We start from the raw sequence: 72,089 nt of genomic DNA, 5'->3' as shown, positions 1-72,089 counted from the left end.
CAGGGAGGAAATACAACCTGAAATTTTTAAATCATTATAGAAAATATTCGATTTGATATGTCAGTGTTAAAGTATGAAACGTAAGTGGCTGTGATGTTATGATGTATAGATGACATGGCCAAAAATACTTAGGATATTGGAGTATAAATCATAGTTTAAAAACACAGGCTCTACATCAGACACACCAGGTTGGGGTCCAGCTCTGACACATTTTGGAATCTTGGGCAAGTTATTTAACTTCTGAGAGCTTCAGTTTGGTTATCTGCAATATGGGGATAATAAGAGCATTGCCCCTGCTTCTCAGGGTTGTAAGGAGTCAAAAGAGATTCTGGATGTTAAGAATTCGGCATTCTGCCAACGTGAAACTTGTCACAGTGACTTTAGCTTCTTGGAGCAGCATTACCGCATCCAGATGAAAGTGGCATTTGCATTTTGCTTGCACTTCAAATCCGGGAAGGTTTTTTGTAAAGAGAGTGATTACCTATGTGTAACTAGTCAGAAAAACTCTCTTACCATAAAAAGTTGATGCAATTTGGTTCCTGAGGATGAACTCAGGGCCGCTTAACTTGGACGTTGACAGTGAGCCTGTTGATAAAGAAGGCACTTATTCTGGCCTCTAAAATCAAGGCCATCGCCTTGTGAAGGGTAGAAATCCAGGTGAGATAAGATTGATAATCCTGCATTACAGAATTTATTAAAGATGTCCAGATTAAAAATTGGGTTGTCTGTCAATCAGTCTGTTTTCTACATGGATCAGATCCATTTAAAGATGAAAATGCTTTGAAAAAACAAATCCCCTGACTTTTGTCTACGAAACCCTCTCAGTTGTTCTCTTATCACTTAGTTGTAGAGGTGTGAGCTGAATCAATAATAATAAGTTACTACTATTGAAAGCTTAGGATGTGCTTTACATGAATTATCTCTATAACACATCACTGTGATGCGGGTACAATTGATGATCTCAATTTAATGATGAAGAAACGAAAGCTTCAGAGGTTAAACCATATGTCCATAGTGGGGCAGGTAGTGCATGGTAGAGCCAGGTTCCCAACCAGCCCCCGTTGACTTAACCAAGACGCCCTAGAGAACTGCCCCCCAAGAGGGGCTGCGGCAGGCCTTGGCCACTGCGTCAGTACCGAGAGACTGCATCCTCTTCCCCCCTGGCTGGGCGACCCGCTGTCCCGGGAAGCAGCTCCGCCCCCTCCCCGTCCTGGCTGTGCGACACCACCCTAGCTCGGGCAGCAGGGGGCGCTCTGCTGTCACGAGAGGCGGACCCAACGCGCCGAGAGCCTGGCTCCCGGACTGCGACGACTCCCTCCACCGCCACCCAAACCACCAGGCTCTCCCCTTCCCCATTCTGCATCAGAGTTTGCTGCTGCTAGCAAAGCTATCTCTATGGAGATTTGTGAGAAACCTCTGTTCTGGTGAAAGGGTCCTGGGGTAGGGGCGAGGTAGAGGTGGGGGGTGCTGGCCCATGGTTTCAGGGTGTTGGTGTTAAAATAGTGGGGACCCGGTGGGGACAGCAGGCTAAGGCTCTCGGCTATGCCCTGGGTCTGGCTGGTGGTAGGTGTCTCGCTCAGCTCCTGGAACGGGTAGATCCGCTGCGGGGCAGGCACTCAAACATCGCTTTGTTTCCTAAGTTCTTTGTGAGCAGGCTTCTTTCTAAGATCCCAAGCACTAGAACCGCTGAAATACAAATTCCTAGTTGGGAAAATCAGATTCCCGTATCTGCAGGGATGCAACAAAGAAGGGCAGCAGTGTCCTGTGGCTTTGAAGTGCATGTCACATGAAGCAGGGCGAGGAGGGAAGCAGGTGGCATTAGTCCTTCCCCACCCTCCTCCGCCCCTTCTGCGAGGACACCACTGGCCATTTGCTGTCCTGGTAGCGGGAGAGGCGCAGCTGGCCAGGGAGGGCCCAAATCAAAAGGAAGCCATGTGGGCTGAGCCTGGTGGCTCAGGCCTGTAATCCCAGCGCTTTGGGAGGCCGAGGTGGGCGGATCACGAGGTCAGGAGTTCGAGACCAACCTGGCCAACATGGTGAAACCCCGTCTCTACTAAAAATACAAAAATTAGCAGGGCAAGGTGGTGCGTGCCTGTAATCCCAGCTACTCGGGAGACTGAGGCAGGAGAATTACTTCAATCCAGGAGGCGGACGTTGCAGTGAGCCAAGATCACACCGCTGCACTCCAGCCTGGGCGACACAGAGAGACTCCATCTCAGAAAAAAAAAAAAGGAAGCCATGTGGTGGGTGCCTGAGCCTGGCGCCACCACAGCTGCTGGCTGCATATGACGGCTCCAGTCCTGACCAGAGGGCCTCAGGTCGCAGGGGAAGGAGGGGGTGGAGACACAGCTGCTCCCACCAGGAGCATGGCACTCCTTAGCCCAAGCTGGGACCCACAAGCCCAGACCCAGAAGCAGAGATGTGAGGGAGGAGGAGCCAGATGTTCCCTCTTTCCAAAAGATTCTAGAATTGGCTTGGCTGCGTGGCCCCTTGCCCCTGCTGGCAGCCCCCACACTTCCTGATTAAGTCTGACTTCCCCAGGTGGCTGCTGCCCAGGACTCCCAGATGCAGCTGTGGGTGGCAGGAAGCAACCAGTGTCCTGGCATCACCCCAGACACAAACCCGGTCCCTGATTTGACAGCACCGCGCTGCCCTCCACCCACCGATGTGGTTAGAGCCACACAATGAGGGGCACAGAAAGCCCCCTCCTGCTGTGAGTTCTTTGCATTTTGCCTTTCCCTCTTGGAAGCAGCCACTCCCAGAGCTGCCCTGATCTGTTTAGAACTACAGCTATTCCACCCTGCGCTTGCCAAGTGTAGCTGTACTTCCTGTGGGCTAGATCTAAACAAACACAAAAATTCAATGTGCAACAAGTATCAATCACCTATCGAATGCAAAAAGTAAAGGAAGGGACTTGTAATCTAGTTGAAGAGATGAGACCCAAATACATGGGGAGTTCAGTATCTGGGAACAGTGAACATATCAGTTTCGACTACAGAAGAAGAGATGTCACAGGTCCCTTTGTGATTAATTATCAAATGAGTGGTTCTGACAGTGATTGCTCTCCTTGTCTAGGGGAGAGAGGGTGTGCTTCAGGCTTTTGTGGTCAGGAACACTCGACTGGGGCGGGGGGTGGGGATGGTGCTGATGGGAGGGAGGCCTGGGTTTGAGTTACTTCTTGAAGGCTGAATGCATCAGATCCTATAAATAGAACTCATGATTCTTTTTGCTTTGGAAAACATTCAGACTAACCATCCTTTCTAGATTAGTGCCTGATTCCAGTTTACTGCCCTGCCATCATCAGGGTGCTCGGAAAATGTAATTTGATAAGTAAAAATGACCTTTTATGAGCACCTACAATGTGCCAATTATTGCACAGTGCACATTACAAAAATTATTTCTGGTATCTTTTACCAACACTTATTGGATGGCCATCCCCTTCCCTAACCTACAAATGAAGCAAATGGGGCTCAGAGAATGTAGGTATCTTTCCTGAGGTCACACATCCGAGTCAGGCATGGCGAAGCTAGAATTCAAGGCCTGTTCTTTCATACCGCAAAGTGGAGGGGCTGAGATTTGCAGAAGGGTCTGTAGCTGTTTTCCAAGGGGTTTCCCATATAGATGCCAAATTTCCTTCCTTCAAGCAGACCTGGTCTCTTGGAGCCTTCCTAACATACTGCATGGATTGAGGACCCAGTTTTGATATTATTTCTTGTCTTTTTTTTAGGATAAGGGAAGAGAAGCCCAAACAAATAGAGTTGCTGCAGATTTCAGAATTGAACTGAAGGTCTGAACCAGAGGAAACTTTTCAGAAGGCAGGGATCCCAGTGACTCAAAGGTCCCTTGAGGAAAAATGGATGCCTCCCCCCTCCCCCCGTTCAGCTATTTATTTATTTATTTATTTATTTTGACAGAGTCTCACAAGGCTGGAGTGCAGTAGCTCTATCTTGGTTCACTGCAACATCTGCCTTCCGGGTTCAAGTGATTCTCCTGCCTCAACATCCTGAGTAGATGGAATTACAGGCGCCCACCAGCACACCCAGCTAATTTTTGTATTTTTAGTATTTTTAGTAGAGGCAGGGTTTCACCATATTGGCCAGGCTGGTCTCAAACTCCTGACCTCAAGTGATCTGTCCGCCTCAACCTCCCAAAGTGCTGGGATTACAGGCATAAGTCACCGTGCCTGGCCCCTGTTCATCCTTGACCCTCTCTTCTCTCCCTCTCTGTTGATGAGCTAGACCCCTGCTCCTGGAAGAAGCTGAAACCTCACTCTGTGGAGTGGGGATAGGCTGGCCCTTTAAGCCCCTACCCACCAGGCTGTCAGCAGTGGAGGATGGAGCAGGGTGAAGGAGCATGTGGTGGGGCCGTGTCCACAGAGCACACTTCTGGCCTGTCAGTTTGGTGGAGTGGAGTGTAAATCTCTCTCTTCCCTCTAATTTCTTTCCTGACCCTATAGAAATGAGGTGATTAACACTCACCTTCTCTTTTCTGTTTTCACGGAATCTCTGATCAACTTGGCACCTGTCTTAGTCTGTTTGGGCTGCTATACCTTAGATTGGGTGGTTTATAAACAACAGAAATTTCTCACAGTTCTGGAGGCAGGAAGTTCAAGACCAAGGCCCTGGCAGATTCGGTGTCTCATGAAGGTCTGCTTCCTGGTTGAGAGACGGCTATGTTCTCACTGAGTCCTCATGTGGAGGAAAGATGATGGAACTCTCTGGGGCCTCTTTTCTAAGGGCACTAGTCCCATTCATGAGAGCTCTACCCTCATGACCTCAGCACCTCCGAAAGGCCCCACCTCCTGCTACCATCACACTGCAGGTTAGGATTTCAACATAGGAACATTCAGTTCATGACAGCACTCTTTGAAAACCCCTAGAATTCAAGATGATATGCAGGTTCCCCCTCATGAAAATAAAACCAAGATGTTCTAGAACAAAAAATATATATGAGTATAAAAAAGAAAAACATAAATCATACACTCCTCTGAAGATAACTATTGTGACATTTGGGTAACCTCTGGTTGTAATATTTCTTTTTAATACAACTGTGATGAAACTACATATGATTTTATATCCTATTTATTCACTTAGCGTTTCCCCAAATTATTTATAAACTCTTTGTGAACATCATTTTAGTCACTATATATCATATGGAAGTATCATAATTTGCTTTTATTTTATTTCATTTTTTTGAGATAGGGTCTCACTGTGTTGCCCATGCTGGAGTGCAGTGGGGCAAACTCGGCTCACTACAATCTCCACCTCCTGGGCTCAATCATTCTCCCACCTCAGCCTCCTGAGTAACTGGGACTTACAGGCATGTGCTACCATGCCCGGCTGATGCCCGGTTGATTTTTTTTTTTTTTTGTAGAGATGGAGTTTTGCCATGTTGGCCAGGCTGGTCTCGAACTCCTGGGCTTAAGCAATCCACCTGCTTTGGCCTCCAAAAGTGCTGGAATTATAGGCATGAGCCACTGCACATGGCCTCATAATTTATTTAACTTCTATATAACTAACCATCTAAGTGGTTCTAGCTTTTTGCTACTAGCAGTCATATCACAATTGATATGTTTGTGCATAAAGATTTTTGACGTTTTAGTTTATAACCTTAGGATGGATTCCCAGAAGTGAAATTATGAGGCCAGGAGTAGGAACATGTTTAAGGCTCTCAATACATTTTTCCAAATTACTTTTCAAAAGGGTTATATTAATTTATACTTTATTAGGAATCTATAAGAGTGTTAAACATGTCACACTCTTTCCAGCAATCAATATACTCTTTTAAAAATTAGTTTTTAACTACCTAAGTCTACTATCCTTATAAAACAAAGCATAACAGATCAGGCCAAGGTTGGCTTTGCCCATATCCTCATTCTGTTCCACTCCTCTTCTCTCTGTACGTACCCACTGCTAGCTGTTGCTTTCAGTTCTTCCAGGCTCTTCACTTTACCTTTACATACGTCATCCAATCTACTGTTTGATTATGTTCCCCTGTTGATATTTTTTAAATGAGTGTTCTTTTTCTCCTCCTAGAACAGAAATTGGCAGACTTTCTTTGTGAAGAGCCAGAGAGTAAGAATTTTGGCTTTGTGGGCCATGTCTGCTGCAGTACAAAACTCTGCTGTTGCAACAGCAGCCATAGACAATATATAAACAATTGAATGTGACCATTTTCCACTAAAACTGTATCTACAAAGTAGCTGCCAGGCTAGATTTTGCCAGCAGGCTATAGTTTGCTGATCCCTGTTCTAGACTGTAAATTCCTTGGAGCAAGGGCCAAGTGGATTCCCCAAGCCCCTGGACTAGGGTTATGCACAGTTATCCTTGGCAATGACTACAGTAAGAGGGCTGGCATGTTTCTTTCTTTTTTTTTTTTAAGAGATGGGGTCTCACTATATTGCCCAGGCTGGTCTCAAACTCCTGGGCCCAAGCAATCCTCCCACCTCAGCTGAGATGACAGGTTTGAGCCATCACACCCGGCCTGGCATTTTCAATATGAACTTGGGGCTTGAGATGGATAGAAAGGACATGGAGACATCATTCTGCATCATCTCGTCTGTGTTCTCTGCTCCTTGTCCCTCTAGTGGGAAATGGGAGAGGAAAAGGAAGGGACGTTCCAAAGTGACTTGAGTCCTTTGGGCCCTGGGAGTGGGAAATTAAAGAGATGCACTGTAACCTTTCTTCCCCACTCCCTTAGCTGAGCCCAAACGCAATTCTGCCTTTGGGCAACGGTGTGTACCAGGCAGGGTAACAGTTGAGGGCATCAATAATGCTACTATAGGCAGAGGAATGACAAAAACTAGCATTTACCAAGCACTTACCATGACCGGAACACCATAGCTTCCTATATAATCCATCTAATAATCAAACAATAATAGTATTGCTGACAGTGAGGTCAATACTGTGGTTACTCCAAGTATAAAGATGGGGACGTAGAAGAACAGAGAGATTAAGTAACTCGTCCAAACTCTCCCGCCTGGTGATTAATGGAGCAAAGGATGGCATCTGGGCCCAGTGTTTCCACTCCTCCCCACCACTCTGATTGTCTCTGTGGCAAACACTCTCAGTTGCCTTCCCGATATCCATTATTCTCTTCTTCCTTAGTGTCAGGACCTTGGACAACATGCCCAGGTGATAAGCTAGTTTCCAGTCTCCTTTGCCGTTAGATGTAGTCAATTAAGTGGAAAGTCTTTGGCTGTTTCTCTTTCCTCCTGCTTGGAACATAAACATGATGACTGGAGCTCCAGCAGCCACCACGAAGCCATGGTGTGGATGGAAGCCACGTGCTGAGAATGGTGGAACAGAGGCAAAAGGATCCTGGGAGCTCTCAGATCAGCTCTGGGCTGCCTTATTCTGGACTCTTTCTTTTTTTTTTTCTATAACACAAGAGAGAAATAAATCTCTATCCTGTTTAGGCCACATCAATCAGATCTCTCTTACAGGAAGATAAATGTAATTCGTAAGTGTTAAAGCCTCGAAGAAGAAACCAGAGCTGCTCTTATAACACACAAGAAATTTGCAAAGAGGACCATCTGGCAGGATCCAACGCATATCTCATTCCCCATCCCTAAGTCCAGAGTCATCAAATGCAATGGGACAAAATGACTGAGATATGTCCCAAGGAGTGAACAGAAGTGGAACCCCAAAGGGAGGGGAGTAAGTGGGCTGAAAGGAGAAGAAAAAACTCTAAGGCAGGAGGGAAGGGTTTTTCTTACCAACTTTGAGAGGGGTGGCCACATGTAGCCAAGAGCTGACGCTGAAAGCCTTGCGTCCTTTGAGGAGAGGGACCCCAAATTATCTGTGGCTTCTGAACAGATAAGACAATACAATGTGGACCTCAAACAAGTAACTGTTGTTTTTACGGCCTGGATCTATGTGGGTCGACCGACCATCAGTCAGCCTGAGTGACAAGGACCTGCACTCTCCCTCCTTCCCACTGGCCAGTGCCCGAGTGGTGAGGTTACTCATCCAGAGGCTATGGTTTGGTGGAAATGAAGCCAGCTGGCGGCCCAATATCCACGCACTTTCCCAGGGAGTGAGCCGCATGCAAAGTCCATCCGTCGCCAAAGCTGAGGGGGCTTAGGGTCATTCAGTAAGGCCTGCCACTCAGAGATTTGGTTCCGGATCCAGCAATCCTCTTTAAAAAGAACGAAGTTTCACCTGCCATCCTTCCCACGTTCTGATCTCCAGGAGCGGGAACAACGTAGTCAAAGGAGAGATTCTCTGATTCGAGAGCCTCAGGGTTCCAGGCAGCAAAGACAGAACTTTTCTCTCAAACTTAGGTTGTAGGGTTCTGCTGGGAGCTCTCTACTGATATTTGCAGTAATTTGCAAATGACACATTGGCGTCACAAGTGGGAAGCCTGGGGCTCAGGGACTCACGGGTCAAGGCGATCCACGGCCAGGTGAGGGGGTGTGGTGAGGAGTAAACCTGTTCCGTGGGAGGACAAAGATACGGAGGAAGGTCTCTTTCTGAACTGAAACAAAGAGGAGGAGAATCCTTATAAATGCCTCTGGAAGAGGCCTGCACCATGCGGTTAACCTTGAAAGAAAGTCACTGACTGAGGTTTCACACTTCATCCTTGTCCTGACAAGTCCAGCATTTCCAAGTTTTCGCTCAGATGACTCCCTATCAAGACAATCTGTAGATTTTTTTTTTCCAGTGAGCATATTGGCTGCAAAGATAATGTAGGTATTTTCAGTCAGCCCGAAGCAGGAGAGATAAGAGGGGAGAGAGCCAGGGAGAACTTGATTGAGTGACCAAGATAAATTTACTGTACCACAGGAAATCGAAATGCAAAAGTAAGGATTGGGAGCAACTGAAATATTTAAAAAGATCGAGAAGGGACTGGCGGTCTAAGGGAACAGTCTTACCCCTTCATTGCCTGAGCTCCTGAATATTGCAAAAGAGAATAGGGTTGAAAAAGGACCAGAATAGAAACTAGCCATTAAGAGAGACAGAATGAAGGGTTTGGTTTTTAATTCTGTTGCTTTTAAGATTTTCTCCAGGCTGGGCGCAGTGGCTTACGCCTGTAATCCCAGCACTTTGGAAGGCCGAGGAGGGCGGATCATGAGGTCAGTAGATCGAGACCATCCTGGCTAACACGGTGAAACCCCGTCTCTACTAAAAAATACAAAAAAAAATTAGCCGGGCATGGTGGCGGGTGCCTGTAATCCCAGCTACTCGGGAGGCTGAGGCGGGAGAATGGCATGAACCCAGGAGGTGGAGCTTGCAGTGAGCCAAGATAGCACCACTGCACTTCAGCCTGGGCGACAGAGCAATACTCCATCTCAAAAAAAAAAAAAAATTAGCCGGGCACGGTGGCGGGCACCTGTAGTCAGTCCCAGCTACTCAGGAGGCTGAGGCAGGAGAATGGCATGAATCAGGGAGGCAGAGCTTGCAGTGAGCCGAGATCACACCACTGCACTCCAGCCTGGGCGACAGAGCAAGACTCCATCTCAAAAAAAAAAAAAAAAAAAAAAAAGAATTTCTCTCTTTCCAGCGTGGTCCATGTTTCATTTTGGTCAGGCGTATACGGTTTTTAATTCTTCCTGTCTGGGGCTCAGTGATTATCTCCTCAAATATTGCTTCTTTCCTATTCAAACAGTCATATTCCATTACTCTGAAACTCCTTTTAGACATCTATTGAGACTTCCCATCCCATCCTCTACTTCCTCACAGGGTACTGTACCCACAGAATAGCTTCACATTTTCTTGGGAATTTGCATTCCCTCTTCATTTCTGGCATCTGAAGATTCTTATATTTTATCAAGCATATCTATATTTTTGTTGCATCAGATGAGACTGGATCATCCAGATTTAACCCACCAGACTGCTTGTAGTCCCATACAGCAAAAAAGGTAAAATTTCTGTCTAATTTACAATTAAATGAAGAGGTATAGCTAACTTAATATGTAAAGTAAAAATTATGCATCTGTGCGAAGTCTTAGAATTATGAATTAAAATGTCAGCATTTTGGTAATCCCTAGTGTCTAAACTGTTTCCTTTTTGTGTGTGTGCTTACTTTATAATGAGATTGTAAACCCAGTGGCATTGGGTAAACCTTAGAGGTATCTTGTAAGAATTCAGTTTAATTTTGCTTTATTGAACTTTATGTACTAGAAGGGAAGCACCAAAAATGAAATTTTAGATAAAAGCCTACTATTGAAGCAATTGTCTATATTTAATAAATAGAAATAAAGTTAGTAAAACATTCAATATGAAGGCCATAAACAGTTGGCGGAAAGAGCAATGGCCTAGAGATTTGGGAAGCTGTACCCTAGGCTTTGCTCTGCCTCTATGCTGTATGACCTTGGGCAAGTCATTGAAGATCTGAAAGTCTCGGTTTCTTCACCTCTACAAAGTGGGGATGGCAGTCTCTATAGTTTAAAATTGCATTATTCTAGATAGAGCAGAGATAGACAGTGTCATTTGAAAGTGTCTTAAAATCCTGATACTTCTAATGGAACAAAATGAAAGGGATAAAAACCAAGACACGGCTGGGTGCAGTGGCTCACGCCTCTAATCCCAGCACTTTGGGAGGCCGAGGCAGGTGGATCACCTGAGGTCAGGAGTTCAAGACCAGCCTGGCCAACATGGTCAAACCCCATCTCTGTTAAAAATACAAAAATTAGCTGGGCATGGTGGTGGGCGCCTGTAATCCCAGCTACTTGGGAGGCTGAGGCAGAGAGAACTGCTTAAAACCCAGGAGGCAAAGGTTGCAGTGAACTGAGATCGTGCCATTGCACTCCAGCCTGGGTGATAGAGTGAGACTCTGCCTCGAAAAAAAAAGAAGAACCAACATACAAATTGTTCCTTTTAAATAGGATGTAATGTTTAGAAAATAAAGTAAAAAAAAAACAAAAAACAAAAATCAACCAAAAAAGGTTGAAGAAACTCTCAGACAAGACCTATTTCAGATTTTAATTGTAAATTTTAAGAGTGTAAGTCCCTTCTGGCCCGGCATGGTGGCTCATGCCTGTAATCCCAGCACTTTGGGAGGCCGAAGCGGGTGGGTCATGAGGTCAGAAGATCAAGACCATCCTGGCTAATACAGTGAAACCCTGTCTCTATTAAAAAAATACAAAAAAGGCTGGGCACGGTGGCTCACGCTTGTAATCCCAGCACTTTGGGAGGCCGAGGCAGGCGGATCACGAAGTCAGGAGATCGAGACCACGGTGAAACCCCGTCTCTACTAAAAATACAAAAAAAAAAAAAAAAAAACAAAAAAAATAGCCAGGCGTGGTGGCGGGTGCCTGTAGTCCCAGCTATTTGGGAGGCTGAGGCAGGAGAATGGTGTGAACCTGGGAGGTGGAGCTTGCAGTGAGCAGAGATCGTGCCACTGCACTCCAGCCTGGGCTACAGAGCGAGGCTCCCTCTCAAAAAAAAAAAAAAAAAAAGAGTGTAAGTCCCTTCCTTGGCTAAAATTTTCACCTATGGAAAAAAATGGTGCTAGAATAATTGTGTGTGTGTATATATATATGTGTGTGTGTGTATGTGTGTGTGTGTATACCTTGACCCATACCTTGTACCATGTAAAAACATCAACTCAACTAAAAATGGATTGCAAATCTCAATGTAAGATTCTGTAACTATAAAAATACTTGAAGAAAACATTGGCCAGGTGCAGCAACTAACGCCTGTAATCTCAGCACTTCGAGGCTGAGGTGGGAGGATCCATTGAGCCCAGGAGTTTGAGACCAGCCTAGGCAATGTGAAAAAAATAAACAGTCTCTACAAAAAAAAGTACAAAAATTAGCCGAGCAAGAGGGGAGGGACAGCATTAGGAGATACACCTAATGTAAATGACGAGTTAATGGGTGCAGCACACCAACATGGCACATGTATACATATGTAACAAACCTGCACATTGTGCACATGTACCCTAGAACTTAAAGTATAATAAAATAATAATAATTTTAAAAAATTAGCCAAGCATGGCGGCACATGTCTGTAGTTCCAGTTTCTCAGGAGGCTGAAGTGGGAGGTTCACTGAGCCCAGAAGTTCGAGGCTTCATTGAAGTGTGATCGCGCCACTGCATTCCAGCCTGAAAGACAGAGAGAGATCTTGTCTCAAAAAAACAAAAATTGAAAATAAATAAAGGAATAAATAAGAAAATATATGAAAATATCTTTGTGACATCGGATTAGGCAAAGATTTCTAAGATACCACACCAAAAGCACAATTTATAAAAGGAAAAAAATTGGTAAATTGAACTTTATCAAAATTAAGAACTTTCTGAAAGACACAATTAAGAAAATTAAAAGACAAGACATAGACTAGGCCAAAGTATTTGCAAAGCATATATCTGACAAAGGACTAGTATTCAAAATGCATAAAGAACTCTCAAAACTCAGTAAGATAATAAGCAACCCTTCTCACACAGATACAAGTGGGCAAACGTTTTAAACAGACACTTTACGAAAAAGTTATATGGGCTACAAATCAATACCTTTTGTAAAAATATGTTTGATGTTGTCATAGAGGTATGCAAATTAAAACTGTAATAAGATACTGTTATCAGTGGAAGGTAGTCCAAGTTACCGGTGGCAAATCCGTATGGGTCTACGGCAACCTCAGTTCTTGCCTCCTCAGAACAAATAATTCGACTGAGGGGCATAAGGCAGAAAAAGAGATCGAGGCAAGTTTCAGAGCAGGAGTGGAAATTTATTAAAAAGCTTTAGAGCGGGAAAGAAAGGAAAGTACATTTGGAAGAGACCCAAACGGGCACCAAGAAGGTCAAGTGCAACATTTAACCTTGATCCTAGAACTTTATTTTATTTTATTTTATTTTATTTTATTTTTGAGATAGAGTCTTGCTGTGTCACTAGGCTGGAGTGCAGTGGCAGGATATCGGCTCACTGCAACCTCTGCCTTCCATGTTCAAGCGATTCTCCTGCCTCAGCCTCCCAAGTAGCTGGGACTACAGGTGTGAGCCACCACGCCCAGCTAATTTTTGTATTTTTAGTAGAGACGGGGTTTCACTATGTTGGCCAGGATGGTCTTGATCTCTTGACCTTGTGATCTGCCTGCCTCAGCCTCCCAAAGTGCTGGGATTACACGTGTGAGCTACCGTGCCCGGCCAATCCTAGAACTTTATAGACTGGCCCACTTCTGATGTCTAGTACCCCTTTCCCTTGATATTTCCCTTAGGGTGGGCTGCCCGCAGGTGCAATGCCCTCTATATGCTTGGGAGGTGAGCACGCACAGTGTGTTTAGGAAGCTGTAGGCATGCCCATCCGAAGCTTTCTTTCCTTTTCCAGTGGAGTGCCCGGGAAGGTCATACTCCGTCATTTTGTTTCTTAATGCGCATGACTGTGAAGTTGCCTTGCCCTGGTGTCTGCATTCAACTAACCTTTTAGAGTGACAGGTGTAAACCATCAGGAAATGGCCTCTCCCTGGCCATTTATCAGCCTCTCATCAACAGTATTGATGATGAATGATTTAATGACTGGTAATTGGCTCTGTGATAATTACTCAAATCTTAATATCTGGACACTCAAAAAGAACAAGAAGAAATTGTGATGATGATATGATATCTTTTACTTTTGGACAGAAAGTTAGGAATTTCTCTAAGTTTTATGATATGGTCATGCCGTCTAATTATGCCAATATGTCACTGCTGCCAATTTGTCACTTTTAGAGAGGCAATATGATAATTGCCGAACCATTTCCTGACATTCCTGGTGGGTGGGGAGAGCCCTCTACTGCCCTGCTCATGCCTGTCTAACTACCTGTAACAATACCATTATCTCCTATTAGAATGGCTCAAACAAACGAACACACACTGACAATATCAAGTCCTAGCAAGGATGCAGAGCAACTGGAATTTTCATACATGGCTGATAGAAGTGCAAAATGGTCCAGCTACTTTGGAAAAACAGTTTGGCAGTTTCTTATAAACATATATTTATCATTTGACCCAGCAATTCCACTCCTACGTATTTACCCAAGAGAAATGAAAACTTCGTCACTCAAAAACCTGTATATGAATATTTATAGTGAATTTACACATAATCACCCAAAACTGGAAACAACATAAATGTCTCTCAACTACTGAATTAATAAGTAAATTGTGGTACATCCATACAATGGAATACCATTTAATAATAAAAAGGATTAAACTATTGATATACACTACAACATGGATGAATCTCAAAGCAATAATGCTGAAGATAAAAGAAGCAGACCAAAGAAGGAGTACATGCTATACAATTTCATTCATATGACATTTTGGGAGATGCTAAACTATACAGATAGAAAACAAATCAGTGGTTTTGAGGGCCTGGAGGTAAAGGAAGGGGCTGACCATAAAGGGGTACAAGGGAATTTGTTAAAGTTATGAAACCATTTTTTATCTTGTATTTATAGTGGTGGTTACACAACCATATGCACTTGTCAAAACTGACAAAACTCAAAAAACTGTAACCCAGAGTTCCAGGGTTTTCCTTTTCCAGAACACATTATGAAAAAGCACCCAGTTGTGTTAGGCGTGGTGGCTCACGCCTGTAATCCCAGCACTTTGGGAGGCCGATCACAAGATTAGGAGATCGAGACCATCCTGGCTAACACGGTGAAACCCCGTCTCTACTAAAAATACAAAAAATTAGCCGGGCGTGGCAGCGGGTGCCTGTAGTCCCAGCTACTGGGGAGGCTGAGGCAGGAGAATGGTGTGAACCCGGGAGGCAGAGCTTGCAGTGAGCAGAGATCAGGCCACTGCACTCCAGCCTGGGCAACAGAGCGAGACTTCATCTCAAAAGAAAAAGAAAAAGCACCCAGTTGTAACTGCTGGAGTTTTTGTTGTTTCAGAAAAGTTCAAGGGACCAGGTGCGGTGGCTCACGCCTGTAATCCCAGCACTTTGGGAGGCCGAGGCGGGCGGATCACAAAGTCAAGAGATCGAGCCCATCCTGGCCAACATGGTGAAACCCCGTCTCTACTAAAAATACAAAAATTAGCTGGCCATGGTGGCACACGCCTGTAATCCCAGCCACTGAAGAGGCTGAGGCAGGAGAATCACTTGAACCTGGGAGCTGAGATCGTGCCACCGCACTCCAGCCTGGGCGACAGAGGGAGACTCTATCTCCAAAAAAAAAAAAAAGTTCAAGGAAGAAGCCCACCCACAGCAAAACAAAAACCAGTTGGATCCAGAGATGCCTGAGTTGGAGATGAACTTCAGAGATTTCTCCTCATTAGCATACTAAACATCCACCCAGGAAGGAGCTATTCTCCATTTGTATGTAGAGGTGTGATCACAGACTGGGCCTGAGCTGCCTCTACTCCACCTCTACATATGATAACTCAGCTAACCTGCCTAATAAAAGCCTTTTTATCACCTTTGTTTAGGGAGACACTGCTTTGGGGAATTATCCCCGATATCTTCCTTACTTACTGTAAGTAATAAAATCCCCTTGTTAAATCTTCCTTGGTTGTGGTATTGGACTGTCACTGGCTAAGTGATCAAACCCACCCATTGTGTGGGTAACAAAACTATACACTAAAACTATAACATTTGGAAATTATGCCTCGATAACCTGACCGCCCCCTCAAAAGCCTTCTCACAATGCTTTTTACAGAATTTTTTTTTTTTCTTTTGAGATGGAGTCTTGCACTTTCGCCCGGCTGGAGTGCAGTGCTGAGATCTCAGGACTTTGCAACCTCCATTTCTGGGGTTCAAGTGATTCTCATGCTTCAGCCTCCCGAGTAGCTGGGATTACAGGTGCGTGACACACACACAGCTAATTTTTGTATTTTTTTAGTAAAGACGGGGTTTCACCATATTGGTCAGGCTGGTTTGGAACTCCTGACCTCAGATGATCTACCTGCCTCAGCCTCCCAAAGTGGTGCTAGGATTATAGGTGCCAACCACCGCTGCTGGTCTTTCCTCAGATTTTAATGGTAATACTTGACAGAGCAGGAACATTGCCATCTTGGACAAGCACTGCTATTCTAAAGTTCCCCTTGATCAAAAACCGCCTAATCCAAAAGGCATCAGCCTAATGGCTAAGGTCAGCATGACCATAAACCACAAATGACATCTCTGACCGGAAACATTCCAACCATAAGATAAACCCCTCCCTGACTGGAGAGATGTCAGCCCCAAGATAACCTTCCCTCCAACCAGAGACATTCCAACCCCGCAATAAACTTCTCCCCGACACAGAAATATTCCAAGCCTGTGATAAGTTCTCTTGCCCTGAACTCTTAAATACTCTTAGTCTGTAAGAGAGGGCCCTTGATTGAAATCGGCCGAAAGCCCCTCTCAGGTTTATTCTCTAAAATAAACCTGTCTTTCACTGTTGAGCCACTTTTAATGTTTCTTTCCTCTTTCTTTGACTCTTACAATACTTAAATATGTATGCTCCTTTTTTTCTCCTATGAAAAAATTATATCATAACTGAGAAATCAATAAGGACAATAAAAATTAAGATATTAAAGTGAGGCCAGGTGTGGTGGCTCACACCTGTAATCTCAGCACTTTCGGAGGCTGAGGCAGGTAGATCACTTGAGGTCAAGAGTTCCAGACCAACCTGGCCAACATGGCAAAAACCCTGTCTCCACAAAAAATACGAAAATTAGCTGGGTATGGTGGTATACGCCTGTAGTCCCAGCTATTGGGGAGGCTGAGGCAGAAGAATCGCTTGAACCTGGGAGGCGGAGGTTGCAATTAGCTGAGATCTCACCACTGTACTCCAGCCTGAGTGACAGAGTGAGACTCCATCTCAAAAATAAATAAATAAATAAATGAATAAAAATAAATAAAATGGAAACAATTTGCAATACAAAATCTATGTGCCTTAAGGTAAGTCCTACTAAAGACATGCAGAAAATGTTTATTTATGTTTCAATCTGTTTCACTTTTTGATTTTATGAGTTAAATGTCAATGAAAGATTTTTTCAGAGAAATAGTACTGTTTCAGTTTTCTTTTAAATAATGTTGATGCTGAAATTTCTCAAATAAACCCAGCTTGCCACCTTCAGGTCACTGAAAGATTTACAGAGACCATAGTCAGAACACTAATACTGCATCTTTCTCAATAATCCATAAATAATAATATCTTGATCACTCTATTGTGCCTTTGTCAAATGCACTCTATATAGAATCTTTCCCTAGCATTTACTGGAATCTTCCCAACTTTCTTTTTTTTTTTTTGAGACGGAGTCTCGCTGTCACCCAGGTTGGAGTGCAGTGGTGCGATCTTGGTTCACTGCAGGCTCCGCACCCCGGGGTTCACACTATTCTCCTGCCTCAGCCTCCTGAGTAGCTGGGAATACAGGCGCCCGCCACCACGCCCGGATAATTTTTTTGTATTTTTAGTAGAGACGGGGTTTCACTGTGTTAGCCAGGATGGTCTCGATCTCCTGACCTCGTGATCCGCCCGCCTCGGCCTTCCAAAGTGCTGGGATTACAGGTGTGAGCCACCGCACCCGGCCGAATCTTCCCAATTTTCAAAGCTCAGTTCAAATGTCACTAACTCCTAGAAGCCTTCACTGATCACTCTAGCTAGTTTTTCCTCCTCTAAATATTTTATCTCCTTGACTACTTGTAATCTCATTGAAGGTAATAACCATGTCCTACGCATATTTTATGCCTCTGCGTGGCTATTAAAAAGGGTGCATATAAGAATTGTGCATTCTAGCTGGATGAGGTGACTCATGCCTGTAATCCCAGCACTTTGGGAGGCCGAGGCAGGCGGATCACCTGAGGTCAGGAGTTTGAGACCAGCATGGCCAACATGGTGAAACCCCGTCTCTACTAAAAATAAAAAAATTAGCTGGGCGTGGAGGCAAGTGCCTGTAATCCCAGCTACTCAGGAGGTTGAGGCAGGAGAATTGCTTGAACCTGGGAGGCGGAGATTGCAGTGAGCTGAGATCGTGCCATTGCACTCCAGCCTGGGTAACAAGAGTGAGACTTTATCTCAAAAAAAAAGAATTGTGCATTATAATATTTACTGAATGAACACATGAATGAATAAATAGGAAGCTAGAGTAAACATTGAGCTTTCACTTGGAGGAGGCCCCATTTTACTAGTAAATTAAAGGGAATTCTACACATTTATTAAAGACTATATGAATACATGTAAAGCGCAATTTTCACTGACAACTAGCAGTGTCTCAATCTCTATTAGGCTCTCAAACAATATTGTTGATGAATGATTTAATGACTATTTGGTGACTGGCTCTGTGATAACTACTCAAATCTTCATATCTAGACACTTAAAGAGAAGAAGGTGTGATGATATCTCTCACTTTTTTTTTTTTTTGAGACGGTCTCACTCTGTCGCCCAGGCTGGAGTGCAGTGGCATGATCTCGGCTCACTGCAACCTCTGCCTCCTGGGTTCAAGCGATTCTTGTGCCTCAGCCTCCTGAGTAAGCTGAGATCACCGGCGAGCACCACCACGGCCGGCTAACTTTTGTATTTTTTTGTAGAGATGGGGTTTTACCATGTTGGTCAGGCTCATCTTGAACTCCTGGCCTCAGGTGATCTGCCCGCCTTGGCCTCCTAAAGTGCTGGGATTACAGGTGTGAGCCATGGCACCTGGCTGCTATTTTTTACTTTTGGACTGCATGTGAGATATTTCTCGTTTTATGATAAGGCCATACCATCTAATTATTTTCCTCCAAACCCCCAAGTTGCTAACATACTATAAGCTTATTAATAAAATATGTAACTGTGGCATGTAGTCCACCAATACAATACTCAGAAAAATTCCCAAATTTTTTGTCTAGTTCCATTTAGTTTAGGGCATGAGGTTTTCTTTCATGTTTACATCCTCTCTAGAATGAAGTTCCCCTCCCTCTCTTTCAAGGTCTACATGTATCCAGGACTGCTAGATGAAAAACCGGTCATAGATGTTTGTTTCTGATTTATTTTTAATGGGGAAGGGAATGGTCCACACTTGAGAATGGTTTATCTCCTTGAATTCCTTCCATTAGAACTTTTCTTTCTTTCTTTTTTCTTTCTTTTCTTTTTTCTGAAACAGGGTCTCACTCTGTCACCCAGGCTGGTGTGCAGTGGCACCATCACGGCTCACTGCAGTCTTGTCTTCCTGGGCTCAAGTGATCCCCCTGCCTCAGCCTCCCAAGTAGCTGGGAATACAGGCATGCACCTCCATGCCTGGCTAATTTTTGCATTTTTTGTAGAGATGAGTCTTGAGATGGGGTTTCACTATGTTGCGCAGGCTGGTCTCAAACTCCTGGTGTCAAGTAATCCTCCTGCCTTGGCCTCCCAACGTGTTGGGATTACAGGCATGAACCACCACACCTGGCCCCATTAGAACTGTCTAACAAAAGATGATCTTTTTCCTGCCCCCTAGGAGGGCTGTTTACCCCATCTGTCAGTCCTTCCTTTCTCATTATATCCTCCCCACTCTCTGCCCTCTGCCTAGGCCCAGGCTTATCCATCTGAGAGAGGAAGTAATCAGTAATTTGAGCATGCACAGAAGGCTCTGGTTTGGGACCTCATGTCAGCAGTGTCTTTGGATTTTTGTTTCTGCTTTCTTGAGGGCTGAACAGGAAGATAGACCCATGGGTTACCAGTGAGATAGAAAAAGGGGAGGAAATACAGAGAAACAATCAGATTCACATTTTGGGATACAAATCCACCACAAATGCAAGTTTGTAATACCTATCTGGGCTAAAAGTTTCTCTCTCCTCCAGTCCTATATCTTTCCTCAAAATGTGAACTTGGTATTTCTCCCTCATCAGTATCTGTTTCAACTCTCCAAAACAAATCTTCTAATTGTACCCCAATACTTTCATTGACCAAGTCTTTTCTTAATCATCATATACATACTGTAGCAGTGGCATCTTTTTCCAGCTATTCTTTTCTCTCCCTTTCATTTACCCCAGTTGATTTTAACCAGCCATCCCCAAGTGTATTAGGTACATACTCAGTTTGCTCTCAAATTCTCATTTACTCACAATCTGGCTTCTGTCTGCTTCCCTTTACCAAGACAAGTCTTGTTTTGGTCCAATTAATGAGTTTTTAAAAAATCCATGTAGCTTGATACCATTGCTCACTCCTTCTGTGAACAATTAGGTCCTGTTATTAATTCGGTTTGTACATATCACCATTTTTCTAGCATTTTAAACTTTCTGGTTGTGACTGTAATAATACCTTTGATAATTTTCCTTTTTTTTTTTTTTGCTTTATTTACTCCTTTTAACCATCACAACAGTGGTCCTATACTTTTCTTTCTTTCCTGAAGATGATTTTAAAATTCTATTCCATTTTTGTAAATCTGTAATGTTGAGTCTCTTTTGGATGCTCTGAAACAGGTTGCTTGGATTGTAGAATATTTTGAAAGACTGCTTATGAGGCAATAGCAGCAGGGTGCAATTCAGACTTCTCACACCTCTTTAAATACCAGTTCTTTCAGGAGTTTTTTTTTTTTTTTTTTTTTTGAGACAGAGTCTCACTCTGTTGTCCAGGCTGGAGTGCAGTGGTGAGATCTTGGCTCATTGCAACCTCCACCTCCCGGGTTCAAGCAATTCTCCTCCATTAGCCTCCCAAGTAGCTGGGATTATAGGTGGCTACTACCACCCTAGGATAATTTTTTGTATTTTTAGTAGAGATGGGGTTTCACCATGTTGGCCAGGCTGGTCTCAAACTCTCAACCTCAGGTGATCTGGCCACCTCAGTCTCCCAAAGTCCTGGGATTACAGGCCTGGCCTCAGGTTTTTAATGTAACCTAAAGATCAGAAACAGATTCAATGTTGTTGGGGACACTGACCTTTCTTCCCGGATTCAACCCGTATATTTTCTATTTTTACTCTGTACTTGAGTTTTGTTTGTCATTGTAATTTGTAAACTCACTGGGTAGGAAATAATTGTTGATCTTCTAATTTAGAATAGCCCCAAGCACATGGTTATTCATGGTAACATGCTTTAAATGTCCTTGGTTATAAAATGAACAATGTTAAACATCACTTGAGTTTTTCACTTTTATTTTTCTTCATTCTTTGCTTGCAGGTTTTATATTGTATACTCTCAATAGGTGGTTCTCATACAAGAATGGGGTCATTTCTATTAGAGTTACAAACACTGGAAGAAAATACATTATTTTGGCACCAAGATCTAAATACTTCCATCTCCCAATGCATTTTAGTGGTTATTAGTGTGACTTTGAATCTTGGCCCTCTTAGTTCTTTGTTTTGTCACCACAGGCAAGTTTCTAACACAAAAATTAGGGATAGTAATAACCTATGAGTTTTTGTGAAAAATAAAGGAAATAATTTACAGTTGAAACCCGAACAAGGTGGGGTTAGGGGCATGAGCCTTTTGCACTGTAAAAATCTGTGTATAACTCTTTTCTTTTTTTTTTCTTGGAGACAGAGTCTCACTGTCACCCAGGCTGGAGTGCAGTGGTGCAATCTCGGCTCACCCCAACTTCCACCTCCCAGGTTCAAGTGGTTCTTCTGCCTCAGCCTCCCGAGTAGGTGGGACTACAGGCAGGCACCACCACACCCAGCTAATTTTTTTGTATTTTTAGGAGAGATGGGGTTTTGCCATGTTGCCCAGGCTGGTCTTGAACTCCTGAACTCAGGCAATCTGCCCGCCTTGGCCTCCGTAAGTGCTAGGATTACAGGTGTGAGCCACTGCGTTGGGCCAAAATCTGTATTACTCGACTCCCCAGAGCTTAACTATTAATACCAACTATTGCCTGGAAGCCTTACCAATAACATAAACAGTTAATACTTATTTTGTATATGTATTATATACTGTATTCTTAAAGCAAGCTACAGAAAATAAAACATTAAGAAAATCATAAGAGAAAATATATTTATTATTCATTAAGTGTTAGTGGATCATCATAAAGGTTTCCATCCTGTTCAGCAGGCTGAAGAGAAGGAGGAGGAAGACAAAGCATTGATCTTGCTATCTCCAGCTTAGCAGATGCAGAAGAAAAAATCTGCCTACAAGTGGACCTGTGAAGTTCAAACCTGTATTGTTCAAGGGTCAACTGTATCGGAAAGACTTGACTACTATGAGCTAAGTGGTAATCATCATTGGTCTGAAATGACGATTTTTAGAAAGTGACTTTATTATATCACTGATAGAGATGCCCTATACTGAAATACTGAGATTACCAATACCTTGCCTGTCACACATGTATTTTTGCCATTTTGGTTTCTGTTTCTATAATATTTTGAATTCCTAGCATGATCCGGAAGGCTGGGAGATGCTCCTAACGAAAGAGAGAAACCTGGAATGTTCTCCTATTTACCAGATTGCTTCCTCTCATACCCAGGTTTTGAGATATAAAGTTGTTACAAAGTTCCAACTTATTTGGTAACATTCAAAATCTGATGAGCTTGCATTTTAAGAAGTGTTGATCAGTCCCATTTAAAAGCAGTTGGTATGAGTTCACTTTATTTTTTGAGATGGAATCTCGCTCTGTTGCCCAGGCTGGAGTGTAGTGGCACGATCTTGGCTCACTGCGACCCCTGCCTCCTAGGTTCAAGCGATTCTCCTGTCTCAGCCTCCCGAGTAGCTGGGATTATAGGTGCGTGCTACCACACCCAGCTAATTTTTTTTTTTTTTTGTATTTTTAATAGAGACGGGGTTTCACCATATTGGCCAGGCTGGTCTCGAACTCCTGATGTCAAGTGATTCATCTGTCGCGGCCTCCCAAGGTGCTGGCATTACAGGCATGAGCCACCATGCACGGCCATGACTTCACTTCAAATGAGCACAGAAAAATCTGGGGGTCCAACAGCCTTATGGTACATCTTTTGAAGCCTGGTCAGACAAGAGGGTCTTTAGGTGATGGTGAAGTGACAGTTTTGAGTTGTCTTCTTTGGTAGTAAGTGTTGGTTAATTCTAACAGCAGGAACAATTGAGGAGTCCAAGAAAACAATCTTGTTCACATTGCATTGATTTTGTTACAGGTGACACTAATTTAAAAATTGGCAGGCTCTGGAACAGACCTACCCCCAGGTCTAGAAAGACCTGCCCTCAAAGTACCTTTTCTGAAAAAGTTGCCCTGCCTCAGATGTTGTGTATCTGTTGGACTTTTCAGCTACTGTGGTTTCCAAGGAATGCACCTCTATCAAAAATGAGCTTAATTCCTAAGGAAGTCAATTATTCATTCTTCCATTCCAGCAAAGTCAACAAATATTGACAGCCCACCTTGAATCACTGTGCTGGGCCCTGGATGTAGCAGTGTTTTAATATTCCGGCTCTTGTGGGGGGCTTTACAATCTAGCTGGGCAGAAGAGGAAACATGCAAATAAATTAAAATGCAGGGTCCTATGAGGTTAATGAACAGCCTTGGCGACCTAAGTTTTGATAATAACATAACTAAAAGTTCGGCTCCACAACTCAGTAGCTGTGTGCCTTGGACAGGTCATACCAGATTAGGAAAGGTGAGAATGAGCTGACGAACGCAGCACTCTGGGATCATGGTTCCAGCTCCGGGCAGAAGGTCACATCGTGTCGGGTGTGCGAAGGCAGAATAGCCTGCAGAGACCCCTGTGGCGTTGAAAAGAGGTGTCGTCGCGACCTTTGGCGCCGGAGAGGCGAAACAAGAGGGGGTGTTCGGGCCCTCAGGTACGGCTCAGCCGCCCAAGGCGAAGCGCATGTGGCAGTTGGCGGGAAATCCCTGGGGGTAGAGCCTCGGCTCGAGGTCCGGCCGCCCCGTGCTACGTCATCGAGCAGCTCCCCCTCCCCTTGCTACAAGTCGCACGCGCGGAAGTAAACACCTCTACGTCATCAGGGCGCGTCCTCGTCTTTCCCCTCCCATCTCCTCAGATCGGTGGACGTGCTCGCCTCCACTTGGGGCCAGGTCTATGTCCCGGTTTCCCGCAGTCGCGGGCAGGGCGCCAAGGCGGCAGGAGGAGGGTGAGCGGTCAAGAGACCTCCAGGAAGAGCGGCCCTCGGCTGTTTGCATCGCCGATAGAGGTGCGGTCCGCGGGACGGTACGGAAGCCAGCGGGAGTTACGGTGTGGGGGTTTTGTGGGGGGATGAAAGTACGCCTTTGGCGGCCTGAGAAGAGTAGTGAGGAAGCTGTGGCGTTCTCCTGGCTTTCCAAGCCCGAGGCGAACTTTGCGTCCAATGAGCACTTTGCCTTAGAGGGGGGCGGTCCCAGATCCAAGTTAGGCGAAAACCTTGCTGGGGGGCGAAAAAGTGAACCCCAGCGCCCGAAATGCATTCTGTTCTTAAACAGGCTCATAAGCCCTTTGTTCTCTACCCATTCATCCCCCCCCTTCGTCGGGCCGCCAGCCTGCCTTTGGGTACGGTATGAAGGGAGCCAGTTTCCAGGAGCCAGTTTCCATGGTTACCCACCACTTGGCCTTCTGGGATATCAGTCACTCTGAACAGGGACCTAACTTGAACCATGAATCAGAAGCAAACACAGGTGGCTTCTAATCCATCTGAGAATTTTCTGCTGTGTTCCAGTTTTTGGTCTATTGTTAAATAAAATTGAGTTTTGTGCTTCTGTGTAAGTATGCATGTGTATACGTTGCCTTGAGCTATACTTGCTTTGAAAAGTACTTTGAGTTATGCGTGAACAAATGCTCAAGTTGCTGGATTTCACCAAAAAGTTGTTCTGGGCTCATTAACCCTCACTTACAAATTGCGCTCATTAACGCTCACTTACATGAGCGATTTAACTGAGAAGTCATGGATGATCCCTTCCAGCCCTAACATTCTATTGCCTTTCTGGTTTTAGTCCTGAGAAATTGAGTCAGAGATATCTTTACAAGTCTTTTAATTGACTCGTTTTTCTGTTATTACAGAAGAAAAAGGATGCACGTCCCAGGAGGGAGGAACTACTCCAACTTTTCCTATTCAGAAACAAAGAAAAAAGATTATTCAAGCTGTGAGGGACAATTCATTCCTTATTGTTACTGGAAATACAGGAAGTGGTAAAACAACTCAACTCCCAAAATATCTATATGAAGCAGGTGATTTTTTTCTGTTGTGATATTGGAAATATTTTAAAAATATCCTCTTTTTAAAGGCCAGTAGGACTTCTGTACTCCATGATTGCCCACTGTTTGCTTTATAGTCCCACTTCTCTTGGCACACCCCCTTCCCCTATGTCTCCTTTGCTTCTTTATGGTCTGTTTCAGGTTCAGGAATTAGTTGGGATGGCAAATTTTCCCATTTTTAATTACCATAATAATCTCAAATAGAATTACATCTAGATATTAATTCCATTTTATAGAATAAGGTTGTCTAGCAGTAGACTATTAACCATTGGATACTGAAATAATTTTGAGGGGGAAGAGATATGTGATATCTGTTGCTGCCATTAGTACTTCTTGGTTCTTCCTCTAGAGCATTATCAGGTAAATATTTATCCCCTGACTTTGCCAGCACAAGCCAACTAACAAATTAACGTTTAAAATATGTTAAGTAAAATTAATAGGAGGCCTTTGGTTTCGACTGATGCCCCACCCTAGACCCAACAGACCAAACCGAAGTGGAGTTACTCATACTGAAGTTCCACACGACCAAGTCTAGAAACTAAATTTTTCATCTACTGAGAAATCAGGAGAAAGAGATAATAGCCAAATCCCCAAACAGACCAGTTTTAGGAGCATCAAGAAGTTTCCTCTGCTTTAACTTTTACTGGAAAAGTAACTTTGAAATGAGCAATCTGCTTTTTGTTTTCTGTTTCTGCTTTCCTCAGCCCTTTTCTGTCTATACAATCAGCCTCCTCTGCTCAGCTCATTGGAACACTCATTCTATTTTATGAGACGATGGGTTGATGTGATTCCAGAGTTAGAATCACAAAAGCCAATTAAAAATTTTTGGCTGGGCACGGTGGCTCATGCCTGTAATCCCAGCACTTTGGGAGCCCGAGATGAGTGGATCACGAGGTCAGGAGATCGAGACCATCCTGGCTAACACAGTGAAACCCTGTCTCTACTAAAAATACAAAAAAAAAAAAATTCGCCGGGCGTGGTGGTGGGCGCCTGTAGTCCCAGCTACTCGGGAGGCTGAGGCAGGAGAATGGCGTGAACCTGGGAGGCGGAGCTTGCAGTGAGCCGAGATAGTGCCACTGTACTCCAGCCTGGGAGACAGAGTGAGACTCCATCTCCAAAAAAAAAAAAAATTTTTAGGCCGTGCGCGGTGGCTCAAGCCTGTAATCCCAGCACTTTGGGAGGCCAAGGCAGGTGGATCGCGAGGTCAGCAGTTCGAGACCAGCCTGGCCAACATGGTGAAACCCCGTCTCTACTAAAAATACAAAAATTAGGCATGGTGGTGGGCTCCTGTAATACCAGCTACTCGGGAGGCTGAGGCAGGAGAATCGCTTGAACCCAGGAGGCAGAGGTTGCAGTGAGCTGAGACCCGTGCTGTTGCACTCCAGTCTGGGTGACAGAGTGAGACTCTGTGTCAAAAAAAAAAAAAAAAAAAATTAACTAAATTTGTTGTAATTTTGTCTTTTGACAAGTGTCTTTCAGTATGACAGAACTTTCTGTCATAAGGTTTGTAAAGAGCAGTATTATATTGGATATGATTTGCCTTAAAAAATAGCAAACATATTATTCTAATGCTTCAAATCTAAGGTGCCGTCTATTAAGATATATCACTATTTTATATGCAATAATCCCCTCTTATCCTTGGGAGATGCCTTCTAAGACCACTCAATGCCTGAAACTGCCAATAATACCAAACCCTGCATATACTGTGTTTTTTCCTATACATACATACATACCTATGATGAAGTTTAGTTTATAAATTAGGCTCAGTAAGAAATCAACAACAACAATAAAATAGACAGTTATGACAATATACTGTAGTAAAACTTTTGTAAATGTGGTCTCTCTCTGTCTCTCAAAGTGCTGTAATATTTTTGGACCTCCATTGACCGTAGGTAACTGAAACATTGGAAAGCAAAACCAAAGGTAAAGAGGGACTACTGTACTAGTAAGAATGGAAACGTGCCATCGATTTTAAGATGCAGCTCCATTCCCAAATAGATTAAAATGGTATATGGAAGGTGCATATATATATAGATACAGATATATATATATATATATATATATATATATTTTTTTTTTTTTTTTTTTTGAGATGAGATGTTACTGTGTCGCCCAGGCTGGTCTCAAACTCCTGAGTTCAAGCAATCCTCCTACCTCAACCTTCTGAGTAGCCAGGCTCCTGAGTAACTGGGATTACAGGTGTGTACCACTGCTCCCAGCAGAAAGGTGGCATATTTAAGTCCAGTTTTAGGCTGGGCACGGTGGCTCACGCCTGTAATCCCAGCACGTTGGGAGGCTGAGGCAGGTGGATCACTTGAGGTCAGGAATTTGAGACCAGCCTGGACAACATGGTGAAACCCCATCTCTGCTAAAAATACAAAATTAGCTGGGTGTGGTGGTGCGCACTTGTAATCCCAGTTACTCGGGAGGCTGAGGCAGGAGAATTGCTTGAACCCAGGAGGTAAAGGTTGCAGTGAGCCAGGATTGTGCCACTGCACTCCTGCCTGGGCAACAGAGCAAGGCTCTATCTCAAAAATAAATAAATAAATAAATCCAGTTTTACTCTTGTGGCAAAAGTAAATTTATTTTGGGAAGTGTGTGGAATTTTATGAGTTCTTATGTTTCAAAATTCTTGGCTTACCTTTAGAGTAGATTTTTAGACAGAAAAAACAAAACCAGACAAAGCCTGAATTCTAATTTAAAAAATATATTTTTTACAAAATAATTAGCTGGGCGTGGTGGCAAGCACCTGTAATCCCAGCTGCTCAGGTGGCTGAGGCAGGAGAATCACTTGAACCCAGGAGGTGAAAGTTGCAGTGAGCCGAGATGGCGCCACTGCACTCCAGCCTGGGCAACAGAGCAAGACTCTGTCTCAAAAAAGAAAAAAAAAAATGATATATGTATATAATTTTTTCTTTTTTTTTTTTTTGGCCAGGCATGGTGGCTCATGCCTATAATCCCAGCACTTTGGGAGGCAGAGGCAGGTGGATCACCTGAGGTCAGGAGTACAAGACCAGCCTGACCAACAGGGAGAAAACCCGTCTCTGCTAAAATACAAAATTAGCCCGGCATGGTGGCGCATGCCTGTTATCCCAGCTACTCGAGAGGCTGAGGTAGGAGAATTGCTTGAACCCGGGACGCAGAGGTTGCAGTGAGCCGAGATTGTGCCATTGCACTACAGCCTAGGCAATGAGCGAAACTCTGTCTAAAAAAAAATATAATATATATATTTATTTATTTTTGAGTGGTTATTAATATGTATTATTTAAAATTAATATTTAAATTTCCATGATGCAAACATAGCAGTGTGTTTTTAATTTGCAAGATATTCTTTTGGAAACATTCAAGCAGTTTTGTATTGATTGGCCAAAAAAATTTAGTTCTAATAGGAAGACAATTGCTAACATTGTTGTGTTTCTTTATCTCTGGTTTTGATAGGGTTTTCACAACATGGTATGATTGGTGTAACTCAACCACGAAAAGTAGCTGCTATATCAGTTGCTCAGAGAGTAGCTGAAGAAATGAAATGCACTTTGGGATCCAAAGTAGGATACCAAGTTCGTTTTGATGATTGCAGCTCTAAGGTACAAAAGTCTTGTTGGTATTTGTTTCTTTTCTTTTTCGGGACAGGTCTTGCTTTGTCGTCCAGCCTGGAGTGCGTGGCACAATCATGGCTCTCTGTAGCCTCTACTTTCTGGGCTCAAGTGATCTCCTACCTCAGCCCCTTGAGTAGCTGGGACTACAGGAGCATGCCACCATGCCCAGCTAATATTATAAACTTAACGGAAAGAGTGGAGAGAGTTCTGAAAGATTTTTAACTTCAAAGTTCAATATATATTTTAAAGAATTTATTTTTGTTGTTCATTGTTAATGCTTTAGCTCTCAAGTGTCTGATATTCATCCCATTTTCTTCTTCCTTAGTTCATAAATGACAGTTTATTTTCTTAGGATTCTCTTATTTATGTTTTTTAACTGCAAGGATTCTTGACATGTAGGTTTTTAAAATGTTTTATTGTAGTAAAATATATATAACTTAAAATTGACCATTTTACCATTTTGGTATACAATTCAGTGCCATTAAGTATGTTCACAATGGGCTGGGCTCGGTGGCTCACGCCTGTAATCCCATCACTTTGGGAGGCTGAGGCAGGTGGATCACCTGAGGTCAGGAGTTCGAGACCAGCCTGACCAACATGGAGAAACCCTGTCTCTGCTAAAAATACAAAATTGGCTGGGCATGATGGTGCATGCCTGTAATCCCAGCTACTCAGGAGGCTGAGGCAGGAAAATGGCTTGAACCCGGGAGGCGGAGGTTGCGGTGAGCTGAGATTGTGCCACTGCACTCCAGCCTGGGCAACAAGAGCGAAACTCCACCTCAAAAAAAAAAAAAAGGTGTGTTCACAATGTTGGGTAACCATCACCATTTCTACTTTCAGAACTTTTTTTATCATCCCAAACAGAAACTCTTATCTATTAAACAATAGATTAAAACCCCCATTTCTCCCTCCCTGTAGCCTCTGGTAACTTTTTTTTTTTTTTTGAGACGGAGTCTCGCACCGTCGCCCGGGCTGGAGTGCAGTGGCGCAACCTCCACTCCCTGCAATCTCTGCCTCCCAGGTTCTAGTGATTCTCCTGCCTCAGCCTCCCAAGTAGCTGGGATTACAGGCTCCTGCCACCACGCCCAGCTAATTTTTTGTATTTTTAGTAGAGATGGGGTTGGTCTCAAATTCCTGACCTCGTGATCCTCCCGCCTCGGCCTTCCAAACTGGTGGGATTACAGGGTAAACCACCGCGCCCTGCTGTAACTTCTGTTCTACTTTCTGTCTCTACAAATTTGCCTACTTCAGGTACCTCATACAAGTGGAATCACACAATATTTTGTACTTTGTGTCACTCTTACTTCACTGAGCATGTTTTCAGGTTGATTTATTTTGTGTGTGTGTATTCTTGAAGTCAGTGGAAAGCTGAATTAACAAAATCAGTCAATTAACAAAATCAGCAAGTGTTAAGCATCTGCTATATTCGTGGTACCCACAAATTTAAAATTTTCTTTTTAATAGTGAATATTAGAATTTACATTCCCTGTGGATTTCTTAATCCTGTCCCAGCAACAAAACGATCCCTGGTTTACATATGTTTCCTAATGGGAATGGCCATCAAATATGGCACAAGATGACTCCCCAAAATACTATCTTTGCCTTCCTAGTGGTCACTGTTTTTTCTTTCTTCCTTCCCTTGTTTTATGGATGTCGTTGCTGTTATTCCTAGCCTTTGGATCTTTTTATCACCCTGTTTTAATGCTTGTTGAGCAACACATTTTTATTTGGAGATAGTGTCTTGCTTAGTCACCCAGGCTGGAGTGCAATGGCGTGATATCAGCTCACTGCAACCTCTGCCTCTCAGGCTCAAGCAGTCCTCCCATCTCAGCCTCACAAGTAGCTGGGACTACAGGCGTGCACCACCACACCTGGCTAATTTTTATATGTTTGTTAGAGATATGGTTTTGCTATGTTGTCCAGGCTGGTCTCGAACTCCTGGACTCAAGTGATCCGCCCACCTCAGGAACCCAAAGTGCTGGGATTACAGGCGTGAGCTACCGTGTCTGACCTAAGTAACACATTTTTTAATAGAGAAGAGGAGAAAGTGGGTGTAAAGTATGCACCTACCATTTTCTCATTTTCCCTGAATCCTCTAAAATAGGGGCTGAGTTAGAAAGATAAATCTCACTTCACTGTTGTTTCCCACAACTTGCTCACCTAATGCCATTGCATCATCTTGCCACTTTCCTCTGACTTTATTGTATCTCCTTATTGGTGATTTTTGTTGCTTTGCCCAAGAATACCCAAGTGAGTTATTTGTCCCTTTTTCTGTATAGACAGCATGTTTTGTAACTTACCATCATTTTGTATACATAAGTTAGACTATTTTTATGTACCCTTTTGTTTAGTCAGATTGGTTTCATCACTTAATGTTTGTACCTCTTGAGGAAAAATTTAGTTGGGAAAGTAGTGGTGAATCTCTGTGACTCTGCTGTTTGAACATTAGGAGACAGCAATCAAATATATGACTGATGGATGTTTACTGAAACATATTCTGGGAGATCCAAATCTTACCAAATTCAGTGTCATTATTTTGGATGAAGCCCATGAAAGAACACTAACTACAGTGAGTATTTTAATTTATTTTTTTTTATTAGCAAGTAGTTTGTTTGGGTAGCTTTTTATTGTATAGAGAATTGCTTCGGCCGGGCGCGGTGGCTCAAGCTTGTAATCCCAGCACTTTGGGAGGCCGAGGCAGGCGGATCACGAGGTCAGGAGATCGAGACCACGGTGAAACCCCATCTCTACTAAAAATACAAAAAATTAGCCGGGCGTGGTGGTGGGCACCTGTAGTCCCAGCTACTCGGGAGGCTGAGGCAGGAGAATGGCGTGAACCCGGGAGGCAGAGGTTGCAGTGAGCCGAGATCACGCCACTGCACTCCAGCCTGGGCGACAGAGCGAGACTCCGTCTCAAAAAAAAAAAAAAAAAAAAAAAAAAAAAAAAAAAAAAAAAAAAAGAGAATTGCTTCCTCTTACTTTTTAATTTAATTTAATTTTTTAGAGATGGAGTCTTGCTCCATCACCCAGGCTGGAGAGCAGTGGCGATCATAGCTCACTGCACCCTTGAACTCCTGTGCTCAAGTGATCTTCCCACCTCAACCTCCTGAGTTGCTGGTACTTGCAGACGTACATCACCATGTCTGGCTAATTTTTAAGAACATTTTTTGTAAAGACAGTGTCTCGTTTTGTTTCCCTGGCAGGTCTCGACCTCCTGGCCTCCCACCTTGGCCTCCCAAAGTGCTGGGATTACAGGTGTGAGCCACAGCACCTGGCTCCTACTTACATTTTAATCTATTAAAATAGGAATTCCTTGGTTAGAATAGCAGTGTATTTAAAATAGTTTGGCTGTTAAGTGCACTTGTGACTTATTAGAAATTTACTTTTCTTTCAGGATATCTTATTTGGTTTATTGAAGAAGCTATTTCAGGAGAAGTCTCCTAATAGGAAGGAGCATTTAAAAGTGGTGGTAATGTCAGCAACTATGGAATTAGCCAAGCTCTCTGCATTCTTTGGAAATTGTCCAATATTTGATATACCTGGAAGGCTTTATCCAGTCAGAGAGAAATTCTGCAATTTGATTGGTCCACGAGACAGAGAAAATACTGCGTATATTCAAGCGGTATTACTTGGCATTCATTTAATGTCTTTTTTTAGTATCTGTGATTCTTACTAATTGGGTAGTTTGATAATTCATTTGTTCCCTACTATTTTAATGACAGTCCTCACAGGTCCTAGAACTTTTAAGAACCAAATTTAATTTTTCTGTGGGGCAAGGGAAGTGGTGGTAAGGGAATGACTGTATTTCCACTAGCATATTATGCCTGCATTTCTTGCTTTAGATTGTGAAAGTCACCATGGATATCCATTTGAATGAAATGGCTGGAGACATCTTGGTTTTTCTGACTGGTGAGCATTCAGTATCAAGTTAAAAAACTTAAGTATTTGTAAGTAAGGAATATGGCACGCAGATAGAGTGCTATCTCTGTTGGGAATTCTGTGCCCTTCTCAAGTGTTGGCCCTAGCTTTTTCTGATTATCTGAATAATTTTAGGTAAAAGATAGATAAAAACTGTAAGCTAGCTGCCAAAGAGGATTATATATGTTTATGTCAAAGACATAATAGTATGTATATATATTTTATGACAAAGACATAATAGTATATATATGTCAAAGACATAATAGTGTATATGTATATATACACACAATATATGTCAAATGTCAAAGACATCAGGCTCATTAGTAAATATATGTAAAACACACTGACCTTTTAATAGAAAGAAATTAAATAGTGAAATATTATTTTTGTTGGTCTGTCTTAGATAGAAAGGTAACCTGACTAAACAGACCTGGGTTAATTCCATTATTTCAAAGGACATTTCACCAGGTTCTTCTTTGGGTGGTGGCATTGTACTGTGTGATAGCAACACATAAGGTGTAGAATCTATGTATCGTAAACAAGCATGTGGCATTTTTGGAGATCAAAAATAAAATAGTTAAATCCCAGACTAGTGGTATAACTTTTCAAGTAGCAGCACCCTCCTAATAGGAATTAGTAGTTTCCTTGTTTACCTTTTTCCTCTGCCTTGTACTAATGTTAGAAGTGAGGGATTGTAACAACCTTTGCCTTTTGGAGATTACTGAAGTATTTTGAAATTTAACCAAATGCAATAACACCTGGACTAGCTTTTCTCCTTTGTTAACAATTCAGTGAGTCTTCTCAAATACAGGGTGAAAAGCTTGAAGATGATAAATATTTTTATTCCTTTAGAAATTTAAGTTCCTTAGAAACTGATGTTTCTTCTACTTCGAATTTTATTGTTGAAATATGGTATAGCTTATGTGTTCATCTCCTTTACATTAAATGAGAGATTTATAATAACTTTTAGGCAAAATTAATTTTAATCTTGACATTTTCTTTATTTTTAAATTAATTTTTCTGTTCAGTTGCTGAAGTGATTTTTTTCTTCCCGTTTTAGGCCAGTTTGAAATCGAAAAAAGTTGTGAGTTACTTTTTCAGATGGCAGAGTCTGTTGATTATGATTACGATGTTCAAGATACCACCCTTGATGGCTTGTTAATATTGCCGTGTTATGGATCTATGACAACAGGTAATTTCTCAGAATAGAAAATTTGATTTTTTAAAAAAATTTTTTATTGAATAATCATGTTTACAGAAAAGCACTCAGATCTTAAGTGCTTAGGTATGTTTCACAAACCAATCTCACCTTTGTAACCCACATCCAGATCATGAAACAAATCAGTGAGAACCAGCATTCCTTGAGAGAAGTGATTTTTGCCTGAAGTCTTTTTACATTCACTTTTTTGAGAGCCATGGATATCCCCCTTATTATCGTTAAGAGTATTGTTTCTCTCAGCAAAACAAAACTATTGGTGAGAATTCTTTGAAATGAGGACAGTAGTTTCTGTTGGCATTACTGTAAGTCAAACCTAATTTGCCATTGCCACAGAATTTTTAGAAACTGTATATCCAGCTATGTCTAAGTCTAAACACAGTGGATTGTTTTCCTTTTTTTTTTGTGATGGAGTCTCGTTCTTGTCACCCAGGCTGGATGGAGTGAAGTGGCGCGATCTCAGCCCACTGCAACCACCACCTCCTGGGTTCAAGCGATTCTCCTTCCTCAGCCTCCCAAGTAGCTGGGATTGTAGGCGCTCGCCACCACGCCTGGCTAAGTTTTGTTTTTTTTTTTTTTTTTTTTAGCAGAGATGGGATTTGGCCAGGCTGGTTTGAAACTCCTGACCTTAGGTCATCTGCCTGCCTTGGCCTCCAGAATTGCTGGGATTACAGATGTGAGCCACCATGCCCGGCTGTGGATCATTTTCCTTTTAAAGTAGCCATGCCTTAGTCTGCTTTTCAAGAATGATCCTGTTCTTTGGGGAATTCCAAGAGCAAATACAAACTCTTGATTTGACATTTTGGTCATAGTAAATATTGTTGAATGAGGTTTAGAATTTGTTTTATAAAACTTCTATTATGGAATTTAACTTGTAAAATTAAAGGGAAATTAACCTTAGCCTCCTATTTGGAGTTGGAATTAGCATTTGAATGTTTGTATATTTTACGTGTATGTATATTAACAGCTTTTGTTGATTGGGTGATTCTTATCCCTGTATTAACAAAGTTTTGCAGTATATGTGTCAGTAAAGAACATAGATGTGCTATTTTGGAAATCTCTTTTATGATGATATTAGCTCCTTACTCTCTATTGAAGCATAGATATCTATTTTAGATTTTTACATCTTCAGGGAAATTCTTAGGATCATTGTTTAAGGTTCTCATTGTTTTCTCAAGATTTAGTTCACCGATGCTTTTATAATTTACATTGAAACTGGTAAAAACCCATTATGTTTGGTTTGTTATTAACCATTAACTAAATATGTACATAGACATATTTTTCTATACAGAGTAAATAATTTCATTCTTTCTTACTGCCACATTGAAAATAATGTTGTGGATCTTCTGTTGCCTCTGTTTTTTTTTTTTTTTTTTTGAGACGGAGTCTTGCTCCGTGGCCCAGGCTGGAGTGCAGTGGCGCAATCTCAGCTCACTGCAAGCTCCACCTCCTGGGTCCACGCCATTCTCCTGCCTCAGTCTCCCGAGTAGCTAGGACTACAGGCACCCGCCACCAAGCCCGGCTATTTTTTTTTTTTTTTTTTTTTTTTGGTATTTTTAGTAGAGACGGGGTTTCACTGTGTTAGCCAGGATGATCTCCATCTCCTGACCTCGTGATCCGCCCACCTCGGCCTCCCAAAGTGCTGGGATTACAGGCGTGAGCCACCGTGCCCGGCCGTTTTTTTGTTTTTTTGAGACAGAATCTTGCTCTGTTGCCCAGGCTGGAGTGCAGTGGCGCGATCTTGGCTCACTGCAAACTCTGCCTCCCGGATTCAAGCGATTCTCCTGCTTCAACCTCCCAAGTAGCTGGGACTACAGGCGCGCGCCCCCACGCCCGGCTAATTTTTTGTATTTTTCATAGAGACAGGGTTTCACCATGTTATCCAGGATGGTCTCGATATCCTGACCTTGTGATCCTCCCGCCTCGGCCTCCCAAAGTGCTGGGATTACAGGCGTGAGCCACCATGCCCGGCCTAGAAACATGACTTGTAATGAAAAATTGAGTTCTTCAAAACTTGAGTTTGACACATGCATGTTGTAAATTGGTATTTTCTTTTTATATATACTTTAGACCAACAGAGGAGGATATTTTTGCCGCCGCCACCTGGAATTAGAAAATGTGTCATATCCACCAATATTTCTGCAACGTCTTTGACAATAGATGGAATCAGGTATAACTTTTGAACTTTCTCTTAAAGTCAAGGAAGCCTATCGTTACTAAACATTAGCTAAACATTACTGAGTTTGCTTTTCTGTGCCCTCCACTAATTCCCTTCTCTCCTACTTTTTGATGTTCTTAACATGTAATCACCTATTTTGTTTTGTAATTATTGATTGCTTTGAGCAGGAAATGGAGTAGGAGGTACATACTATATTCCTATTCACACTTTTTTTTAGAGACAGGGTCTCATTATGTTGCTGAGGCTGGAGTATAGTGACTATTCACAGGCTTGCAGTCATAGCACACTACAGCCTTGTATGGAGATCAACCAGTCCTCCCGCCTTAGCCTTCTGGGTAGCTGGGACCACAGGCATGTGTCACCGTACTTGGTGTTCACACTTTTTAACTACTTGGCAACTTGAAGCTTCCTCTTTTCAAATTTAAGATTATGTAGATTATGTATAATGCTTCATGGGTTTCACTAAATAGGAAGCCAAACCTATTTTTCTGTACTCCCATTATAAGTATATACCTTAGATGATTTGATATTTCCTTCTACCTTGCAGCCTCACTTGGTAGAGTTAGTTTGTGTATCCAGCGTTTATCTGGATGTATTGTCTCTGACTTTTTACCTTTTTGTGAAAATTAACTATGATTCAGGTCCCTTATCTTTTCTGGATGTAGTAAATAGTGCTATCAAATTTTTGGGTAAATTTAGTAAGGAAACACTAAAAAATTTTAAGTCTGGACTGACAACTAATGCAAAGTTCTTTAAGACTGGGTTATTTATCATTTACCCAATATATTTTATTTCTTTTTTATTATTATTATTATTATTATTTTTTATTTTTATTATTTATTTATTATTTTTTTTTGAGACAGAGTCTTGCTTTGTCACCCGGGCTAGAGTGCAGTGGCGCGATCTCGGCTCACTGCACGCTCCGCCTCCCGGGTTCACGCCATTCTGCCTCAGCCTCCCGAGCAGCTGGGACTACAGGCACACGCCGCGACACCCAGCTAATTTTTTTGTATTTTTAGTAGAGACAGGGTTTCACCGTTAGCCAGTATGGTCTCGATCTCCTGACCTCGTGATCCGCCCGCCTCGGCCTCCCAAAGTGCTGGGATTACAGGCATGAGCCACCGCGCCCGGCTATTTTATTTCTTTAGCTAAGTCTGATTGTCTGTCTCAGGAAGGCTGAACTTGAATCTCAAAGATCCTGTGTGTTTCTTCTGGATAAAATGATCACCCAGGTCTGAGAGGAAGTCTAATTTCCTGCTTTTCTTCGTTACTTTAAAAATAATGGTTTCACTAAGGAATTAAGGGAGTGCTCTCCTGGGTAAATTAACCTCTGTAATTTTCTGTGTCCTGCACAGGCAAAAGCCATTAAGTAGCATGTTTCAGAATGTTGTCTTGTTATTGCTATCCTACTTTGGTTCCTTACCTGACTTGTTCACCATTTAATTGGCTTAGAATGGCATGTTAAGGGCTAGTTGAAATTAGATTCTGAATCTGTTTAAATGGTCTGAAGCTGACTTTCAAGTTTGTGTATTTTTTTTATCGAGGCAAAATTCACATAAAATTAATCATTTAAAAATGAACAATTAAGTAGTACTTAATACATTTACAGTATTGTGCAACCACTTCTTCTGCTTAGTTCTAAAATGTTTCGACACCTCAAAATAAAACCCCATACCCATTAAGCAGGTACTCCACGTTCCCCTCTTGACCCCAGCCCTTGGCAACTACCAGTCTTACTTTTTGTTTGTATGTATTTTCTTTTTTAAAAAATTCTTTAGATATGTCAGCAGGAAGCAGTATCTATTTTCTATTCTGGATATTTCATACAAATAGAATCATATAATATGTGGCCTTCTGTGTTTGCTTTCTTTGACTTAGCATAATATTTTTGAGGTTCATCCACATTGTAGCATGTATCAGTACTTCATTCTTTTTTGTGACTGCATAATATTGCATAGTGTGTGTGTGTATATATATATCTATATATATTCCATTGTGTGTGTATATATGTGTGTGTATATATACTACATACATATATGCAAAGCAATTTTTTCATCCCTTCTTCCATTAATGGTTAATGGACATTTAGGTTGTTTTTTTTTGTTTTTTTTTTTTTTGAGACAGAGTCTCGCTCTGTCACCCAGGCTGGAGTGCAGTGGCGCGATCTCGGCTCACCGCAAGCTCTGCCTCCCGGGTTCACGCCATTCTCCTGCCTCAGCCTCTCGAGCAGCTGGGACTACAGGCGCGCCCGCCACAGCGCCCGGCTAATTTTTTTGTATTTTTAGTAGAGACGGGGTTTCACCGTGTTCTCGATCTCTTGACCTCGTGATCCGCCCGCCTCGGCCTCCTAAAGTGCTGGGATTACAAGCGTGAGCCACCGCGCCCGGCCTTAGGTTGTTTTTACCTTATGGCTGTGATTCATAGTGCTGATATGAACATGGATCTGTAAGTATTTGTTTGAGTACTTGTTCTCAGTTCTTTTTGGTGTACACTTAGAAATGGAATTGCTGGATCATATGGTAATTTTGTGTTTAACTTTTTGAGGACCTCTGAACAATTTTCCACCTCGGCTAAACCATTTTACATTCCCACCAACAACATACGAGGGTTCCAATTTCTTGACTTTCAAGTTTTACACTTAACATAAAAGGCATTGTGTACCTGCTAGTTTGCTAGAAAAGGAGAAACCAAAGTGGTTAAAAATTAATAAGTCTTCTTTTATTTTCCAGAAACTTAACTTGCTTTGATTCTTCTTAGATATGTGGTAGATGGTGGCTTTGTGAAGCAGTTAAATCACAACCCCAGATTAGGGTTGGACATCCTGGAGGTGGTTCCAATTTCAAAGTAAGTCTCTATGTCAAATCTTTTTATTCAAAGAACAACTGATTAGGTAATTTCTAGCTGGTTTGGGAAGACAAAGTAAATTACCTGAGAAATCCACAGAACATTTTGGGGAATTTTTGGGTTTTTTTCCTTCTGTAGGAGCGAGGCATTACAGCGAAGTGGCCGAGCTGGCAGGACTTCTTCAGGAAAATGCTTTCGGATCTATAGTAAAGATTTTTGGAACCAGTGTATGCCTGACCATGTGATCCCTGAAATTAAGAGAACTAGTTTGACATCTGTAGTTCTGACCTTAAAGTGCCTTGCCATACACGATGTCATAAGGTATGTAGACAACTAGAAAAAAAAAAGAAAAACTTGTTAGCGTGGAGCCAAGTTATTGGCTCAAAAATTATTTTGAAATATTTGACTCATACATCCCTGAGAGTTGAGGCTAACCTCTTTTACAGGTTGGTTTTTATATTGGTTGCTTTTCTTTCTTTTTTTTTTTTTTTTGAGATGGAGTCTTGTTCCATTGCCCAGGCTGGAGAGCAGTGGCGCGATCACAGCTCACTGCAACTTCCGCCTCCCGGATTCAAGCAATTCTCCTGTCTCAGCCTCCCGAGTAGCTGGGACTACAGGTACCTACCACCATGCCCAGCTAATTTTTGTATTTTTAGTAGAGATGGAGTTTCACCTTGTTGGTCAGGCTGGTCTCGAACTCCTGACCTCAGGCGATCTACCCGCCTTGGCCTCCCAAAGTGCTGGGATTACAGGCGTGAGCCACTGCACCTGGCTCTATTGGTTGCTTTTCAACTAAACTAACACAGAAGACTTCCTTGCATTGCTTTAGTAGGATCTCTTGCTCATGTTTAACCTTGGCTTAATGGTGGGGTTAGGGGGTTGTGCCGGTGTTTATTTGGATCACTTAATGACCACTGTTTATTTGTAATGAGAGGTATATAATGAGCTGGGCATAACAGTTTATGCCTGTAATCTCAACACTTCGGGTGGCCAAGGTGGGAGGGTTGCTTGAGCCCAGGAGTTCGAGACGAGCCTAGGCAACATAGTGAGACCTTGTCTCTACAATTAAAAAAAAAAAAAAGTCTGATGTGGTGCATGCTTGAGTCCTAGATATTTGGAGGCTGAGATGGGAAGATCACTGGAGCCTGAGAGGTAGAGGCTGCAGTGAGCCATGATTGCACCACTGCAGCCCAGCCTGGGCAACAGAGTGAGGCCCTGTTTCCAAAGAAAGGGGCTGGGCACGGTGGCTCGCGTCTGTAATCCCAGCACTTTGGGAGGTCAAAGTGGGCGGATCCCTTGAGGCCAGGAGTTTGAGACCAGCCTGGCCATCCTGGCAAAACCCCATAGCTACTGAAAATACAAAAATTAGCTGAGCTTAGTGGCACACGATTGTAGTCCCAGCTACTCTGGAGGCTGAAGCACGAGAATCACTTGAACGCAGGAGGCAGAGATTGCTATGTGCCAAGATAACACCACTGCACTCCAGCCTGGTCAACAGAGCAAGATTCTGTCTCCAAAAAAAAAAAAAAAAAAAAAAAAGGTATACAGTTGGAAAGTGGAGTGTTTTTTTTTGAATGGCCAGCATTATACTATATCTCATGAAAGACAGAGTAATACTCTAGTTTTTTGCTTTCACTAAGCTTAAGCTGTATTAGGGAAACAAGGTTCAGACACGTGAAATAAAGGATAGAAGAACAGTTCTATCCTTTAGAACAGTTAAATTAGCCAAATGTTAATATAATTTATTGGTATAAGATACAATATTGTTATAGATAGAAATTTCTTTTTTTTTTTTTTTTTTTGAGACGGAGTCTCGCTCTGTCACCCAGGCCGGAGTGCAGTGGCGCGATCTCAGCTCACTGCAAGCTCCGCCTCCCGGGTTCACGCCATTCTCCTGCCTCAGCCTCTCTGAGTAGCTGGGACTACAGGCGCCCGCCACCACGCCCGGCTAATTTTTTTGTATTTTTAGTAGAGACGGAGTTTCACCATGGTCTCGATCTCCTGACCTCGTGATCCGCCTGCCTTGGCCTCCCAAAGTGCTGGGATTACAAGCGTGAGCCACCGCGCCCGGCCTGTAGATAGAAATTTCTATCATACATGGTAGGGGAATTAATGCAGGAAAGTACTGTCTTCTTTATTTTGGTCTTAATTGTCTTGGAATGTAAAAGTGTTCAGGAATTTTGGAGGATGGTAACCATGCAGTTTTTAAATTCATAGTAAGTGATTATTAGGTGCATCCAAATATGTATTGTAGTCCGGGTGTGGTGGCTCACGCCTGTATTCCCAGCACTTCGGGAGGCTGAGATGGGTGGATCACCTGAGGTCAACCTGGCCAACATGGTGTAACCCCGTCTCTATTAAAAATATAAAATTAGCCAGGATGGTGGTGCTCGTCTGTGATCCCAGCTACTTGGAAGGCTGAGGCAGGAGAATTACTTGAACCCAGGAGGCGGAGGTTGCAGTGAGCCGAGATTGCGCCATTGCTCTCCAACCTGGGTAACAAGAGCGAAACTGCCTCCAAAAAAAACCAAAAAACCAAAAAAAAGCAAAAAAAAAAAACCCAAAACCTGCAAATACTCATTGTATACTCTTGGGAAGCCAATTTGCCAATTTCAAAATGTTTTGATAGTTATCATTAGACTAGAGATTTTCTGAATGAGAATATGTAGATACTAGAAAGAGAAAAGCATGTAATAAATGAAATTCTGACTGTAACAATAAATTATACCAATGAAAAGAAGGAAAGCTCCGTTTAAAGAAGTCCAAAGAGCCAAATAGAAAACTTTCAGATGAACCCAGATTTTAAAATAATGTCTTGATTTTTTTCATTTGGGGAAAAAGGGCTGTTTTTGGAAATAGCTGCTCAGTAAGTTTGACATCGACTCCTAGTATATTCACAAAGGATAGCAGAGCAGCCTCTAACCAAGAATGAGTATATATTAGAAAAATAGGAACAATAATTAATATCATCTGCATTGAATTATTTTTCCATCTTAAGTCTTAAAACCCATAGTGTACTAAAAATTGCAAAATTTTGTTTCAAAATGCTTGAAACAAAAAACAAAGACTTCCTTTTTAAAAAGTTGTATAAAGAATAAGGAGAGGTAGACCCAGTGTTTGGGATAGATGGTATAGGATTCATAGACGACAGAAAGAAAATGGATCTTCTCAATTATTTTGCTTTCCCTTTCTTTTCCATCAGGAAGAATAATTTTAAAACTGAAAATGCAAGAACAGGTCTGAATAAGAAGGAATTGATGACTAAGGTGGATTAGGAAATAGTGAGGGAAAACCCACCACCATAAATGATTTTGTCTCGAGCATTTAGACGTTATTTCCGTGGCGCTAAAAGAACTTGCAGATTTAGTGTCAGAGTCATCGTAGGTCATCTATGAGAAATTATGCAGAATAGGTTATCAGAAAATTGTGAAAATGGCAAAAGTCTTGATTTTTTTCATTTGGTAAAAAGGGCAGGTTGTGGGCCGGGCGCGGTGGCTCACGCCTGTAATCCCAACACTTTGGGAGACCGAGGCGGGCGGATCACGAGGTCAGGAGATCGAGACCATCCTGGCTAACACGGTGAAACCCCGTCTCTACTAAAAATACAAAAAAATATTAGCCGGGCGAGGTGGCGGGCGCCTGTAGTCCCAGCTGCTCGGGAGGCTGAGGCAGGAGAATGGCGTGAACCTGGGGGGCGGAGCCTGCAGTGAGCAGAGATCGCGCCACTGCACTCCAGCCTGGGCGACAGCGAGACTCCGTCTCAAAAAAAAAAACAATTTTTTTTAAAATTCCACTGGCTTAGACTTTGGTTACATTAATAAACTAGGTGATGGGGAATTACAGCATTCCTGTTATGTGTTGGTCACTCAACATTTGGAATTCAGTTTTGGATATAATCAAGTTTTATGAGGAGTTTGACATACTAGTGTTTTTAGAGAATGGTACTTAGGTATGGTAGATCTCTTAGAAACCAAGTGACTTATAAGGAGTGGTTGACAGAATTGGTAATTGGAGGAAACAAGTGGGGAAATTAATTGCAGTATTTTAGAATAAATAGTTTTTCCTATTATATAGAAGAAGCAGCTGACTAGTTTGGTATTGCTCTAGTACAAGAGTGGCAAACTATGGTCTAATCTCACTGACTGTTTTTGTAAATAAAATGTTAGAATGCAGCCATACCCATTTGTTTATGTGTGGCTGCTTTCACTGTAATAGCATGGTTGAGTAATTGTGACAGAGACCATATGGCCTGCAAGCCTAAGCTATTTACTATTTGGCCCTTTACAGAAAATGTTTACCAATTCTTGCTGTAGAAGCTACCAGGACCTCTTGGTACAAGTTGTAGGAAAGCTGACAGTAGAACAGTGTAAGATATTTTTGTTTGCTTATTATTTTTTCTTTTTATAAGAGATGGGGTCTTGCTGTGTTGCCTAGGCTGTTCTCAAACTCCTGAGCTCAAGCAGTCCTCCTGCCTCAGCCTCCCAGAGTGCTGAAATTATAGGTGGGAGCCACCATCCTTGGCCTTGTTTGTTTATTTATTTTTAAATAGGGTTATCAATCCTGGAATGGACATTTTGTATAAGGTATTGGACCTTTTGTCTTTTATTGGATTTTTTTCAAGGTGAGAAGTTGGAGTAGATGATTTTTCATATCCAGATTTAAGGTGGAAAAAATAACCCAGTGCAGATGATATCAAGTAATTATTTTTCCTGTTTTTTAAAAATATATATTCATGTTTGATGATGCTATCCCTTTTGAATATTATTGTTAATTTTCTTGTTAATTTTATTATATTTATTAATAGCACATTATGGTAATATAAGAGAATGTCCTTATTTTCAGGAGATGCATGCCGAGATAGTTGTAAGTGTGCAATGGCATTGTATTTGCAACTTATTCTGAGATAGTTTGGCAGAAAATAAGTACATACACATGTACACATATGTGACACAAATATGGCTAAATTAATTGAATATATTTCCCCATTTATACAAAAGCATTTTGTCCAGCCGGGTGCAGTGGCTTACACCCGTAATCCCAGCACTTTGGGAGGCTGAAGTGGGTGGATCACCTGACATCAGGAGTTTGAGACAAGCCTGACCAATATGGTGAAACCCCGCCTCTACTAAAAATACAAAAATTATCTGGGCGTCGTGGCAGGTGCCTGTAATCCCAGCTACTCAGGAGGCTGAGGCAGGAGAATCACTTGAACCCAGGAGATGGAGGTTGTATTGAGCCGAGATTGCCACACTGCACTCCAACCTGGGCAACAGAGTGAGACTCCGTCTCAAAAAAAAAAAAAATAATTAAATTTAAGAAGCATTTTTGAGGCTGGGTGCGGTGGCTCACACCTGTAATCCTAGCACTTTGGGAGGCCGAGGCGGGCTGATTGCTTAAGCACAGGAGTTCAAGACCAGCCTTGACAACATGGTGAAACCCTGTCTCTACTAAAATACAAAAAATTAGCCAGGTGTGGTGGCGTGTGCCTGTAGACCCAGCTACTCGGGAGGCTGAGGGCAGGAGAATTGCTTGAACTTGGGAGACAGAGGTTGCAGTGATCAGAGATCGTGCCATTGCACTCCAGCCTGGGCAACAGAGCGAGAGTCCATCTCCAAAAAAAAGCATTTTGAGGTACTATCGAACAATTTATAATTTTCAGCTACTTTCAATTAGTATTTCTCTACTATTTTTATAAAAGTTTGGAAAAAAATTATGGACTGCGGAAAAGAATAGACTTGACATAGGCTGTGAAGGATGGGTGGGGCAGGATTAGGATAAGTAGACTGGTGAGAGTATTTCAGCTAAGGGGAGTCAAAAAGAATCACTTCTTGAAGTAGAGGAGTGTGATTCAGAAAAAAAATTATTTCCTCTTTTGCCAAATGCTGATCACGATAATTTTTTTTTTAGAAAAAAAAGATGACTTGAAAAATAGAAATAAAACCTTTTAAAGAAATTTTCATCATATCTATATAAAATCCTACCATGTTCAAGGAATGCCTCTCACTTCATATCTTATTTAAACACACAGGTTTCCCTATTTGGATCCACCTAATGAGAGACTTATTTTAGAAGCTCTTAAACAACTTTACCAGTGTGATGCTATTGACAGGTAAAAAAAAAAATCACAATCAAAACAGATATTGATCTCTTTTTAAACAGGGCTCTAAATACCTTTCTCTATCAGTAGAAAATAATCTGTTTAAATTGAATGGATTGTTAGTCTTTCATCACAATTCTGATTGAAAAACCAGCCAGGCGCGGTGGCTCATGCCTGTAATCCCAGCACTTTGGGAGGCCAAGGTGGGCAGATTGCTTGAGCCCAGTAGTTCGAGACCAGCCTGGGAAACATAGTAAAACCCATCTCTACTGAAAATACAAAGATTAGCTGATTGTGTTGGCACATGCCAGTAGTCCCAGCTACTCGGGAAGCTGAGGTGGGAGGATCACTTGAGCTTCAGAGGTGGGGGGTGCAGTGAGCTGAGGAGATTGCACCATTGCACTCCAGCCTGGGAGACAGAGCAAGACCCTGTCTCCAAAAAAAAAGGCAAAATTTAAAAAATAGACAGCACTTTGGGAGGCCGAGGCGGGCGGATCACGAGGTCAGGAGATCGAGACCACGGTGAAACCCCGTCTCTACTAAAAATACAAAAAAAAAAAAATTAGCCAGGTGTGGTGGTGGGCGCCTGTAGTCCCAGCTACTCGGGAGGCTGAGGCAGGAGAATGGCAGGAACCCGAGAGGTGGAGCTTGCAGTGAGCTGAGATTACGCCACTGTACTCCAGCCTGGGCAACAGAGCGAGACTCTGTCTCAAAAAAAAATAAAAAATTCTCTCATGTCTTCAAAGACATCTTCTATTTTTTTTTTTTTTTTTTTTGAGACGGAGTTTTACTCTTGTTGCCCAGGCTGGAGTACAGTGGTGCAATCTCAGCTCACTGCAATCTCCACCTCCCAGGTTCAAGCAATTCTCCTGCCTCAGCCTTCCAGATAGCTGGGATTATAGGCATGCACTACCATGCCCAGGTAATTTTTTTATATTTTGGTAAAGACAAGGTTTCACCGTGTTGGTCAGGCTGGTCTCAAACTCCTGACCTCAAGTGATCTACCTGCCTCGGCCTCCCAAAGTGCTGGGATTACAGGTGCAGTCCCACCTCAGCCTCCTTAGTAGCTTTGCAACCCCTGCCTCCCGGGTTTGAGTGATTCTCCTGCCTCAGCCTCCCAAGTAGCAGGGACTACAGGCGCATGCCACCACACCCAGCTAATTTTTGTGTTTTTAGTAGAAACAGGGTTTTGCCATGTTGGCCAGGCAGGTCTTGAACTCCTGACCTCAGGTGATCCACCTGCCTCAGCTTCCCAAAGTGCTAGGATTACAGGCATGAGCCACCACACCTGGCCTAATTTTCTTAAATTGAATTGAACTTCTGGAGGTGATTGGAGGTAATGTAAATTATATCTGATTTATTCTGAATGATGAATGTTACATTTGTATTCTCCCAGTGTAGAAAGACTTAAAAACTTTTTCTTTGTATTAAGGAGTGGCCATGTCACCAGATTGGGTTTGTCTATGGTGGAGTTTCCTTTGCCTCCACATCTGACATGTGCAGTAATAAAAGCTGCTTCCCTGGATTGTGAAGATCTACTACTTCCAATAGCAGCAATGTTGTCTGTGGAAAACGTCTTCATTAGACCTGGTAAGATGTTTATTTTAAGTTGTGTTTTTTAAAATTAATAGACTTGGCTGGGCATGGTGGCTCATGCCTGTAATCCCAGCACTTTGGGAGGGCAAGGCGGGTGGATTGCTTGAGGTCAGAAGTTGGAAGACCAGCCTGACCAACATGGTGAAACCCCGTCTCTACTAAAAAAAAAAAAAAAAAAAAAAAAAAAAAAAAAAATCTATCTATCTCTCTCTCTATATATAGACTTTATTTTTTTAGAGCATTTTTAAGTTTACAGAAAAATTGAGTAGAAAGTACAGAGGGTTGACATTCATCCCCTCAACCTCCCACAGCAATTTCTCCTATTAACATCTTTCATTTGTATGACACATAAGTTGCAATTGGTGAGCCAATATTGACACATTATTATTAACTAAAGGGATCACTCTTTGTGTTATATGGTTTTAGCTGGGATTACAGGCATGTGCCACCATGCCTGGCTAATTCCGTATTTTTAGTAGAGGCGCGGTTTCTCTGTGTTGGCCAGGTTGGTCTCGAACTCCTGACCTCAGGTCATCTGCCCACCTTGGCCTCCCAGAGTGCTGGGATTACAGGCATGAGCCAGCACGCCTAGCCAGGTTGTTTTCTTATTGTTAAGAGGTCTTTGCATATTTTAAATAGTTATTTAACAGATATATCTTTTGTAAATATTTTCTCCCAGTTTGTGGTTTATCTTCTAATTGTTTTGACATTGCCTTTTGCAGAGCAGAAGTTTTTATTTTTGATGAAGTCTATTTTATCAACTATTTCTTTCATAGATTGTGTCTTTATTGTTGTATCTAAGAAAGTCATTGTCATACCCAAAATAATCTAGATATTCTCTTCTATTGTCTTTTAGTATTTGGATGTACAGTTGTTGCGGTACCATTTGTTCAAAACACTGTCCTTTTTCTGTTGAAATGCCTTCGCTTCTTTGTTAAATAGCAGCTGACTATTCTTACATGGGTCTGTTTCTGGGCTCTGTATCTTGTTCATTTGTCTGATTGTCTGTTCTTCCACCAATACCACACTGTCCTGGTTATTGGAGCTTTATAGTAACTCTTGAAGTTTTGTTCTTCCTCTTCAAAATTGTTTAGGCCATTCTGGGTCTTTTTCATATGAACTTTAGAACCAGTCTGTTGAAATCCACAAAATAACTTGCTGAACTTGCTGGGAATTTTTTTTTTTTTTTTGAGACAGAGTCTTGCTCTGTCACCCAGGCTGGAGTGCAGTGGCCTGATCTCGGCTCACTGCAAGCTCTGCCTCCCAGATTCGTGCCATTCTCTGGCCTCAGCCTCCCGAGTAGCTGGGACTACAGATGACCGCCACAACGCCTGGCTAATTTTTTGTATTTTTAGTAGAGACAGGGTTTCACTGTGTTAGCCAGCATGGTCTCAATCTCCTGACTTTGTGATCCACCCGCCTCAGCCTCCCAAAGTGCTGGGATTATAGGCATGAGCCACTGCGCCCAACCCTTGCTGGGATTTTAATTGGGATTGTGTTTTAATTAAGATAGATTAAGTTGCGAAGAAATGACATCTTGACAGTATTGTCTTCCTATCCATGTACATAGAATATCTTCATTTATTTAGATTGCCAGTAATTCATTGAGCATTTACTGAGGGTTTACCGTGCCTTAGCCCTAGGACAGAAAACTAAGGATAAACAAGTTTTGTTGTTGTTGTTTTTGAGACGGAGTTTCACTCTTGTTGCCCAGGCTGCAGTGCAGTGGTGTGATCTGGACTCACTGCAACCTCCTCCTCCCAGGTTCAAGTGATTCTCCTGCCTCAGCCTCCCAAGTAGCTGGGATTACAGGCATGTGCCACCACGCCTGGCTAATTTTTGTATCTTTAGTAGAGATGGGGTTTCACCATGTTGGTCAGGCTGGTCTCGAACTCCTGAGCTCAAGTGACCCACCAGCCTTGGCCTCTTAAAAGTGCTGGGATTACAGGTGTGAGCCATTGCACCCAGTAGTTGTGGTCTCAAGTGTCAGAATTTTAATTCTAGTAATACCGCTGATTGCAATTTTTTGTTCTAATACAATGCTGTGTAAAAATAAGTAATGTTTTTTTTTTTTTTTTTTTTTTTGAGACGGAGTCTCGCTCTGTCACCCAGGCACCCAGGCTGGAGTGCAGTGGCGCGATCTCGGCTCACTGCAAGCTCCGCCTCCCGGGTTCACGCCATTCTCCTGCCTCAGCCTCTCCGAGTAGCTGGGACTACAGGCGCCTGCCACCACGCCCGGCTAATTTTTTTGTATTTTTAGTAGAGACGGGGTTTCACCGTGGTCTCGATCTCCTGACCTCGTGATCCACCCGCCTCGGCCTCCCAAAGTGCTGGGATTACAAGCGTGAGCCACCGCGCCCGGCCAAAAATAAGTAATGTTAACTGGTTTTCATGAGGTAGTATCAGAGCTAAAAATACCAGTGGGCACAGTGGTATCCCAGCTCCTTGGGAGACTGAGGTGGGATGATTGCTTGAGCCCACGAGATCAGGGCCAGCCTGGGCAACATAGCAAGACCCTATCTCTAATAAGAAATTAAAAAATAGGCCAGGTGTGGTGGTTCACACTTGTAATCCCAGCACTTTGGGAGGCAGGTGGGTCACCTGAGGTCAGGAGTTTGAGACCAGCCTGGCCGACATGGTGAAACCCTGTCTCTACTAAAAATATAGAAATTAGCCAGGCGTGGCGTGCACCTGTGTTCCCAGCTATTGGGGAGGCTGAGGCAGGAGAATCCAGGAGGCGGAGGTTGCAGTGAGCTGAGATCGTGCCACTGCACTCCAGCCTGGGTGACAGAGTGAGACTCCATCCCCAAAAGGAAAAATGAAAGAAAGAAATAAACAAGCTAAAATATTTCAAAGCCTATTATAGAGTATTGAAGTAGGAGTTAAGAGTGCAGGGTTCTGTCCAGCTCCACTACTACCTAATTATCTGACCATGGCCCTAGCTTTTCTAGATTTCATTTTTCATTTGTAAAACCAAGAAGTTGGATTAAGGTGGCCAACTCTAATAGTCTTTTAAGGCTAGAAAAAGAAAAATGTTTTTTCCATGTTGGAATATTTAAATAGATAAAATCAGTCTGGTGTTAGCCTTTTTTGGGTGACATTTATTCTTACATAATTTCAAATAAGAATAGCAAAGGAATTCCTTTATACCTTCTATGCAGTTTCAGCAATTTTTAACATTTTACCCCCTTTGCTTTATTACTCTGTCTCCCTCTATATATGTATATTTAAATGGATTTTTTTCTTTTTCTGAATCATTTAAGAATAAATTAGAAGCATTGTGCTCCCTTACCACAAAACATTTACGTCTGTATTAGGCAAGAACAAGGGCAATCTCTCATTTAACCATAGTACATTAATCAAAATTAGGAAATTGTTTTGTTTTGTTTGAGAGAGAGTCTCACTCTGTGGCCCAGGCAGGAGTGCAGTGGTGGGATCATGGCCCACTGCAGCCTTGACCTCCCGGGCTCAAGCAATTCTCCCACCTCAGCCCCCTTAGTAGCTGGGACCACATGCATATGCTACCATGTCTGACTAATTTTTAAAAATTTTTTGTAGAGATGAGGTCTCCCTATGTTGCCCAGGTTGGTCTCAAACTCCTAGGCTCAAGCAGTCCTCCTGCTTTGGTCTCCCAAAGTGCTGGGTTTACAGGTGTAAGCCACTATGCCCGGCCTAAAGTTTGGAAATTTAACTTTGATACAATATTACTATCTAATCCAGAATCCATATTGAAATTGTCCATTTTCCCTAGAATCTACAGAAAGTAGTTTGAGAATTGGTAAGCTGTAGTACCGTGAAAAACAACCCTATATAACTACAGTTTGATATTTGTTTACAGTTAATTTTAGGTAAAATTTACATATAGTGAAATGCATAAATTTTAGGTGTGTAATTCAATGAATTCTGTAAAATGCTTATACCCATATAACCCAAGCCCTGTCAATATATAGAACATTTTTATCACTAGCAAGTTCCCTCAGTGCCACTTCTTAGTCAGATATCACTCTACCTACCTTTGGTTAAACACTTTTCTTATTTTTTCTGATTAGTTTGCCTCTTCTGAAATGTCATATAAATAGAATTTTTTTTTTTCTTTTGAGATAGAGTCTTGCTCTGTCATCCAGGGTGGAGTGCAGTGGCACAATCTCGGCTCACTGCAACCTTCACTTCCTGGGTTCAAGCAGTTGTCCTGCCTCAGCCTCTTGAGTAGCTGGGATTACAGGCGCCCGACACCATGCCTGGCTAATTTTTGTATTTTCAGTAGAGATGGGGTTTCGCCATGTTGGCCAGGCTGGTCTCAAACTCCTAACCTCAGGTGATCCATCAGCGTCGGCCTCAGCCTTCCAAAGTGCTGGGATTACAGGTGTGAGCCATTGTGCCCAGCCCAAAACTTCATATAAATAGAATTATACACTCTCCTTTCTTGTGTCTGGCTTCTTCTGGTCAACATAACGTATGTTAGGTTTATTCATATTGTTGTATGTATGAATACTTTATTTTTATTGTTGACTAGTATTCCACTTTATGAACATACAGTTGTGCATTATCCTGTTGATGGACATTTGAATTGCTTCTTGTTCTATTTTTGAGTAAAGTTGTTTTGAACATTCTTGCACAAAACTTGTAGGTGTTTATTTTCATTTTTCTTAGATAAGGTAAATGCCTAAGAAAGAAATTTGCTGTGCCATTGAGTAGGTATATGTGAATCTTTAAGAAACTGGCAAACCTTTTCCTTAAATAGTTGTACCATTTAAAAATCACATCAGCAATGTTTGAGAGTACAGCTTGCACTAAACACCCCCTCAACATTTGGTATTGCCAATCATTTTTATTTTACACATTCTATTATGTACTCTTTGTGGTTTTAATTTGCATTTTCCTGATAACTAATAATGTTGAGCACTTCTTCATGTGCTTATTGGCCATTTTTCTGTCTTCCTTTGTGATGTGTCTTTTAAAATATTTTGCCCATGTCTTTTTATTTGTGAGACAGAGTCTTGCTCTGTCGCCCAGGCTGGAGTGCAGTGGCATGATTTTGGCTCACTGCAACCTCCGCCTCCTGGGTTCAAGCAATTCTCCTTCCTCAGCCTCCCAAGTAGCTAGGATTACAGGCTTGCATCACCATGCCTGGCTAATTTTTGTAATTTTAGTAAAGACGAGGTTTCGCCATGTTGGCCAGGCTGGTCTCAGACTCCTGACCTCAGGTGATCCGCCCACCTTGGCCTCCCAAAGTGCTGGGATTACAGGAGTGAGCCACCATGCCCGGCCCCTTGTCTTAAATTAAAAAAAAAAAAAAAAATTTAATTCGTGGATTCTTTCTTCTGCCAGCCCAAATCTACTGTTGAGCCCCTCTATGGCAGTTTTCATTTTGTTTCTTGTCCTTGTCAACTCCAGTGGTCAGTCAGTGATTGGTCGGAGGTTGTACCTAAGCCTTTTAATTTAAGCCAGTGATGTTTTCACCTTTTACTGTTGAATCTGTGTTTGTGGTTAGGAGACTACTTTCATGGTTGAAGGAGTTGATGAATTTGTACTGTGTTCAGCCAAGGAGTAGAGGCTTAGACGTTCCCTATTTACTTCTCAGAAGGCACAGCTTTGGGCATGAGAACAGTCTCCTAGAACACCAGGAAGACTATGTCTTAGCAGGTCTCTGTTTCCTTCATTGATTTCTCCATTGAATTTTTGGCTGGTCTATCTCTATTGGTGTCACAGCGAGCTGTTATTCTCCACTGATTGCTAGGTGCTGGCTCTGTTGTTTTCAACAGTGCCTAGAGCGTAAATTGCTCCACAGTCTTGATCCAAATAAAGTTGGGCACCTTGGCAGGGGCAAGGTATTGCCCATCTTTGATAATCCTTTCCCCATCCTTTCCTGGAAACAATCTCTGTGCTATGGAGCAGGAGTTGGAGAGGGTGGTGTTGGTAATGGGGGCCTGTTCTTCACTGGCTCTCCTATCTGGGTCCTCCCTAAATAGCAGAAGCTTGGGGTTGGGGAGTTAGGAGCTAACACTGCAGCTCACTTTGCATCTTCCTCAGCACAAAGCCTTTTGAGATGCAATCTCTGGATGTTCACTAGTTGCAAACATACAAACCTGGAATAGCTCTAGGAAACTGGGAGTAGTGGGAATTACCACTGAGCTGCTGAGCCCAGTGGAACAACTCTTCTGCAACACAGAGCTGTGGGGAATAGAGGACTGCATAAGCTGTCATTAGCTGTTATGCTTTGATCTTCCCTACCGAGTAGCATTTAGGAGTCAGGGAAAGGATGCAGCTTTCAGGCTGCCTTGAAGGCTCTCACATAGCCCTTCCACACGCACAGCTGTGGAGGGTGGGGCATTCTTCCTACTGTCCTTACTGAATTCCATAGATTAGGCTTGTTTTAAGCATTTTAATCAATCTCCAGAGACTTTGAATCAGATTGTCTTTGGTAATTTTGACTAGTTTAATAGATGTCTCTCTAGAAAAGAAGTTTTACCTAACTCCTCACATCACCATTCCCAATACAGTTGACCCTTGAACACACAGGTTTGAACTGTGCAGGTCAACTTATTTGTAGATTTTTTCTTTTTTTTTTTGAGACAGAATTTCGCTTTTGTTGCCCAGGTTGGAGTGCAATGGCACAATCTTGACTCACCACAACCTCTGCCTCCCAGGTTCAAGCAATTCTCCTGCCTCAGCCTCCCGAGTAGCTGAGATTACAGGCATGCACCACCATGCCCAGCTAATTTTGTATTTTTAGTAGAGATGGGGTTTCTCCATGTTGGTCAGGCTGGTCTCGAATTCCCAACCTCAGGTGATCCTCCTGCCTCGGCCTCCCAAAGTGCTGGGATTGCTGGTATTACAGGCATGAGCCATGCGCCCAGCCAATTTTTTCAATAAATATATTGGAAAAGTTTTTGGAGATTTGTGACACTTTGAAAAAACTCACAGATGAACTCTGTAGCCTGGAAATATCAAAAAAAATTAAGAAAAAGTATGTCATGAAAACATAAAATATGTGTAGGAAATGCTGCAGGATAATTAAGGAATCAGAGAGACCGAGGGGTTGAGGAGGAGTTATTTAATTATTTAGGTACACTGACCCAGTTGGATTAACATCCAAAGGACTGAGCCCTGAACAAAGAGTCAAGCTACCTTTTAAGCATTTCATGGGGCGGGGGGGGATCTGTGTCGGGGGAAGCATATTACAGAAGTGAGAAACAAAGACAGTTATTTAATTAAGACATACATTACATTATTTCTTACTTTTCAAGGAACAACATGTTTTACGACTTGAGGTTATCTGTCTAGTGACCTTGAAGCTGCACACCTAGAGAAAGAGTCTTCACAATGCCTGGGAAGGGGAGAGAGAAGACTCACTAGCCACAGAGAGAAAAACAGGCAGTTAATTTTAAAGGACTCCAGCTCTTTCTCTTCCTTGGGCAATTGGGTTTTCTTACATACAACTGAGTTTTTGCTTACACAGTCTTTAATTTCTTTTAATTCCTATTCCAGTCTACTTTATAATTTACTACCATAAAATATACACAAATCTATTATAAAAAGTTAAAATTTATCAAAAATGCATGCAAACACAGACTGCATGGTGCCATGATTCTAGGGATTCCACGAGGCACTGACTCACAGGTAGGCTTGTCTCCTGGTGTTGAGAGCCAGGATGGGGTCGATGCTGGAGTCTAGGGCAATTTGACTTTTGGCATGATATCTTCTGGGGGATGGCAGTTAGGTGCTTGGAATGAAATATTTTGGGTTAAAAATTAGTATCCCTGGCTGGCGTGTTGGCTCAAGCCTGTAATCCCAGCACTCTGGGAGCCAGGGCGGGCGGATCACCTGAGGTCAGGAGTTCAAGGCCAACCTGGCCAACATGGTGAAGGATCTCTACTAAAAAATTTAAAAATTATTTGGGTGTGGTGGTGTGTGCCTGTAGTCCCAACTGCTTGGGAGGCTGAGACAGGAGAGTCACTTGAACTTGGGAGGTGGATGTTGCAGTGAGCCAAGATTGCACCACTGCACTCCAGCCTGGGCAATAGAGCGAGACTGTCTCAAAAACAAAACAAAAAACAAAATTAGTCTCCCTGAGCAGTTCAAGAAATGGAGATTAATAATCATTTATATCTTTTCCTTACTGGGGTCATTTGTATGGTCTGAGATAAATCGTATTCTTTTTTTTTTTTTGTCTCTAGCTGCTTCATTCAGTTGCTACCTAGGTAACATAGTTGGAAGCTACTTAAAGCATGGGATAGAAGACTTTATACCTTCATCAGTGTTTTCTTCAATCAAATTACTTTCCTCCTAGTAACAGGAACTGCTGCTTTGCAGATTCACATTGTATTCTATAGTAAATGCTGCTCCCTGGATTCAGGCAACATTGTGCCTCTGCCAAATCTAGCTGTGATAGATACAGGGAATAGGAATTGCAGTGTGACGTGTTAGACTGAAGGAAAGGATCCCTATGCAGTTTTGAAAAAATGGGACTCTGAAAGATTAGCCCTGGATAAAGTGCTATAGGGGAATTTGGGCAATCAGAGAGCATGTGAGTCCTGAATGGGATCAGGGGAAGTGGTATGGAAGTAATTAACAGATAAATCTCAAAAACATAATGCTGAGCAAGAGAAAACAGACACATCAAGTACATACTATATGATTCATTTATACAAAGGTTAAAAATGGGCAAAACCCATCTGTAGGATTAGAAGTCAGGATATAGTTACTCTTGTGGAAGGGAATGGGTAGTTACTCGAAGGAGGGCATAAAGGGGAGGCTGTTGAGATGCTGGTGATACTGTTTGTTGATCTGGGTACATTGGTATGTTATGTTTGTGAATATTATATGAGCTACACACTTACTTCCTGTGTAATTTTCTGTATGCATGTTATACTTCAATGTTACATTAAAAAAGAAAATGTTCGTAGTAGGTCAGTTCTGCATATATGGAGATCATGTCTAATTGCCCATAATTAGGAATTGGACAAATAAGAACTGGTTAAATTGTGTTATGTTCCCCATACTCCTGGGGAATACCATATCATTGTTTTTTTCTTTAGACAAGGTTTCACTCTGTTGCCCAGGCCAAAGTGCAGTGATGCAGTCACGGCTCACTGTAGCCTCAACCTCCTGGGCTCAAGCGATCCTTCCACCTCAGCCTCCTGAGTAGCTGGGACTACAGGCATGCATCACCATGCCTGGCTAATTTTTGTATTTTTTGTAGAGACAGGATCTTGCTTTGTTGCCTAGGCTTGTCTTGACCTGCTGGGCTCAATTGATCCACTTGCCTTGGCCTTTCAAATTGCTGGGATTACAGGTGTGAGCTACCACACCTGGCCCTATATTGCTATTTTTGAGAAAGAATAATTCTATATGTACTGATACGGAGCCGCTATTAAATGAATAAACAAATTTTCAGATTATATATTCCATTTATAGAAAAATGAAACACTATGTACATACGCTTGTATATACATAGAAATTACCTGGAAGGACACACACTAAATAATGAACAGTACTTTGCCTTGAGGATTGGTTTATGGGTAGTGTGACTGGGGAACATTGAACTTTTACATGATATTCTTTTATACCATTACATTTTTTTTCCTGTAAGCATGGATTACTTTTATAACAAAACTAATTTAAAAAGCAAATTACAAATACTATTTTAAAAAGGCAAATAGATTGGGAGAAGTAATGTTGTTTATTCAGGTAAAATCTCCAAAGTGATATGAAAAGAAAAAGAGGAATTGTGGGAGAAATAGAGCTTCCCGAGAGGGGTTAAGAAGAGTTAATATAGTTTTACCTTACTTCACCCCAGAGGATGAGGCAGATTTTAATGAGTTTCTGAAAACAAAGTGATTGTAGGCACTTAATGCAAAGTATAACTGAATTGCCTCTCCAATTCTTTTAGTTGATCCAGAGTACCAGAAGGAGGCAGAACAGAGACATCGAGAATTGGCAGCTAAAGCTGGAGGATTTAATGACTTTGCAACTTTAGCTGTCATCTTTGAACAATGCAAATCAAGGTATGTAAGGTAGTCCTTTGTCCTGAAAAATGTCTTTGATGTATAGTTCCAATACGTACTTATGATGTGGCTTGTGACACTAAAGTTCGGTGAAGATGATACTGACTTCAAGGTATTTTGAATTTCAGCGAAATTATCTATGTCAGATGACTGTTGCTTAGTAGGCATTTATTATATAATATTGATTCTCTTCTTTTCTCCTCAAACCTTTCCTGAAAATTACCTTATAGAATTTTGCTTCTTTCTGTATAGGTAGCCTAGATTAAAAAATGATTGGATATTTGTTATTGCATATATAAGTAAAGAAATCCATTTACAAATTATTTTTTAATTTAGTCAGGGGCACATTCATTAATTTAAATGTTTTTTTCAAGTTTCCTAAAATTCTTTTTTAGTACTTGGACAGGTCTCCTGAAGGAACTGACAGTTGTTTATGGGTTTCCACTTTTGTAATAGAAATGAGAATTTTAGATTGTCTTTTACTTAGAGAAGATATTTTAAAGATACCAGTTTTTTGTTTTGCAGTGGAGCTCCAGCTTCATGGTGCCAAAAACACTGGATTCATTGGAGGTGCTTATTTTCTGCATTTCGTGTGGAAGCTCAACTTCGAGAACTAATCAGGAAGCTTAAACAGGTGATTGCCTTAATGTTTTTTGTCTTGAGTAGCATTTTGGACCTATGTATTTCATACTGAAGTTTCATTGATGTACATTAGCACCCTTTCTATTCTACCACCCTTCCTTTCTATTTGTTTCTATGTACAGCCATCTCCTTGACCCCATGAAAGATTCATAGTAGTAATAAAAGAATTGTCTCTACAGAAATGAAGATATTTAAAAATTGCTTTCCTGATATATAATTGACGTGCGATAACCTACACATATTTAAGGTATACACTTTGATGAGTTTTGACATTTGTGTAAAACAGCTATCAAGATAATGGTACATATCCATCATCTCCCAGTTTTCTCATCCCCCACACCCTTTTTTTTTTTTTGAGATGGAGTCTCACTGTGTCACCCAGGCTGAAGTGCAGTGGCATGATCTCGGCTCACTGCAATCTCCACCTCCCAGGTTTAAGCAATTCTTCTGCCTCAGTCTCCCAAGTAGCTGGGATTACAGGCTTGCGTCACCACGCCTCGGCTAATTTTTGTAGTTTTAGTAGAGATGGGGTTTTGCCATGTTGGCCAGGCTGGTCTCAAACTCCTGACCTCAAGTGATCCACCTGCCTTGGCCTCCCAAAGTGCTGGGATTACAGGCATGAGCCACTGCACCTGTCCTCATTCCCTTTCATAATCCATTGTCTCACCTACCAGGCCCTCCTGCCCCACCAACCCAGGTAACCACTGATCTGCTTTCTGTCATGATACAGTAAGTCCTCAATGTCATCAATAGGTTCTTGGAAACTGTGACTTTAAGCAAAATGATATACAGCAGGCCCTAGAAAAATATTGTTTTATTCACCATTGTTTTAACACTGATGAGAGAAAAAAAAAAAAATCTTAAAAATTTTGCTTAACTTTGCAGTTTTTAAGAACTTATCATAGACATTGAAGACTTACTGTATGTAAGTTTGCATTTCCTAGCATTTTACATAAATGGAATCAAACAGTATATGTTCTTTTTTTTTTGTCTGGCATCTTTTACTCCTCATGATTATTTTTTTCAATTTATATATCTTATTTTGGTAAAATAATTAATATAAAATTTACCTCTACTGGGCATTGGCGATTAACCCCTGTAATCCCAATGCTTTGGGAAGACGAAGTGGGAGGACCACTTGAGGCCAGGACTTTAAGACCAGCCTGAGAAACAGTGAGACCCTGTCTCTACAAAAAATTAAAATAATTAGCTGGTTGTGTTGGCACATACCTGTAGTGCTAGCTACTCAGGAGGCTGAGGCAGAACGATTGAGCCCAGGAGTTTGAGGTTGCAGTGAGGTATGATGCCACTACACTCTAGCCTGGGCAACAGAGCAACACCCTGTCTCGAAAAAAATTTTTTTTTTTTTACTGTTTTTATGCGTACAGGTCAGTGCACACTTAAAACATTTACAATGTTGTGCAACCCTTACCACTTCTCCATCTCCAGAACTTTTTTTTATCATCCCATATTATAATAAAACTCCATAACCATTCAACAATAACTCCCCATTCCCGACAGTGCATGGTAGCTCATGCCTATAATCCTAGCACTTTGGGAAACCGAGGTGTGGGGATCACTTGAGCCCAGCAAGTTTGAGACCAGCCTGGGCAACACAGTGAGACCTTGTTTCTGCTAAAAAAAAAAAAGAAAAAAAAAATTAGCCAGGTGTTGTGGCACACACCTGTAGTCTCAGTTACTCAGTAGGGTGAGGTAGAGGATTGCTTGAGCCTAGGAGATCCAGGCTACAGTGAGCTGTGATCACACAACTTCACTGCAGCCTGGGTGACAGAGTAAGACCCTGACTCAAAACAAAAACAAAAAAACCTACTCATTATCTTCTTTCTCCAGCCTCTGGAAACCACTGTTATAATTTCTCTATTTCATTATGAATGTTTTCTGTTTGCCTTATCTTCAAGTTAATTAATCTTTTCTCCTGCAATGTCTAGTCTAATCTGCCATTAATCCCATCTAGTATATTTGTCATCTCAGGTGTTGTATTTTCATCTCTAGATGTTGGATTTCAGTCTTTAAATTTTTACATTTTATTTTTCAGGTCTCTACTTTTTGAACATACGTAATCCAGCTATACAGAAAATTATAATAAAATATAATTTAATCTGTGTCAGTTCTAGGTTGATTTTGATAGATGTCCTCATTATGGATTGTGTTTTTTTGCTTCTTTACATCATACCTGATAATTTTTCAGCGGATGCCAAACATCGTGAATTTCACCTTGTTGGGCGCTGGATATTTTTGTGTTCTAGTTACTTGGAAATGGCCTTTGGTCTTTCTTGTTGGGTCTTGATTGCATGATTTGTTAGGTGGGATCAGAGCAGCGCTCAGTGCAGGGCTAGTTATTCCCCTCTACTGAGGCAAGGCCCATCTGAGTACTCTTCCTAACATCACATGAATTATTGTAGTGTAGTATTCTCATGTGGCTTATAGGAACAGGCGCCATTACTAGCCCTGTGAAAACACCATGCCCTTACTTATCCTTTTAAGAGGTTCTTTTCTTGGGCTGGTTAGTTTCCTCACATTCATATGCTAATTACTACTCAGCTCAACACTTGAGGAGGACCTTCTGCATCTCTTTGGAGTTGTGTCTTTATGCACTTCTCTTCTCTCCTGAACTCTTGTCCTGTGAATTCTAGCCACCTTGGTCTTCCTGGACTCCCAGCTTTGTCTCCCTAACCCAGGGAGTTCTCTGGGTTCCATTTGGGCTTTACTTCCCTGTACCTTGGTCTGCAGTCTTTATCAAGGCTGAAGTTGGGGCAGTTGTTGGGCGTACTGCATATATTTCCTGTCTCTGTCCTTTATTGCCTGATATTACAGTGTTTTGGAAATCATTATTTCATATATTTTTTCCATTTTTTTGGTTTCAGGTGGAAGTTAGGTAAATCTGGTCTCTCTTAATCTATGTTGGCCAGAAACAGAGGTCTTTAGAAATGTGGATTTTTCAAAATAAAAGATTATTTCAAGTTGTACTATGAGATTTACCACTCTCTATATATTCCTTTTATAGCAAAGTGATTTCCCAAGAGAGACCTTTGAAGGCCCTAAACATGAAGTACTACGAAGATGTCTTTGTGCTGGCTATTTCAAAAATGTAGCTCGAAGGTAAGCAATAAGGACTTGAGAGATGGATCAAGATATAATATTGTATTTGACTATAATATTGGACTATTTAATATTAAACATTGAAGATTTGATTTAAGCTCTGTGATGATTATGACATGAATTACAGTGACGAGGGAGAGCTGCAGTGGCTCAGAATGTGGTATTAGAGCTCAAGTAGAATAGGAGGGGTATGTTTGTAGGGTGGCTGTCAAGCATGGGCTATCTTCACTTAAGGCAAGTAACAAGAGTTTTCTTCCAGAGAGGTGGCCCTGTGTATAGTGTGAAAGCCAAGTAGGTTGAGCATAGCATCCCTGAGAGGGTAGCTTGGCATGGAGTGTTAGGGCTTGAGCAAGGTGGGGAGGGGTTATTTGGTTTGGGGCATCAGTTGGAGTGTAGTGAGGAAGGCATCTTTATAGAGAAAGGGGTAACAGTGATGGTGATGGAGATTCATTAAATACAGAGGAATTGATCACATAACTCTATGAGTGATAATGGTGAAGGGAGTTAGAAATAGCGAAAGTGAGAAAATAGGAATGATCTCTGCTGTTGGATTGAAATTTTAGTGTATCATTATGAAGTTAGGGGTTTCATTATAGATGGATGCATGGATGGACACTGGAATAAAAATAGATGTTAGTGTGTGTATGTAGAATGTATTTGTATGTATGTAAATATTTATATGTATATATGCCCTAGCTCTGAGATAATAACAATGAATAGACATAGTGCCCAGATCTTGACTTGGGACATCCATCTGCCACTTAAAGGAATCAGGGGTCTTTGGAGAAATGGGGCTGGGAAAATGCAAGATGAGCCCAGAACATCTTATTTTGCCAGCAAGTAAAGAAGTGATTAACAAAGGTTGAGACCATGTCAGAAGAACATAGGAGCCAGCATGAAGAGGCCCCAGGTGATCAAATATGAGACACTTTAAGCATCAAAATAAGTAATGATAGTAGTAGATTATCATGCACTTAATAAAATGTGAAATCATGTCTATCGTGGTATAAATAAATGAGTAAAAATTTATTGAGAAATGGAATTGTTTACAAGCACCTCTCCATAAAATTTTTGTCAATTACAAAAGCAAAAAGTAACTTTACAGTGGAGAATCCTGGCACATGCTACCTAAATTAAGCAATCAAAGTGAACATAATGAAATAAATAAAAATCATGTTCTTCCTTATAGGATACAGTGAGAAAAACACAGCATTATGTCTGTGATATTCCTGCTAAAGATGCATAACCTGAATCTAATCATCCTGAAACAGGCAAACTCAAATTGAGGGACATACCACACAGTAACTAGCCTTGACATCTTAAAAGGGGCCAAGATCATGAAAGTCAGAGACTGAGGAAGTATTCCAGAATGAAGGAGACCAAAGGGAAATGAAAAATAAAGGCAGTGTATGATTCTGAATTACATCCTTTTGCTATAAAGGATATTATTAAGACATTTGGTGAAATGTCAGTGGGGTCTGAGGATTAGTTGTTAGTAATGTATCAGTGTTAATTTCCTGGTTTTGATGGTTATAGTCATGTTGGAGAATGTTCTTGATTGTTGATTGTAGAAAGTGCACAGTCAAGTATTTGGGGATGATGGGGTATTAGGTTGGCAGCTTGCTTTCAAATGATTCAGGTAAAAAAATATTTTTTTTACTCTCAACTTTTCTGTAAATTTAGATTGTTTCACACTTTTAAAAATATGGTATATCTTGGTTACCTGCTGTATGCTGAACACTGGGCAGCTACTAAAAATAGAAAGGTAGAGTAACATGAGTCCTTACATCATTCTTGATGATACCTGAGTCTAATGGAGGGTACAGATATGTAAGTGAATAATTACAATGCAGTCTGATCTGGGTTATACTATGAATATGTACAAAGTACTGTAGGAAATAAACTATGACAAATGAACTAGGTTTATTATTTTGACAAGTTTTTTGGTATGACATTTAGGTAGGGAAATGTAGAAGAAAATAAGGGCATGAATTGGAAAAATGATAGATGAACTAATAGTCAAGTTTTAGAGTAGTGAAAAAAATCATCCCTTTAAAAAGAGATGCAGCATAGTATAACATAAATAAACCATATTTAAGTCAGAAGAACTGTTTAGGACTTGGTTTACCATGCGTTAGCGCTGGTGATCTTGAGAAGTCTAGGTAATTTATTTGAGTTTCAGTTTTGACTTTTTAATAAAGTTCCTGGCTCTCAAAGCTCATAGATTATTGTTAATATTTGTACTGATTCCTTATACCTAATTGTAGTGACTTGTACCTAATTGTAGTGACTGTTTAACTTGTATAATTTAAGATGAATTGGTAGAGAGCTTGTAGTGACAGTTGAATAAATGTAAACCTCTGCTTATAATGCTCTTTGTAGTAGAACATACTGTAATTGTTCATTGCTCAATGTAATGCTCCATTTACTTTATTGCTTTACTGTCGTAGTCTTTATCATTTTGTTTTTCTGTTTATAGATCTGTTGGGAGAACGTTTTGCACAATGGATGGTCGTGGAAGCCCAGTTCACATTCATCCTTCCTCAGCAGTAAGTAGTTCATTTTTAATAAAGGGAAGAAATTTGTAAAGTTGTAGAAATAAGTAATATACAAATGTCTTCTACTTTTCACTTTGGGGTTAAATTTACATATATCTATATTACATAGATCTATAAGGGTATTGGTTGGCCCATGCCTCCTGTTTGAAGAAGATAGGAATTAATTGAGAACGGTTTGGACTATTTGGTTAGTCTAATGTGGAATAGGGCAGGTTATTGAGCTATCATCCTTAGAAGAAATGTTTTGTATAGCTTCATGAACAGGAAACCAAACTTGAATGGATCATTTTTCATGAGGTATTGGTTACCACCAAAGTCTACGCAAGAATTGTATGCCCAATCCGTTATGAATGGGTAAGAGACTTGTTACCCAAGTTGCATGAATTTAATGCACATGATTTGAGCAGTGTGGCCCGACGTGAAGTGAGAGAAGATGCAAGAAGGAGATGGACAAATAAGGAAAATGTAAAGCAGCTAAAGGGTGAGTAAATCATTTGTTCTACTCTTAACCACTATGCCATACTGCTTCCCAGCAGTACTTTACTATTTTTATTTATAAAAATGTTGTGACCCACCTGGGCAATATGGTGAGATCCCATCTCTACCAAAATAAAAATAAAAATTAGCCAGGCATGTTGGTGTGCACCTGTAGTCCCAGTGACTTGGGAGGCTGAAGCAGGAGGATCGCTTGAACCCAGGAGTTTGAGGCTGCAGTGAACTATGATTTCACCAGTGCACTCCAGCCTGGGGGTGACAGAGTGAGACACTCTCTCTAAAAAAAAAAAAAAATTATGATTTATGCATTATTAACTCAGAATCCCCTTTGTTTCCAAGGGGTTTTTCTTTCTTTTTTTTTTTCTTCTTTGAGATGGAGTTTCGCTCTTGTTGCCCAGGCTGGAGTGTCATGGCGTGATTTTGGCTCACTGCAGCCTCTGCCTCCCAGTTCAAGCTATTCTCCTGCCTCAGCCTCCCGAGTAGCTGGATTACAGGCATGCACCACCACGCCCGGCTAATTTTGTATATCCAAGGGGCTTTTTCTATGAAATAATTAGGACCCTGGTTGGGAGGCATAAATAGTTGTAGTACTGAAATAGAACAGAAGGTTTTTCAGCTCACATACACAGAAAACTTTTTAGTAAAGCTTTTTGAGGCTGAATGATGAAGCATATCAGCTCACATACACAGAAAACTTTTTAGTAAAGCTTTTTGAGGGTGAATGATGAAGCTATTGTATTTTCTTTATTTGACATCACTGGAAAATAGAATGGTGAAGAGTCTTGCCCAATAAATCATAGAAAAGTCTTTAGAAATGTTAGCCACTAGGGAGGCCAGGTGCGGTGGCTCACGCCTGTAATCTCAGCACTTTGGGAGGCTGAGGCGGGCGGATCATGAGGTCAGGAGATCGAGACCATCCTGGCTAACACGGTGAAACCCCGTCTCTACTAAATATACAAAAAATTAGCCGGGCGTGGTGGCGGGCGCCTGTAGTCCCAGCTACTCAGGAGGCTGAGGTGGCAGGAGAATGGCGTGAACCCGGGAGGCGGAGCCTGCAGTGAGCTGAGATCGCGCCACTGCACTCCAGCCTGGGCGACAGAGTGAGACTGTCTCAAAAAAAAAAAAAGAAATCTTAGCCACTAGGTGTTTTATTACAGTGTAATAACACTGCCACATGCTTGAATTAGGGTCAGTTTTTCTGACTCATTGGCCTTGGTGCTCTTAATTTTGTAACCATAGACTACATAGCTTTTGAAAGGGCAAAATTTAATTTTTCTCTTTATTCTTTTTACTTTGTTAACATTGAAAAATCAGGGCTTCTCTTTCTCTTAACATTTCTAGTACTGAATCTCAAAGCTAAGTTTTATTGGATTAATTTCTAATGTTTTCAGATGGAATATCAAAAGACGTCTTAAAGAAAATGCAAAGAAGAAATGATGACAAATCCATATCTGATGCACGGGCTCGTTTCCTTGAGAGAAAGCAGCAGAGGACCCAGGACCACAGTGACACACGGAAGGAAACAGGCTAAGGTGGTGAACCCTCCAATTCAGGAAGTAGGAAAAGCAGCCAGGAAATGTGCTTCTACTTTGCCAGTTGTTTCAGACAGCACTACCAAGAGGAAGTGGTCAGCACTTGTTATTAGCCTATGAACTAAAAGCAAATCAAAGTTCATAAATCAAAGCTCATCAGTTCCCATAAATGCAATTGTCAAAGAAAAGATTGGGTTGCCATAGTCATAAGCAATGATACATGAAACCAGTGAAAGACAGTACATGTAATATTTTCCTCAGTACAATTTTGCTGGCCTTAACTGGTATCAAACGCTGTCATTGAGATGTTTTCAAACAACATTGAGTTGTATTTAATCAGCGTGTACTCCATTTGCATTGAAGCATTAAAAATTATTTTCCTTAAAATCTCTTTAAGGCCTTCTTGTTGCTGTTAGAATAGTGCTATATATCAGGTATGTGACCATTTCTTTCAGAAGGCTGAACATAAGAGGTTTCTACTCAGCAATACTTAGATGTCTAACCGTTTAATTGCTACAGAGCTTTATAGATAGAGAAAAGACTTAATCAATTAGTAAATAAAATTACCTATGGCAGGATTCTTTCTTGAATTAATATTAATTCTTAAATTGATTTTTCTGGGATTATACAAATTCCTTTTTATATAAAAGTATATTGTTTAAAACAGTAGCTATAGCCATTAACCAAAGGACAGATGATATATATATATGTAAGTTCTTTTTTAGCTGTACCTACATACTTATATCAGCACCATGTATGTAGGTGTGATAGTACTTTCAAACAGCCCTTCCACCTGGCCTACTCTGTTATTTCCACCTGTTTGGGTAGGGCCATTTAACTTCCATTATGCCAAACTTGGGATGGGATTTTCAAAGCAGGCAACACTATTTCATCGTGTTTCAAATTGGAACCTTGAGGCTAGTTAGTATCACACTCAGGCCACACTCAGCACTTGCCCACTCTTGTTTACTGCCTTGTATTCTAGTTATTTGTGTATTTGTCTCCCTCACTAGATTATACGCTCCTCGTGGGCAGGGACTGTGTCTTTTTTCATCTTTGTATCTTTCATGCACCTAGCATAGTGCTTTGCACATAGTAGTCACTCAATGTTTAATAAAGCTATTAGTGTCATTAAAATTCAAGACAGTATAATGTGTGTTTTTAGATATTTTGTGTAAAAGTTAAGAATCTAAATTTTTTATCAGTAACTTCTAGTTATTTCCTTTGGAATCTAGTTTTATGTTCAATAATAGAAACTTGAAATCTTTATCAAAAATCACAAGGACCCAAATTCATGTATTTGTCCCTAAAGTTAGGTGAATGATGATGGTTTCTCCAAACCTTTCCAGTGTTTTAATTTTTTTTTTTTTTTTTTTGAGACGGAGTCTCGCTTTATCACCTAGGCTGGAGTACAGTGGCGTGATCTTGGCTCACTGCAAGCTCCGCCTCCCAGATTCACGCCATTCTCCTGCCTCAGCCTCCCGAGTAGCTGGGACTACAGGCACCCACCACTACGCCTGGCTAATTTTTTGTATTTTTTAGTAGAGACGGGGTTTCACCGTGTTAGCCAGGATGGTCTCGATCTCCTGACCTCATGATCCGCCCACTTGTGCCTCCCAGAGTGTTGGGATTACAGGCGTGAGTCACCTTGCCCAGCCTAATTTGTTCATTTTTATCTTTAGTGCTCTAGACACTGTTATTAGCACATATTAATCATTTAGTTCTGTCAGTTTCTCTTCTGAGGTGTATTGTGTAAGGGCATTTCCTTAGATGTGGTGGGAGTATGTGTGGATTCTTGGAATGACAGCTCTTCTAGTTTAGTAAATATTAAGCATATATTCTGAATCTACACCTCACACTCAAATTATATCAGTTGTTTCGGTAATGTCCTTTATGGCATTTTTCTCTAGTTCAAGATTTAGTCTCTTAATCTGGAAAAAGTCCTCAGTCCTTGTTTTTCACATTAACATTTTAAAATAATATAGGCTAGTTATTTTATAGAATGTTCTCAATTTGGGTTCTCCAATGTTTCTTCATGGTTATGCATTTTTAACTGGAATACTGCATAAGTAATAGTGTCATGCTATCACATCTGGAGGTACATGGCATTTTCCCCTTACTGGTGTTATTAATGTTAATTACTTATTAGGGTGCTTTTTAAATTATATCAACCTGGTTATCCTTATAATTCATAAATAATTTGAGGGAGAGATACTTTGACATTATATAAAATATCCTTTTCCTTATAAAATATGACATTTTGTATTTACCATCAATTGATGATTCTTGCCTGAATCCATTTTATTCTTATGGCTGCAAAATGGTGATTTTTTTTTTCTAATTCTTTTCTATATTTGTTGGTATTATATTGTAAGGAAGAGTTTTCCTTGAAGGATGAATGTCTGATAAACGGGTGGGTGCTAAGAAGATCATGGATCAAGACAGAGAAGTATTTATAGAAAGCCCAGGGGGTGTTTGAGATGGTGGCAAACAGTTGAGTTTACTTGGTGCATAGAATGTATATAGGAGAGTAGGTGGCTGAAACTGTTGAGGTCAGATTATAGAAAGCTTTGAAAACCAATCTATGGAATTTGGAATTATTTTATGGATTTATTAGAAGGGAAGGATATCATTACAGTTTCGGGATAATTGTGACAGTGTTATTGATAAAAAATTTCTGTATCTCAGTTTGCATTGAGAGGACTGTGAGAGCAGTAGTATCAAGGGAATGCTGGATCTAGTTAAGGCAAGAACATGGAAGCAGCCTTGGAGGAAAGGTGGGTTTTATGGAGGAGTTTGTTCTTAGAAGAATGGGAATACACCTTCAAGTTACTAAATGAAACAAAACAGAATCAAAGACAAATTTTTTTTTGAGACAGAGTTTCGCTCTTGTTGCCCAGGCTGGAGTGCAATGGTGTGATCTTGGCTCACCACAACCTCGGCCTGCCGGGTTCAAGCAGTTCTCCTGCCTCAGCCTCCCGAGTAGCTGGGATTACAGGTGCGCGCCACCAAGCCTGGCTAATTTTTTTGTGTTTTTAGTAGAGACGGGGTTTCACCAGGCTGGCCAGGCTGGTCTTGAACTCCTGACCTCGTGATCTGCCCACCTCGGCCTCCCGAAGTGTTGGGATTACAGACATGAGCTACTGCATCCAGCTGACAAATGTTATAATAGAAAAATGGGCAAAGGACATGGTCGGTCCTTTTATAAAAGGGGAAACAGGAGGAAGGGTCAATAAAGAAGGCGATGAACCTAACTTGTAATTAGGGAGGTGGCATTCATTTCCATCAGAATAGCAATAATTAATACTCCTGAAAAGTGTTGGTGGTGAAGAATAAATTGCTCTTAATTTAATTAATTTTTCATACAGCTCTGTTGCCCAGGCTGGAGTAGAGCATGATCATGGCTCACTACTTCTTTGATCTAGGCTCAAGCAGTCCTCCCACCTTAGTCTCCCGAGTAGCTGAGAGTACAGGTGTGTGCCAACACACCTGACTAATTGTTTTAAAATTCATTTTTTGTATATATGGGGTGTCACTATGTTGCTTAGGCTGGGTCTCGAACTCCTGGGCTCAAATGATCCTCTTGCCTTGGCCTACCAAAATCCTGGGATTACAGACGTGAGCCACCATGCCCAGGCCAGCTCTTATTTTAGAGAACATTTTGGCAATATCTAGTAAAGTTGAAGCTGTGTACAACCTGATACCTAGTAAGTCCACCTCTAGACTTAGGTGGTCTTTGACTAGTGTATCACATCTGGACGTACATGGCATTTGCTGCTTATTGGTGATACTAGTTTTGTTTAATTAGGGTAGACCCAGTAAGTCCACATTTAGACTTAGGGGTTTCTCTAGACTAGGAACTCTTAGACTGTATACAATATTCTGTGCCTTATAAAATTGGACTTCTATAGATTTAGCGTTAATTGCTGATGATAAATACATTAAAAATGTTAAATACAGCATTCATTACAATGTGAAATACACCATTGTTTCTAACAGAAAAAAATCTGAAAACAGCACATATATATATAGCTATATCAGTAGGGAAAAGGTTTAATAAATTGTGATATGTTCTTACTGTTGAATTCTACAGCAGTGAAAGTGATTTTTGAGGTTCTTGATGTGTACTCCTATTTAGCAGAACAGATGAACCAGTTCATATTCCAACCAGCAGTATATGAAAATGCCAGTCTTACTACACCTCGTAGTTCCTCAGTCTTCTAATTATTGACAAAAAGGTGCCTCATTATTATCTTAATTTACATATTTAGATATTTAATGCTTTTTCCATATGTTCAAACTGTAGGGAATAATACAATTATCTGATTTGAATTTGATAAGCCAGATAGTAAATATTTTAGGCTTTCTGGACATGTAATTTCTGTTGCAGCTACTCTGATGTTGTAGTATGAAAGCAACAACAGACAGTACATAAATGAGTATCACTGTGTTCCAATAAAACTATGGAGAATGAAATTCAAATTTCACATGTCAGCAAATACAGTCAGCCCCCTGTATCTGGGGGCTCAGTATCTGGGGTTCCACACCGACAGATTCAACCAACCACAGATTTCAAATATTCCAAAGAAAATCCAATAAAAATAATACAATAATGAAAGATAATATAAAGAATAAAACAAGAGTATGACAACTATTTACATTGTATTAGATATTATAAGTAATCTAGATATGATGTAAAGTATGCAGGAAAATGTGCATAGATGCAGATACTACCCATTTTGTATGAGAAACTTGAGCATCAACCAGATTTTGGTATCCTCAGGGGGAAGTCCTGGAACCAAACCCCAGCTGATACTAAGGGATGACTGGATTATTGTTTTGATTTCAGGTTTTTTTTTCTTTGAGATGGAGTCTTACTCTGTTGCCCAGGCTGGAGTGCAGTGGCACGATCTCGGCTCACTGCAACCTCTGCCTCCGAGGTTCAAATGATTCTCCTGCGTCAGCGTCCTGAGTAGCTGGGATTACAGGCACGTGCCACCACACCCAACTAATTTTTGTATTTTTAGTAGAGATGGGGTTTCCCATGTTGGCTAGGCTGGTCTCAAACTTCTGACCTCAAGTGATCCGCCTGCCTTGGCCTCCCAAAGTGCTAGGATTACAGGTGTGAGCCACCACGCCCACCAGTTTCAGTTTTTTACCACTTGCATTTGAATCTAGAAAAGCTACTTTTTAATATTCCCGTTCTAACTTAAATGATCATTTGCAAGAAAAGGTCTTAATGAAATGTCAGATTTTTCTGGCTTTTACTTTTTCTTCATAGCAGAGTTGATGAGACTGAGCATAATATCAAGGAATCAATAAATTTAAATAGTAATCTTTAATTACCCAAAGATTTTTAAAGTAATCCTTATTACTTGTTAGCTGTTCCTTTAAACTTAATACATGAATAATACAAAATTCCCTTGTGAAGCTGTTAAAGATTTTTCAAAGAAAATGATTAGTCACAGCTGGGCATGGTGGCTCACACCTGTAATCCCAGCACTTTGGGAGGCCGAGGTGGGCGGATCATGATGTCAGGAGCTCCAGATCAGCCTGGCCAACATGGTGAAACCCCATCTCCACTAAAGATACAAAAAATTAGCTGGGTGTAGTGGCATGTGCCTGTAATCCCAGCTACTCAGGAGGCTGGGGCAGGAGAATCCCTTGAACCCAGGAGGCGGAGGTTGCAGTGAGCCGAGATCGCACCACTGCACTACAGCCTGGGCAACGGAGCAAGACTCTGTCTTAGAAAAAAACGACAATGATTAGTCACATTCCTTGTCCAGATAAAATCCACATATTTTTCTCACCTATTAATATTATTACTTGGTTCTCAGCTAAAATACAGGAAATGAGATGAGTGAACCCAAAATACAGCCCAGCACCCAGTTTGGTGCTTTGTATATGGGAGGTATTTATAAATGATTGTTGTGCCAACTCCAGATGCGATTACTAACGACATAAAGTAGCCTAGGCTTCAAATTAAATGGGTCGTGTAATCAGTAAATGCTTTGATAGCTGGAGAAGTAAGGTAAATTGATTTTTTTTTTTTTTTTTTGAGACAGAGCCTCACTCTCTTGCCCAAGCTGGAGTGCAGTGACGCCATCTTGGCTCACTGCAAACTCCGCCTCCCCGGTTCAAGCAATTTTCCTGGCTTAGCCTCCCGAGTAGCTGGGACTACAGGCGCCCGCCATCACACCCAGCTAATTTTTGTATTTTTAGCAGAGACGGGGTTTCACCATGTTGGCCAGGATGGTCTTGAACTCCTGACCTCAAGTGATCCACTCACCTCGGCTTCCCAAAGTGCTGGGATTACAGGCGTGAGGCACCGTGCCTTGCCGGTAAATTGATTTTAAGCTGAGTCTTTGAGGGAAGAGTAGGACCTGGACTGAAACAAAAAGACAATTTGTGTGATTGGGGAGAGGAACCAGATGTAAACAATGGTTTTGGTGTCACTTTGAGAAGGATTTTTTGGAAGGGTTTTGCAATGTCCATTCTGTATTTTGGGTTAACACTAATAAGTCAAATGGAGAATAATTTGAGTGTCACTCATTCCTACAGACAGAAAAATTTTAAAGTAGCTTGGGCTGGGATTTTCCTTTTATCATGTGCCATCGTGTACTTTGTCTGCTACTTCATTTAGTTCCCTTTTAAAAAATGGAATTTTTATCACTTCTGTGCAAAGGTTAAAATTTTTTTTAATAAATTAATAATGGAATGTTTAAGCCTTCCTCAGTAATGAGTATAATTTTATCTCTACATCTGATCTGGTGGGTCAACTATATAGTAGCTAAAATAGACTGTAATAGCTGTCTTCATCGTTAGTTTTTATTTTCATTATGCATGTAGAATGCTTTATATTGTAGTCCCTTATTATCTGAGGTTTCATTTTCTGATGTTTCAGTTACCTGTGTTCAACTGTGTCCAAAAATAGGTGACTACAATATGATATTTTGAGAGACCACATTCACATAACTCTTATTATAGTACATTGTTATAATTGTCCTGTTTCCATTGTTAATATCTTACTGTGCCTAATTTATAAGTTAAACTTTATCATAGGTATATATGTATAGAAAAAACATAGTGTATACTGTATGGGGTTCAGTATTAGCTGTGGTTTCAGGCATCCTCTGTAGAGGTCTTGGAATATATCCCTTGTGGATAATGGAGGACTACATATTTGAGTGGTTGGTGGACTTAACCTAAGGAGACCTTTTCATGACTCTTGGTGCTAACAAGGTTGACTCGGAAAAGAAAAACAATTTATATCAATAAATCTAAGGTAGGCTTATATGAATGCTGCATACTTTTCATCACTGCAGTGTTGTGGAATGAAAAGTAATTG

The 72,089-nt window shown here is 41.4% G+C and overlaps 1 protein-coding gene across 3 annotated transcripts; it reads left to right on the top strand.

Annotated features, from left to right (window-relative positions):
- Positions 1 to 23,656: 23,656 nt before the first annotated feature.
- Positions 23,657 to 65,888, top strand: DHX40 (DEAH-box helicase 40). Of its 3 annotated transcripts, none has more exons than XM_030828390.1 (18): positions 23,657 to 23,907; positions 24,747 to 24,914; positions 28,380 to 28,525; positions 30,987 to 31,106; positions 31,932 to 32,159; positions 32,380 to 32,446; positions 33,516 to 33,647; positions 35,742 to 35,841; positions 38,608 to 38,694; positions 38,833 to 39,015; positions 44,723 to 44,803; positions 46,224 to 46,381; positions 56,280 to 56,394; positions 56,920 to 57,028; positions 60,062 to 60,156; positions 62,636 to 62,705; positions 62,967 to 63,195; positions 64,601 to 65,888. In XM_030828390.1, exons 1-18 carry the CDS (start codon positions 23,796 to 23,798, stop codon positions 64,738 to 64,740), a joined length of 2,340 nt encoding a protein of 779 aa, XP_030684250.1. In that variant the 5' UTR covers positions 23,657 to 23,795; the 3' UTR covers positions 64,741 to 65,888. The 3 variants fall into 3 exon arrangements, with proteins under 3 accessions (XP_030684250.1, XP_030684251.1, XP_030684252.1); XM_030828392.1 differs by having other exon boundaries at positions 23,718 to 23,924; positions 64,601 to 65,883; XM_030828391.1 differs by lacking the exon at positions 31,932 to 32,159 and having other exon boundaries at positions 23,706 to 23,907; positions 64,601 to 65,883.
- Positions 65,889 to 72,089: the final 6,201 nt, after the last annotated feature.

The sequence above is a fragment of the Nomascus leucogenys genome, chromosome 14 (assembly GCF_006542625.1).
Source record: "Nomascus leucogenys isolate Asia chromosome 14, Asia_NLE_v1, whole genome shotgun sequence".
In the NCBI taxonomy this organism is placed as follows: Eukaryota; Metazoa; Chordata; class Mammalia; order Primates; family Hylobatidae; genus Nomascus; species Nomascus leucogenys.
This window is presented reverse-complemented; position numbering and strand designations above follow the sequence as displayed.

Excerpts from the sequence above, each read along its gene's own strand:
- DHX40 (XM_030828390.1), top strand. The coding sequence starts at position 23,796 with ATGTCCCGGTTTCCCGCAGTCGCGGGCAGGGCGCCAAGGCGGCAGGAG. Across the intron at positions 23,908-24,746 it reads TGTTTGCATCGCCGATAGAG|AAGAAAAAGGATGCACGTCC; the intron begins GTGCGGTCCGCG and ends CTGTTATTACAG. Across the intron at positions 31,107-31,931 it reads ATGAAAGAACACTAACTACA|GATATCTTATTTGGTTTATT; the intron begins GTGAGTATTTTA and ends CTTTTCTTTCAG.